At 35.4% G+C, this 72,089-nt stretch overlaps 1 protein-coding gene and 1 long non-coding RNA gene across 3 annotated transcripts; both read left to right on the plus strand.

Annotated features, from left to right (window-relative positions):
• The first annotated feature begins 28,523 nt into the window (after positions 1-28,523).
• LOC127859360 (max dimerization protein 1-like) lies at positions 28,524-59,094 on the plus strand. Its single transcript, XM_052396717.1, has 6 exons — positions 28,524-28,702; positions 28,831-28,921; positions 30,202-30,231; positions 32,015-32,129; positions 38,659-38,839; positions 53,076-59,094. The coding sequence occupies exons 1-6, from the start codon at positions 28,645-28,647 to the stop codon at positions 53,213-53,215; spliced, it is 615 nt and encodes a 204-aa protein (XP_052252677.1). The 5' UTR covers positions 28,524-28,644; the 3' UTR covers positions 53,216-59,094.
• On the plus strand, positions 34,717-37,272 carry LOC127859370 (uncharacterized). Of its 2 annotated transcripts, none has more exons than XR_008039334.1 (3): positions 34,717-34,851; positions 35,466-36,291; positions 36,448-37,272. It is a non-coding gene; the product is annotated as an uncharacterized LOC127859370 (long non-coding RNA). The 2 variants fall into 2 exon arrangements; XR_008039335.1 differs by having other exon boundaries at positions 35,466-36,135.
• Positions 59,095-72,089: the final 12,995 nt, after the last annotated feature.

Consider the following 72,089-nt stretch of genomic DNA (forward strand, 5'->3'; position numbering starts at 1 on the left):
CCGCAAAAAGTATTGTCCCAGATTAGCCCGAGTGTGCCGCAAAAAGTGTTGTCCAAGATTAGCCTGAGTGTGCCGCACAAAGTGTTGTCCCAGTTTAGCCTGAGTGTTCCGCACAAAGTGTTGTCCCAGTTTAGCCTGAGTGTTCCGCACAAAGGGTTGTCCCAGTTTAGCCCGAGTGTGCCGCAAAAAGTGTTGTCCCAGATTAGCCTGAGTGTGCCGCACAAAGTGTTGTCCCAGTTTAGCCTGAGTGTTCCGCACAAAGTGTTGTCCCAGTTTAGCCTGAGTGTTCCGCACAAAGGGTTGTCCCAGTTTAGCCCGAGTGTGCCGCAAAAAGTGTTGTCCCAGATTAGCCTGAGTGTGCCGCACAAAGTGTTGTCCCAGTTTAGCCTGAGTGTTCCGCACAAAGTGTTGTCCCAGTTTAGCCTGAGTGTTCCGCACAAAGGGTTGTCCCAGTTTAGCCCGAGTGTGCCGCAAAAAGTGTTGTCCCAGATTAGCCTGAGTGTGCCGCACAAAGTGTTGTCCCAGTTTAGCCTGAGTGTTCCGCACAAAGGGTTGTCCCAGTTTAGCCCGAGTGTTCCGCATAAAGTGTTGTCCCAGATTAGCCTAAGTGTTCCGTACAGACTTATCCAGGTTGACACCTTCCTCTTAGATTGGAATTGCGTTTAAAATATACTTCATTTAAAAAAAAAATCCATAAAGGCGGAAAGTATTGTCCTTTATTAGCTGTGCGGATTGCACAGCCTAATCTAGAGTCACACTTCACGTACATGATAAGCCCGTTTTTTCCAATGCGCATTTAAATCACACAATTGCACGTGAAATAAATGTTTAAATGCTACATACATAATGGTCTGCTAACAGATTTGCATTCACCCGTTACGAACAAAACAGAATGCATCTGTATCAACGGGCACTCAACTCCAAAATACGGAATAATGACTACATTAACGCGATTTGTTAATTGTTTTGCGAAATGACACGTTTCAAAGAAATTGTGGATATCTAACAATAATGCACACATTATATTAAAGCAAACAAAATCATTCACATGTGACCAGAAACATCAAAACAGTATATGTTTGTTTTTGATAATCATTTAAATCAATTAAAATTGGTAAAATAATTAAGTGTTAGCAACGATAATTTAAAAAAAAACAACACGCTTAGTACTAACATATCTTATTGCTTAGCACTTTTTCCGGCCCTTAGCATGGATTAGTTTAGTAATAACTTGACGTAATAAATCGGCATCATAAGACTTGAAAATCATGAGGTGTAAGGTCAACATCACTAATCAAGGTCAAAACATAGTATTCAGCAATAAAAGGATTTTAAAATAACTTTGCAGAACTTAGAAGCATATTTAGTGACCAACTCTATAACCAAATCCGATGTCAGGGTTACAGGTTTAAAAGAGGGCCGTATCTCACTCTCTTATTAAAACGAGAGCGCCGATGGCGTTAAAAGCATAGGTGCAAGATACAGGGAAGAATGGCGTCACGTGGTATAATGTAGTTCGATATCGCCATCCGCGAATTTCTCAAATCAATAATTTCAAACAATTACCGACTATTTAAATAGATAATCTTTCCATTTACATCAGTGTTTGAAACGCTTATGAAAAATAATTACCCAAGCCTTTCAAAATTTAAGCACGGACAGATCTGTATCGAACTATTCTTTTCACAAATGAAAATAGACGCTACCCTATTCGTCTGCGTCAAGAATTTGTCGTAAAACTTTTGGTAAGCGTTAGATGCAGACGTGCACAACAGATTGAGTTCTGAATACAGATTTCTGAATGCAGATTTTTATAGAAACTCCTCACAGCAGTTACTTCCCTTGCTTCGCTCGGTCAGTAACTTCTCGTATAAGGGAGGCCACTGCGTAGGAGTTTGAGATTTATAGTGCAGATAGAATTGTTTTACGAACGAAATTTGTTTTATGTTATAAGAAGATTTTTTGACACAAAACGGTCTTAGAAAAATTCACTAAAAACGGTGTCAGCAATATTCTTGGAAGAAAACGTTAGAAAAACGTTTCCAAAAAAAAATTGTAAGAATGACCATATACTAAATTAAATAGATATTTCGTCTGATTTTTGATCAGGTAAGGCTTCATAATGGGTAACCGATAGATGTGGATTTTCAAAATGTGGTATATACCATAAGCATAGGTGCGTAAACGCACCTATGCTAAAAACAACCAAAATATGTGAACAAGTTTTTTAACCAATCGAAAAAATTGAACATAATCAGTAACCAGAGTACATAATATTCATAATTTAACATTATCATAACTATCTTGAATATACCGAGAGCTGTTATGTTCTTAATTTTATTAGTTTATTTCAGAACTGGCCATTCCGAAATTGTTCAGTCATAAATCGAAGGAACATAATTGGCAGGCAGTTGTTTTCGCCCCGGCATTAATATAATGGAACACGTCGTAGCAATTTGGCATTAGTTTACTCATGGGACAGGTTAAGTGCAAGAGATATCCTCTCTTATTAGTAACCTGTTCATTAGAATTACTCGAAATGATGTATAAGGGAAATGGTAAACATCTCAAAGACAGGTTTCGTTGAAATTCCCGTTCATATGGCAACCCATGCTATGGGAACCTGTATGATGTTTATATATAAATGCGTTTTGTATATGTAAAAACAGTGCTGATATAGGATAATACATTTATTCTATTGAATATTGCGCATATGATATGGTCGTGCGTGTATATATTTCATAAGAAATCAAATCAGATAGTATGCACACATGTACATAGTTATGTATTTATACTCTATCGTGCAGCAAATGCATATACATAAACAATTTGTGTATAATATATTTATGTACTGGTTTATCGCTCGATACAAGCTTTCACTAAATATAATGTCGTATTTTCTCATATATGTATCCGGTGATTTAATAATATACTACACTAAGAAACAATCTTGTTGTTTTGATTTGTTTGTTTTTTGCAATAAATCAGATTTCTGAAGCAATACTGGCAATCCCAGTTGTGTGACATCGAACCCCCCTTTTTTGTCACACAAGTGACCTTAAGATTTTTTTCAATCCATTTCCAACCAATCGTTAACTTTTATCACGAGCACAATTGTGTCATCAATAATAGTATGTTACACCGTATGTACATACTACTTTGTAAACTATAGCTGATACGAAAACAGATGTGACCTCGATTATTTTGGTTCAACAACATTAATATGGTGTCTTCCGATTAGAAGAACACATACATACACATAGATTAGCATGTGAGGTCCGCTTGGGCTAATTTGAGGCGACACTTTAAGCACATGCATTATGTCCCATTTTGACAGAGCGCGGCTCAAATATGAGTTTCAAAATCGGTTCATGATCTCCATCAACAATATGTCATCACATGAAAAAAAACAAAATGAGCACACAAAATCACAACCTAGTTTTTATTTCCATAAAAGAAATATGGCGCACAGTTGTGTGCTCTTCGCTGGTATTGATCGCTGTCCGAGTTTTGCTCTGTTTTGTATGAGAAGCAATGTAATTATGTTGCTCAATTCAGCAGGAAGTGTATCGGAAAAAAAACACAAGAAACGCACCTTCATCATTTTGATAAAACCGATTACTCATTATAAGTTCGCAGGCATGATTGTCCATTTATTTGAGAGTGGGGTAACATTATTTTAGGTCATTGGCCTTGAGCATATCATGTAAAGAATATTATGACGCAAATGGCGTAAATTCCTTTGTTAGCGATTTTTAGTTCTGAGAAAATATTAATTGTTTGCTAAGTAAGTTTCACCATGTTCTTATAACAGTATATGGGTTTATATACGTTATTTCTGAAAATGTTAAATTGCACCACATACGTTTGAACTGTGTGTATGTAAGTTAAATATCCACCAACAGTGATTTTTACAGCAACGCGTAGCATATTTTATGAATAATTGGGCAGTAGTTACCTTATATACTTCACATAAACCAATAATTGTTAAAGTTTAAGTTTCTAGAACTGGTCATTGAAAAGAATTCATACGACAAAATGCCGTTACCTTGATTGCGTAAGATTTCTTATTCTTGTGGCATAACACTGCGCTATTTGCTGTTAAATGTCAAACTGTTTCTACATTTATTAAAAAGCATGTTTAAGTTGCGAGAATTGAATGGATACTCGTGCTTTTGACGGCTATTTGCGAAATGCGTATATATTTCAATTAAATCAAATACACTTGAGCAAGAAAAAATATGTTCATGAAACATAGGCTGGCTCATGCATATGGCGCTAAATAATAGCTTATCAATTTTAGTTATGAATGCACTTCACCATGATCGAATGGCAACAAATCAATACTCATCGGTCAGTTTCAATGGTTTCGTACAGGTGTGTGTTTCCGTTTAGTATTCATATAAATATTTATCTAAAAGCATGACTCATAGCCTTAATTGTGCGTGCCTTGCGTTCATCGCAGGCACTTCAATGGACCAAGGTGGTACGCGTTTTTGAAGGTTTTCTTTTTGTTTTTATGTGACAAGAGATTTATCTGTCTAGTGTCATTCTTAAACAACGAGTCATGTCATAGCAATTCGGCATTTGCTAACTCGTGGGACACGTTAAGTGCCAGAGATATCCTCTCTTATTAGTAACCTGTACATTAAAATTACTCGAGATGAGGTATAAGAGAAATGGTAAACATCTCAAAGACAGGTTTCGTTGATATTATAGCTCAGATTGCAACCCAGACTATGAGAACTTGGATTATGTTAATGCAGCGTTTTATATGTGAATACAGTTTTGATACAGGTTAATCGAAACCCCCTTTTTTGTAACACAAGTACCCCAAGATTGTTTTCAGTCCATTTCCAAAAAATCGTAAACTATTATCACGAACAATTTTTTTTTTCATCAATAATAGTATGTTACACAGTATATAAATACGAAGTTGCAAACTATAGTTGAAACGAAAACAGATGTGACCTCGATTATTTTGGTTAAACAACGTTAATGGTTTATTCCAATAAAAAGAACATACGCGCGATCTCAATGAATATAGTGCAGTCATAATAATAACGACTGGACATAAAAACAAGTTTAGAACGGAGACGTTAATTTAATTATTACTGAAGGGTAATTGCGTTTGCTTCTTGCGTCATTGTGGTATAATGATAGGATCCACACAGTATGAGTATGCAGTGGACATGAATGTTGAAGTAAAATTGCAACGAAACGTATCGAAATGAGGATGAAATAAGTACTGATGTTAAATAGATAAATTATTATAGGAAATTATGAAATTGAGTTCGTGGTTTTAAATGCTTCTATTCAAAGGTTTATGATTTCAAAGTCTTTCCTTTCGTTTCTACAATATACCGTCATTCATTCTGTTGATGGCTCCCGTAATCTACTGTAAGCAAACGGAATGTATGAAAACACGCGTGATAAACCCAAACGGCGTCGTCCGTTTTGAATTAATTGGAGAAAATATTTTGGCGTTTGTTTCATTCTTTAAACTTTAAATGTACGTGTATTTTAAATTCATAATATTTCCTAACCCATCTTTGATCAAGGTGTCGACCCTAGCTTTAACCATTTTATGTTTAAAGTGCTGTTTGTATTATCCTTAATTGTATAGGCCAAGTATCGCTTGTCATACATGCACGACAAAAGGGTGGTAACAATAAGTTCTCATATGATAATGTTCCTATAGTTTCATTTTTTCTATATCCAATATTTACAGTAGCAGTCTCGTGATAATGTTTCTACAGTTTTATTTCTCGTATTTCTAATACTTACAGTAGCAACATTCTATAATTGAATCACACATTATAAAAGAGCCATGCTCTTCCAGAACAGGGCTACATGCATTAGCGTAAAGTTTCGTCCCAGACTAATTTGTGAGGTCCGCATGGGCTAATCTGGGGCGACACTTGAAGCACATGCATTATGTCCCGTTTAAACAGAGCGCGGCTATTATTTATGTTGCAAAATCAGTTCATTGTCTCCATCAACAATATGTCATGAAATGATAAAAACCAAAATAAGCGCACAAAATCACAACCTAGATTTTTTGCCATTAAAGAAATATTGCGGACAGTTGTGTGTTGTTCGCTCGTATTGATCGCTGACCGAGTTTTGCTCTGTTTTGTATGAGAAGCAATGTAATTATGTCGCTCAATTCAACTGGAAGTGTATCGGAAAAGAAATAAGAAATTCATCTTTAACATTGTGAGAAAACCAGATACTCATTACGAGTTCGCAGGCATGATTTTCCATTAATTTGAGAGCGGGGGTAAAATTAGTATAGGTCATTGGCCTTAAACATGTCATTAAAAGCATTTCATGACGCAAATGGCGTAAATTCGTTTGTTAGCGATGTCCAATTCTGAGAAAATAGTATTCGTTTGCAAATTATGTGCAAGCCTTATCTAATATTAATATATACTTTTATACAAATTATTTTTGAAAATGTTTAATTGCACCACATACCTTTGAACTGTATTAATTATAGTCAATTATCCACCAACAGTTGTTTTTTTACAGAGACGCGTAGCATTTTTTTAATGAATATTAAGGTAGTAGTTTTCTTCACATAAACCATTAATTGTTAAAGTTTAAGTTTCTAGAACTGGTTATTGAAAAGAAATCATTCGACAAATGTCGTTGCCTTGATTGCATAAGATCTCTTATTCTTGTGGCATTACAATTTGTAATTTGTTGTTTAATGTCAAAATGTTCATACATTTATCTAAAAACACGTTTAATTCTGCGAGAATTGTATGGATGCTCTTGTGTACGTCGGCTATTTACGAAATGCGTAGATATTTCCATGAAATCAAATACACTTGAGCAAGAAAAAATATGGTTCATGAAACAAAGGCTGGTTCATGCATATGGCGCTATAAATAGCTAACTCATTCTAAGTTATGAAGCCACTTAACCATGATCGAATGGCAACAAATCAATATTCGTCGGTCAGTTTCAATGCTTTCATAAAGGTGTTTGTTTCTGTTTAGTATTCAGATAAGTATTTATCTAAATGCATGACCCATAGCCTTAATTTTGCATTTCTTGCGTTCATCGCAGGTACTTCAATAGACAAAGCGTTTTTCGTTTTTTGAAAGTGTTGTTTTTGTTTTTATCTGACTCGAGTTTTATCTGTCTAGTGTCATTCTTGAACAACGAATTATGTTTTAAGTGTTATCTTGAATGACTGCTTTCAGAAGTAAATTATCCGTTCAATTAAAAACAATACAATAGTTATATGCATTAATACATACAACTTGAACATTAATGAAACAATTTAATTTTAGAAAGGTCATACACTATCGTGAAAAAGCAATTCAACCTTTTGCCTGTTGGCTGTTTTTCAGACTGCTGATCACCCTGCTACTTGCTATGTGCAAAATATTGGATACATTTATCAGTGAGCTGACCAGTGACCAGTTGGTTCAACGACCGACACAAATGTCGGCCAGCAAACTTAATTCGGATATTGACCAAGGTTGTGTATACGGTCAGTGGTTCGCTTGTCCCAGAATAAATAAACAAACAAGAAGAGCACCCGGCATCCGCAAAACACGCTTTAAACAGGATTAAGAGTTTAAATAAAACAAAACTACCGGTACTGAACTAAAATGATTCATCATTGACAACTGTTGGTAACCAAGGGTCGAAGATCGGACGATGCATGTAGCATCTAGAGCGCTAACAAGGTTTTACAAAAGCCATAAAATGAAAAATGCCCAGTCCCCTGGCGGTCATGTTATTCAACATACCGAATTCATTTTCGAACTCATCCAAGAGATCATTTGAAGAAGGTTCTGGCACAGTTGCATGAAGATTGGACAATAATTGTGAATAATTGTGACTTTTAGAGTGTTAACAAGTTTTAACTATAACCATATTTGCAAAAAAGGCCTGCCCTCTGACAGTCATGTTTTTGCAACTAACCGGAACCATTTTAGAATACGTCCACAATTTCACTGGGACAACTCTTCTGATAAAGTTTCATGAAGATCGGACTATACATGTGACTTTTAGCATGTTAACAAGCTTTTACTATAGCCATATACAGCCAATTAAGGAAAAATCCCCCCCTGGATACCATGTTTTTCAACAAACCGGAACCATTTTTGAACTCGTCCAACGGACAAAAGTTGATCACAAAAGCTCATTATTGAGAATGTTGCGCTCAGGTGAGCTAAAAAAAACTCGTAGTACTTACACAAACCTCAATACTTAACACTTTGTCCGGCGCTCAGCATTGATTTATTTATTAATCTTTTGGCAAACGTCAGCAGATCATAAGACGGGGAACATGTAAAATGGTGTAAGGTCAACGTCATTAATCTAGGTCAAAACATAATATTCAGCACTTAAATGATTTAAAATAACTATGCAGTACTTAGAAGCATATTTAGTGGCACACTCTATTACGAGGTCAGGGTTACAATTTAAGGTCATTTAAGTTCAAATGTCAATTAAGAAAATTCTAATGAGCATTTCTAATCTCGATTTGAATTCTTTCTTTACAAGAGGGGCGTATCTTTGCGACAAATACTCTCTTATTCAAAAATACGGAAATTTGTGAACAAGTTCTTTAACCAATCGAAAAAAAAAAACATACCAAATAACCAGAGTACATAATATTTCTAATTTTACATTACCATAACTATCTTTAATTTTCAGAGGGCTATTATGTTCTTAATAACTTAAGTTTAATTCAGAACTGGCCATTCCGAAAATGTTCAGTCATAAATCGCAGGAACATAATTGGCAGGCAGTTTTGCTCGCCACGGCGTTGATTAATATGATGGAACACGTCGTAGCAATTCGGCATTAGTTAAAGTATGAGACATGTTAAGTGCCAGAGAAATCCTCTTTTATTAGTAACTTGTTCATTAGAATTACTCGAGCTAATGTATTAGAGAAATGATAAACATCTCAAAGACAGCTTTCGTTGATATTCCTGCTCAGATTGCAACCCAGACTATGAGAATTAGTATGATGTTTATGCTGCGGTTTATATGTGAATACAGTGTTGGTATAGGATAAAACATGTTTTATTGAATATTGCGCATATGATATGGTCGTCGTTAATATATTTCGTAAGAAATCAAATCAAATATACACGTGCTTAGTTATGTATTTATTATAAAATGTGCAGCAAATACATATACATAACACAATTTGTGTATAATATTTTTATGTACTGGTTTGTCGCTCGATATAATCTGGTGCTGGTTACTTCAGGAATAACGGTGCATTTCAATTAAATAAATACACTTTCATGAACTTTCCTCCAAATAATCGTTTGCCCAACCACAACATTTTCAAGCTTGTATCACTGTAACGCATTGCACGCGTATCGTTACTGTTAAACCATTTCACAACATCTAGGAACAACATGATTCTTTAATGTCCGCTACATTTTCAAACAATTGGGCACCATCACCGTATATGTATAATGTATGTTTCTTCACTGGCATCACTTATAAATGAAATATTTGATCGTTCAAGTGAATTAGATGCTTTTTCTTTTTTTTAGCTTTGCCAATATATGAATTGCTTGCATGCCTTATGGGTTTTGAAATAATATCATTTATTTTGGGGATTGATGACAATATTCTTCTCCGTTTCAATGCAGGAGAGAATATTTTTTCTGACAGCTATTTGGGCATGATCGTTTCCGGCCACTCTTTTTAACAGGCGTACTGGTATTTAACGTCCGATTTAAAGATGTTTTCCATGGACTTTGGTATTTTAAGAAATCCGTTTGATACTGGATAGGAACAATCCTTTCTTTTTTCTTCCCTTGAAAATTCCCATATGCAGTAAAAAACCAATTCTAAAAATAATGTTTACTATGATAGGTCGTACAGCGAGGCTTTCGTGCAACATAATTGTATTGTTAAAGTGTTTTAAATATAAAAACAATGTTAAATTACTGCCCTTACGTTTCTTCTCATATAAGTTACTTCGCATCAGCACCACAAAAATATATTGCGACCACAACATAAGCACCCGACCACATCATTTTCAAAAAAACGGGTACAACGCCTTTTTTTCAGCAGAGGTTACGATATTGTTTGTAGTCGAGCATAGTTATTATGAAAACGAATATTAAATGGGATTTTCTGTACAAAAATATCATAATATCGTCAAAATATTAGATTTTTTTCATTGGCAATATCACATGAACCAACCTCTGTAAAGTGCTTGAGGTTAGGATATTGGATGGTTCTCAATTATTTTGCCAGAATAGTAAACAATATTAATATTCGTATCGAATAGCATTCCCCGATTTTTAAATGTATGTCTCTTTGTCTTCGGGAAACGTAAAAAACAAAATCGTACTCACCGTTTGCATCCATTTATTGAATTTGCCACCACAACGGAAGCTGCATTGCGACATTTTACGCACATAACATAAGCGTTATTGTCGCAATGATTCCACCCCGTGGTATTAACAGTAGAAAAATTCTGAAATTTAATCGCACACATCAAAAGAGCAGCGCTCTTTCAGAACAGGGCTTCATGCATTAGCGTAAAGATTCGTCCCAGATAAGCCTAGTAGGTCCGCATGGGTTAATCTGGGGCGACACTTGAAGCACATGCATTATGTCCCGTTTTGAAAGAGCGCGGCTAAAATATGTGTTACAAAATCGGTTCATGATCTCCATCAACAATATATCATCCAATGATTTAAATCAAAATGAGCACACAAAATCACAACCTAATATTATTTCAATTAAAGTTGTGTGCTTTTCGCTGGCATTGATCGCTGACCGAGTGTTGCTCTGTTTTGTATGAAAAGCAATGTAATTATGTTGCTTAACTCAGCTGGAATTGTATCGGAAAAGAAACAAGAAACTCTTCTTCAGCATTGTGAGAAAACCAGATATTCATTATGAGTTTGCAGAGATTGTCCATTAATTTGAGAGCGAGGTTAACATTATTTAGGTCATTGGCCTCGAACATATCAGTTAAAGAATTTCATGACGCAACTGGCGTAAATTCCTTTGTGAGCGATGTCGAATTCTGAGAAAATATAGTCGTTTGCTAATTACGTTCAAGCCTTTTTATAACAATATATGCGTTTATACAACTTATTTCTGAAAATGTGAATATCGCCACATTCGTTTGAGCTGCAGGGCATTAAGTTCAATATCCACCAACAGAGTTTTTTTAACAGAGACACGTTAAATCATTTTACGAATTGCAAAATATCGGACAGATAGGTAGCTTTACCTGTGAGCTGACCAACGGCCAGTTGGGTAAACAACCGACCAAATTGTCGGATATTGACCAGCGTTATGTAAAAGTTCAATGGTTCGTATGTCCCAGATTAAATAAAACTATTAAGAAGCGCGCCTGGCATCCGCAAAATGCAAAATAAATGCGCTCATAACGGGATTGGGAGTTTGATTAAAACAAGAGATGTGTTTGTGAACACAGTGTCCCCTATTGCGCCGCTGTAAAGCCATATAGTTGACCGTTGATCTTGAAGGATGACCTTGACCTTTCACCACTCAAATTGTGCAGCTCCATGAGATACACATGCGTGCCAAATATCAAGTTTCTATCTCCAATATTGCAAAAGTTATGACCAAGGTTAAAGGTTTGGGACAGAATGACATACAGAATGACAGACAAGCAAAAAACAATAAACCCCCGATCATTCGATCCGAGGGCATACAAACAACATACATTAATTAAAATCTAATGAATGATCCTGGACAACTTATCGTAAACAAGGCTCGAATTTGTTATACATTAACGTCGATGTATTTAGTTCGTACGCATTGCACGGGTTGTTTCATTGTGTCGTATAAAGATTTATTTCATTTATTGAAGTGTGATACAAATGCGTGTTACTCGTAACTGTTTGCCAATCGGAATACTAGCGGTCAAAAAATATCGCGAACATGTATGCAAGAACTAAATCTGGTTTTACACGTCAATCCATTCAATTCACATCTCTGGTATCAGTACCAACACACATACATTGTTATTGATCGTTTACCAAATATACGGCGTAGTAATACGATAGATCATAGAATCATTCAGGCTGAATTGACTTAGATACTTCCATCGAGGCCAGGATTTATGGAATCCACCCTCGAGGAATCATCGCAGCTTTACGTGTGTTCGTTGGTCAGGTTTTTTTCTAACAATACAGCTTTTCATTAGTTTTTTCATGACCTAAGTTCAACGACCACCAAGTATGTTATAACGGTTTATTGATTATTATCGTATCAACAAATGCAAATTAGAGTACAGATATACTAACGAGTTTCAGCCGCTGGTAACATTCGGATGAAATGAAAACGAACACATTGAGTATTCTGTGTTCAGCTAGATACACTCGCCATAGAGAATTTTTCTAACGTAACACTTCAAACTTGAGTATCTCTGTTATTAATACATATTTTTATTTAACATTGTACAGGTGAACATAAGATTACACTCAATGCTCACTAAAATCATTCATCAGTGACTATCGGACGCTTAAGCACGTGGGGCGGATATGGTTGAATGCTTTTGCGCGTGGAAATGGTGAAACGCGATTATTAATTCTTATCGTATTTAAATGTAATAATCTTGATGGGTTCTTACACCACAGAAAACATAACATTAATTAAAAAACAACACGATATGGTTCGTATGAATATTCAGGAGCGCAACCGCGCAATTGCCACGTTGCAGGTTAGTCAGTCTTTACTACACCCACTGTTTCTCCTTAAAAAACAACAAACTCATGTTTGCAATACCAGACGAGACGTTTATTTGCGGGACACTGTGCAGCCAAGTTCAATATTGAATACATACGTGGCAAGATTTATGACTACAAAATGTGAACCGACCGGCCAGGAAAAAACAGAGACGGTTAACGCTGGAAACCTGTGCTCGTTTGCCAATTGTCGGAACACAATACGAATGTCGAGCCTCATTCATGTGTCTGGTTTCATATAAAAATTCAAAACATATACAATCACATAAAAAAACAACTTTTCTTAGCACATACAATTAAAACAAGAGCACCGCCTTGCGGGTGCAGACCGCTCATCTACTAGTATTTTCTTTTTAAAGGTGAAGGGACTCTCATTTTCAATCACTAAGGAGGGAGGGGTGAAGTGAAGAGGGGTGTATAGTGTAGGGGTGTGGACATTTATTACATTATCTTCCAAAAATGCGAAAAAAACGCAAAAAAAAAATAATCGGTGGGGTGGGGGGTGGGGGTGGGGGGGGGGGGGGGATGGGGTGGGGGATTCTTGGGTGCGATGGTTGGACGGTATTTCAAACATAAAATAATAAAAATAAATATTTGTGTTTTTTAACCGTTTCAAAAAAAAATTAAATTGGGGGGGGGGGGGTATAGTGTGAGGGTGTGGTGGTAATTTGTGAGATGATCTAAAAAAAAATTAGGGGGGATTCGGGGGAGGGATTCGGGGGGGGGGAGGGGGGAGGGGGGATTCTTGGGTGCGATGGTTGGACGGTATTTCAAACATAAAATAATAAAAATAAATATTTGTGTTTTTTAACCGTTTCAAAAAAAACATTGGGGGTGGGGTGGGGGTATAGTGTGAGGGTGTGGTGGTCATTTGTGAGATGATCTTAAAAAATATAGGGGGGGAGGGGGAGGGGGGGGAAGGGGGAAGGGCACGGGGGATGGTTTGGGTGGAGTCTATTGTGGTATGTCAGGTAAGAGTAGTTTGGTCAAAGTATCAATCAAATCTAATCATAAATAAAGAAGTTATGGCAATTTTAGCAAAATTTAATAATTTGACCTTGAGAGTCAAGGTCATTCAAAGGTCAAGGTAAAATTCAACTTGCCAGGTACAGTAACCTCATGATAACATGAAAGTATTTGAAGTTTGAAAGCAATAGGCTTGATACTTAAGAAGTAAAGTGGATCGAAACACAAAATTTAACAATATATTCAAAGTTACTAAGTAAAAAAAGGGCCATAATTCCGTAAAAAAGACAACCAGAGTTATGCAACTTGTCCTTTTACTGTACCCTTATGATAGTTTGCGAGTGTTCCAAGTATGAAAGCAATATCTATGATACTTTAGGGGTAAAGAGGACCAAAACACAAAACATAACCAAATTTTCAATTTTCTAAGTATAAAGGGCCCATAATTCCGTCCAAATGCCAGTCAGAGTTACATAACTTTGCCTGCACGGTCCCCTTATGATAGTTAATAAGTGTTGCACGTATGAAAGCAATAGCTTTGATACTGTAGGAATAAAGTGGACCTAAACATAAAACTTAACCAAATTTTCAATTTTCTAAGTATAAAAAGGGCACATAATTCTGTCAAAATGCCAGTCAGAGTTACATTACTTTGCCTGCACAGTCCCCTTATGATAGTTAGTAAGTGTTGCAAGTATGAAAGCAATAGCTTTGATACTTAAGGAATAAAATGGACCTAAACACAAAACTTAACCAACATTTTCAATTTTCTAAGTATAAAAAGGGCACATAATTCTGTCAAAATGCACGCCAGAGTTATCTTACTTTGCCTGCCCAGTCCCCTTATGATAGTAAGTAAGTGTACCAAGTTTGAATGCAATAGCATTGATACTTTCTGAGAAAAGTTGACCTAAACGCAAAACTTAACCAAAATTTTCAATTTTCTAAGTATAAAAAGGGCACATAATTCTGTCAAAATGCACGCCAGAGTTATATAACTTTGCCTGCCCAGTCCCCTCATGATAGTAAGTAAGTGAACCAAGTTTGAATGCAATAGCATTGATACTTTCTGAGAAAAGTGGACCTAAACGCAAAACTTGACCGGACGCCGACACCAACGCCGACGCCGACGCCAAGGTGATGACAATAGCTCATAATTTTTTTTTCAAAAAATAGATGAGCTAATAAAACCGGTCCGCACTGTCTGAAGACGCCTGGTAGAATGAACTCTACACAACATAATTGTATATTTGAGATTCTCGTGCAAGACTGACCAATCATTTTATTAATGTAAAACAGTCACGTTTCGCGTAAGACAAATATTTCACTCTATACTATCGAAACGCGTGAAATAAAAAGTATTTAAAACGTTTCACCATGTCCACGTACAAAAGGACGAAACCATACCTACACCACGTGTTTAAGCGACACGGATTAATCATTAAGCGTAAGTTTTCACAGAATGATGACAAATGATCATTTGTGTAATTGTCAAACACGCGTACATTCTTTATTTATAAATGAGTTATTCAGTATTGAAAAGTTTTGCGTGAGAAAAGTCTTTAAGTGTATTATAACAATACTAATTAAATACGCCGCATTTTGTTACAACCCGTGGTGAGGATTATATTAATCATTGCCGTCAAGTGACACGATAGTAAATGGTTATTGACCATTGACCGATTTCTTGTATCTAAGCAGTATTGGACATTGCAATTCATGAATGTACGGATTTATTAACAAATGTTCCCATTCTGATAGAAAACCGGTGTCTAGGCTATAATAATGCGGTTTCCAAGAGAACGAGTATTTATCATAAGGATATGAATATAATCAAGCTCTATGATGTGTGTCGTTGTTTATTTCAAATATTATTACGACGACATACCTGTTATAGCCCTGTGGCAGTATATCAAATTAAATCCAACCGTTGATCCTTATTTAAAGCATTATGAAAAGGAAAAAGTAGTTATGATATTTTAGTATTACCCGGTATAACAAGTGTATTCAAGTTAACAGGTATAAAGAACACGTTTTTTTTTTCATTGTAATCCCCAATTATAAAAAAAAACGTTGTACGGAAAAATGAATATAATTACCGGCATTTTATTTGTTAGTCACTGACAGCTATTTTAAAGGGTGGTGTAAAACGTCACTGCAGAAAGAGGTACAAAGGTGGCATTTTTCACAAATGTGCCAGAAACTCAAGCGTATACATATGAACAATGTTAATTTAGTAAAAACAGATCGTGACATTCAATACGTTTCGCAAAATCGTAAAGAGGTAAAGGCATTAAATGATTAATAAAGTAAACGGACTACAATAGATGCCTGAGCCCATAAACCGTGCTGGCAAATTTAAAGCCAATTAGAAACGCGAGAATATGTATCAACGAGTTGCCAAATACCTACGAGCACCTTTGTATTGTGATTGTGTGATACAGAGAGCTTGATTGCAGCGGGATCTAAGTTATTCTTTTGACCTTTTTGTTCCCCAAAGCTAAACCATCTCATTAATTTTCTGTCAACGTACTTTGATTCTCAAGCATATAAATTGGTAACAAGGTTACCTTGCTCTTTGCCTCGACACTATGAAAAAAGAAAAGCGACTACTGGTTACTTGATATTAGCTTCAAGAATTCAACCGCACGTTACGTTCTAACTGCTTGTTGCTCATTTCGATCGTTCGTTCATGCTCATATAATTATTTCTATGTTGTCAATGAGGCTTCGTGTTAAGTTTAAAAAGGTGTCAACTGTAGGTCTTTAAGCTCAATATCCATCAACAGTATTTTGTTTTACAGAGACACGTATCAATCCTTATACGAATTACTAGGCAGGATTTAACTTTTATTCTTCATAAAAACTGTTTAAGTTTCTAGAACTTGTTATTGAAAAGATATCATTCGACAAATGTCGTTACCTTGATTGCGTAAGATCTCTCATTCTAATGACATAACCCTGTTCCATTTGCTGTTTAATGTCAAGCTGTTCATACATTTATTTAAAAGCACGTTTAATTCTGCGAGAATTGAATTAAAGCTATCATATTCTAAGTTATAAATGCACTACACCATGATGAAATTAAAACAAATCAATACTCATCGGTAAGTTCCATTGTCCGTTAAGTATTCAGATAAGTATTTATCTGAAAGCTGAAAGCATGACACGTTGTCTTTGTTTTGCATGCCTTGCGTTCATCGCAGGCACTTCAACAGGCCAATATTGTATGTGTTTTTGAGTGTTTTGTTTTGTTTTTATGTGACAAGAGATGTATCTGTCTGGTTTCATTCTTGAACGACGAATCATGATTATCTTGCGTGATTGCTTTCAGCAAGTAAATTATTCGTTAAATTAATGCAATACAATAGTTCCATACATTAATGCATACATACGACAACATGAACATATATGAAACAATTTAATTTAAGAAAGGTCACACACACTCGTGTAAAAGCAATTCAACCTTTTGTTTGTGTTTCAGGCTGCTGATCTTGTCACTTGTTATTTGCAAAATATCGGACAAAAAGGTAGTTTTACCTGTGTGCTGACCAATGGCCAGTGGGTCAACGACCGACAAAATAGTCCGTTAGCAATCTTAATACTGATACGCGGATATTGACCAGCGTTATGTAAAAGTTCAATAGTTCGAATGTCCCAGAATAAATAAAACAATTAATAAGAGCGCCCTCATTCGATCCGAGGGCAAAAAAACTAAAAACATTAATTAAAGGGGCCTTTTCACAGATTTTGGCATTTTTTAACTTATTCATTAAATGCTTTATATCGATAAATGTAAACATTGGATCGTAAAAGCTTCAGTAAAATATCAAGAATAAAATTAAAAACAGGAAAAGAACATTGCCCGGACCAGGTTTCGAACCAGTGACCCCTGGAGTCCTGCCAGAGTCCTGAAGTAAAAACGCTTTAGCCTACTGAGCTATTCCGCCGAGTACACATTCTCAACGTATTTTATACCTTATATAAGCAATCTTCGTAGTTTCACAAAATTTAACGACAAAAACAGAACTCTCCAAATTATTCAATCGTTTCGCGTTGCAACGCTTTATAATTTTTAGGTTTTAAAATCGTCAAAAGATGCATATAATGGCTCTATTAGACCATGGTAAATGTTCAGTATTACTGTTTCCTCACAAATATCATAACTAAAACGAAAATTTGCGAATCTGAAACAACTTTTTTCAATTTTGTCAATTTACCAAAGCGTGAAAAGATCCCTTTAAACTCTAATCGATGATCCTGGACAACAATAAAAATGCGTGTTACTCTTAACTGTTTGCCAATCGGAATACTAGCGGTCATAAAATGTCGCGAAAATGTATGCAAGAACTAAATCTGGTTTTATACGTCAATGCATTCAATTCACATCTCTGGTATCAGTATCAACTCACATACATTGTTATTGATCGTTATCCAAATATACAGCGTAGTAATACGATAGAACCATTCAGGATGTATTGACTGAGATACTTCCATTGAGGCCAGGATTTATGATCCCTCGAGAAATCAGCGAACCTTTGCATGTGTTGATCAGGTTGTTCTCTACAAATAAGGCTTTTCACTTTTTTTCATGACCTAAGTTCAACGACCTCCAAGTATGTTATTTATTATCGTATCAATTAATGCAAATGAGAGTACAGATATACTAACGAGTTTCAGCCGCTGGTAACATTCGGATGAAATGAAAACGACTAAACATTGAGTACTCTGTGTTCAGCTAGATACACTCGCCATGGAGAATTTTCTAACGTAACACTTCAAACTTGAGTATCTCTGTTATTACTACATATTTTTATTTAACATTGTACAGGTGAACATTTGATTACACTCATTGCTCACTTAAATAATTCATCAGAAACGATAAGTGCGTGGGGAAGGTATGGTTTAATGTTTTGCACGTGGAAATTGTAAAACGCGATATAATTCAAATAATATTTGAATTTGATAATTCTTGATGGGTTCTTACACCAGGAAAACATAAAAAAAACAAGATATGGTTCGTATGAATATTCAGTAGCGCAACCGCGCAATTTGCACGTTGCAGGCTAGCCAGTCTCTAAAACGTTTCACCGTGTCCACGTGCAAAAGGACGAAACCATCCCTACCATACGTGTTAAAGCGACACGGACTAATCATTAAGCGTAAGCTTGCACAGAATGTTGACAAATGATCATATGTGTACTTGTCCAACGCATTCTTCGTTTATAAATGAGTTATTCAGTATTGAAAAGTTTTGCGTGAGCAATGTCTTCAAGTGTGTCGTTACAACATTTGTTAAATACGACGCATTTTGTTACAACCCGTGGTGAGAATTATATTAATCATTGCCGTCAAGTGACACGATAGTAAATGGTTATTGACCATTGACCGAATTCTTGTATCAAAGCAGTATTGGACATTGCAATTCATGGATTTACGGATTTAGCAGCAACGGTTCCCATTCTGATAGAAAACCGGTTTCTAGGCTATAATAATGCGGTTTCCAAGAGAACGAGTATTTATCATAAGGATATGAATATAATCAAGCTCTATGATTTGTGTCGTTGTTTATTTCAAATATTATTACGACGACATACCTGTTATAGCCCTGTGTCAGTATAACAAAGCAAATACATCATTTGATACTTATTTAAACGAAAATGAAACGGAAAAAGTAGTAATGATTTTTGATATCATTTCAAGTGTATTCAAGTTAACAATACTAAAGAACACGTTGTTTTTTTCTCATTATAATCCCCAATTATAAAAATAAAATTGTACGGAAAAATGAATATCATCTTTATATGTCAGTCAGCAAATGCTATTTTGAAGAAAAGTGAAAAACGTCAATTTTAAAAGAGGTACAAAAGTGGCATTTTTCACAAAATTAATGTGACAGAAACTCAAACGTATACTTACGGACAATGGTAATTTAGTGAAACAGATCGTGACATTCAATACATTTCGCCAAATTGTTAAGATGTAAAGGCATTAAATGATCATTATAGTAAACGGACTACAATAGATTCCTGAGCCCATAAACCGTGCTGGCAAATTTAAAGCCAATTTGATACCTGATAATAGGTATCAGCGTGTTGCCAATTACCTACGAGCACCTTTGTATTGCGATTGTGTTACGATCCAAAAAGTTTGATTGCATGGGGATCTAAGTCAGCCTTTTGACCTTTTTGTTCTCCAAAGCTAAACCACTCATACATTGGTAACAAGGATGCACCGTCAAACTGTGGTCTTTTCTCCGGCACGATGAAAAGCAAAAAGCGACTTGCCCATTGCTCCGACACGATGAAAAGCGAAAAGCGACTACTGTACTAATGATATTTGTGAGGAAATAGTAATACTGTTCAATTAACATGCTTCAAAATATCCATTATATGCAACTTTAGACGATGTAAAGACCTGAAAATTATAAAGCGTTGCAACGCGAAATTGCAACGATTTAATATTTTGGAGAGTTCTGTTGTTGTCGCTATATTTTGTGATACTACGAGGATTGCTTATATGAAGTATAAAATACATCTCTCATGGTATGAGCACACAAGGCCGAGTGGTCTAAACGATAGACTTTTACGCCAGGGGTCAGTGGTTCGAGCCCAGTTGAGGGTTTCTTTTTTCTTTCTTTAATGCTATTTTTGTTTTGACTGGAGCTTTTGAGGTCTAAAGTTTACATTTATCAATAAAAAGCAATAAATTACAAAGTTCAATTTATGCCAAAATCTGTGAAAAGGTCGCTTTAAGAGTCTCACGAGAATAGACAAACATGTACTTTGTCTAAAATTGAAACATAATTGAAATGTTATGCCAATAATTATGTACATAATCAATACGTACTTATTTACGTTGGCAGTGTAATAGAATTGATTAAGTAGTGGTGAATTATACAACGTTAAAATAAAACAAAACCTCCGTCATGAGACTGCAATATACTGGTTCACCTCCACGTGCACATACAACTGCCCGATTTAGGTCGCTTTGTTATCGAGCAAGGACACTGATGTCAGTATGGTGTACCTTTAAGTGTTGACAGATCGCGATACAGCGAGATAAGTGTGCTTTATGTGTTTGCAAGGTTGTCCATGCGAGGTATTGCTTTGTGCGCAAACACAATTCTTTCAGTGGCCTTCAATAGAAACTTCGTGTACGAACGTATCCTTTGTTTAAACAGTATTATACCATGCAAATGACGAATAAAGCGATAAAAGAAAACTGCGTTATATTTTTTCTGACGATATATTAAAAAGGCTCCAATACAGTTAAGGTCTCATACGACATTATTAAAACCTAATGATTCTGCAATTCGTTCGTACCAAAGTCGTGTATTGATATTTTTCAGCAATAGTTATAATTCCGTTGCAATGAAATGAATGTTCTCTAATCGTCATATCGTAAAGTATTTATTACTTTCCAATATAACATTCACCGTCTTTTAAAACTCTGCTCCTTATCTAGTCATGGTAACACTGTTAAATTATTTTACATATATTGCACGTGAAAACACAACAGAATATTCTGGAATTAAGTTGGCAAGCAGGTTTGTAAGAAGGACGTTCACGAAAAACATGTCCGCAAACGAGACCACGAAACATTGCGTGACTTAAAAGCGAATGTGGTAGCTCCTGACCAGACTGCAGACCAGACCAGTCATACCCGCATATGGCATAAGACCCATTTTCGTGCGACGCGGCTTATTTTAAAGCACGAGTGTAAAGCTGTGTTTGCAAAAAAAACAACAACAACGTTGCACTCATAAACAGCAGGTTTTATTTCCTGATGTATCATTAGAGCAAGTTAAATGCACAATTCGTAAGTTCATTTTTTCACTTTTCACTTAACCTAAAACCTTACTCAGTTTAACAAAACCAACAAAATATATATGTGCTTCAATGATAATGCCCTTGAAAGATATTATGATAAATAAAACGCTTCATAGAACATCATTTTCCTTAGATTGATAATAAATCGTGTTTATTTCCGGCTGACGACGGGGTTCATTGCGTGCATTCGGTGGCGTATAATCTTTTCTAGATAATCTTGACAATAATTGCATTCATTACGAGCATTAAATCATACTATATCATTCTCATATGTTCTAATACCGAACACATAATGCTTAACATTTATACAACATGCTAACACATAGCTTTAGCCGGGGTCATAGTTACCTGTGAACAACAGGGGGCTCTAAACGTAATCTTGCATCAACACTGATTACCCAAATACACTAATGTGCTTTTAAATTGGCTTACTACACAAAACGCTCTCTTCACGAGCCGCGTAATCGGTTTACTCCGTGATTCTTTAGTCATTGTTAACGAAGCTGTGTGGAGACCTGACATTATCGAGTCTATCAATCCATTAGGAAAGATTATAGCTGATTATACATAGTTCGATATTAAATCAAAGAAGCAATTGTTTAATGCTCCGTCAACTACATTCTGGTTTAAGCAGGGAACAGAAAAATGATTTATTTTTCTCGAAATCATCATTAAATGCGGTGTTGGGTACCCAGCTGAAGAGAAATTGCTTGCGTGCGCATGCTACTTGTGACATATATATAACAAATTGGGCCATGCTCTATGAAAATTGGGTTTAAAGGTGCCTTTATACGTTTTGGTTAATTGACAAAATAAAAAAGTTGTTTCAGAATCGCAAATTTTTGTTTTATTTATGATATTTGTGAGGACACAGTAATACTGAACATTTACCATGCTTTAAAATAGCAATTATATGCATCTTTAGACGATTTAAACCCCTGACAATTATAAAACAATTGCAACGATTGAATAATTGGGAGAGTTCTGTTGTTGTCGTTATAATTTGGAACACTTCGAGAATCTCTTATATTAAAGGGATCTTTTCACGCTTTGGTAAATTGACAAAATTGAAAAAAATTGTTTCAGATTCGCAAATTTTCGTTTTAGTTATGATATTTGTGAGGAAACAGTAATACTGAACATTTACCATGGTCTAATATAGCCATTATATGCATCTTTTGACGATTTTAAAACCTAAAAATTATAAAGCGTTGCAACGCGAAACGATTGAATAATTTGGAGAGTTCTGTTTTTGTCGTTAAATTTTGTGAAACTATGAAGATTGCTTATATAAGGTATAAAATACGTAAAGAATGTGTACTCGGCGGAATAGCTCAGTAGGCTAAAGCGTTTTTACTTCAGGACTCTGGCAGGACTCCAGGGGTCACTGGTTCGAAACCTGGTCCGGGCAATCTTCTTTTCCTTTTTTTAATTTTATTCTTGATTTTTTACTGGAGCTTTTACGATCCAATGTTTACATTTATCGATATAAAGCATTTAATGAATAAGTTAAAAAATGCCAAAATCTGTGAAAAGGCCCCTTTAAGTATAAAATACATGCTCTATTGTAAGTTCACGGATGGCCGAGTGGTCTATGTGGGAAGACTTTTACTCCAGTACTCCAGGGGTCAGTGGTTCGAGCCCTGTTGAGGGTTACTTTTTTCTTCTTTTTTTTCATTTTATTTTTGATTTTTTACTGGAGCCTTTTAGATCCAATGTTAACATTTATCGATATAAAACATTTAATGAAAAATGCTTCAATACATGTCAAAATCTGTGAAATGGCCCCTTTAATGCATATGCGTAAAGTGTCATCCCAGATTAGCCGACAATTAACGCAAGTGCGTTAAGCCCATTTTTCACAGAGCGCGACCAATTATTACTTTATTTAGATAGTCTCGTATTATCCGTGGTCGTATATAGAATCACTTCATAGGTCTTACCTGTTGCACCTGATTGAGATGGAGCATAACGTGAACACGTCAAGACGCACGCAAATTCATTAAATCCTCACTCTGGGAAAACAGGTCTTAAATCATTTGAGATAAGTCCCAGATAAGCCTGTGCAGTCCGCATAGCCTAATTAGGGACGAAACTTTCCGCTTTTATTGTATCTTTCGTTTAAGGAAGTCATCTCTTAGCGAACATATTATAGTGTAAGTGGAAACCGTCGTGCCTGATAGCATCGGAAGGCGGAAAACGACAACGGGCGAGGCATGGTATGGTATTGCGCAAGGGGGGGTTAGAGGGTTAGGGTTAGGGTTAGTGTTAGAGGTCGGGTTAGGGTTTGGGTAAGCCTTAACCCAACCCTAACCCTAACCCGACCCCTAACCCTTACCCTAACCTTTTTTGGGGTTATCACCCCTGACTATGCCTCGCCCGTTGTAGTTTTTCGCCTCCCGATAGCATCTGGGTACTGCTGTAAAGGTAATGCATAACAGTATGTATAGCTTCACTATACATGAACTACTATATGAACTACCTTTGATGACGCACGTTTAAAATGTGCCAAAAATAATGTGTGATTAACCTATTTATGCCTAGTGGACTCTCCCATCCTTCTAAAATGATCTATTTATTTCCAAAATAAGGGATATTTAGGTATATTTATTTCTATATTTAGAATATTTCTTACAGAAAAATACTTCAAAGCAAACAGCGCAGACCCTGATAAGACACCGCATAATGCGGCGTCTCATCTGGGTCTACGCTGTTTGCCTAAGCCTTTTTTTCTAGACGGTAGGCATAAAGGGGTTAAATCATTAACCATAGTTATTGATTACACATGCAACCACACAAACGCCGAAGATATCGATTGGAAACCCCCGACCGACCTTAATTCTTGCAAACACTTAGTTTGTTGTTTTTATTGTTGTTTTTTTTGGTATCCCAGGTTAGGTTTTCGATAATTTCGCATACATAACATCATACTCGCAAAATTACTTATATTTTTAAAAGTAAAAAATACTGCAAAGATCTTGAAGATTTCTGTAATAGATTATCCGTAACAAAGAGAAAACGTTGGTTTATATATCTAGTAAAATAGTTAACGGAACATTTTTTGGTCGGCTTTCCTTTCTTTTTACTCTGGAAGAAATGGTCTTTAAACTTATTATCTATTCGATGACAATATTAATTAAACGTGACAATATTAATTAAACGTTCATTGATAAATTTAACAAGGTCGCCCGAAACAAGTATTTTTAAATGATGTACATTTATCGTGAAATATACGCTATTACTAGTATCACGGTGTTAAATCGGTTGAGTACTATCTCCGTTAATTATAATATTAAACGAACTCGTCACTCTCTGTAACATCAGGATGAATAAATGAACTGCCGCAAAAAGCAACATAGAAAATCAATAGTTAAGATAACAGACAGTACCATACGTGAAATTTGCCATCATTAAGCTTTTTAAGAAAGCGCCTATATTGTGAACAAACGCAAGAGGGAATGCAAATGAACGGAAACAATTTAAGGCAGTGTTCAATCGCTCATGTTTAAGCTTGAAATTCGTGTCCAAATGCGTACTAGTTTCTTTATTTAATTTTTAGTACTGTATAATTCGATTGACAATTTAGGACAGATCGTGGCAACTTACACTTGCGAGATACTGTTTCACGTGATCAGCCTGTTGAAAGCGCATGTAGGCCACATGTAAATCAATACGAACTGAGTTTACATAGCCTTTATCCCACCATGTAGGCTTGATATGATCAGCGTATTTTCAAGACTCGTGTCATTGGTTTTCTTCTGAAAATGCAACGTTTTATGAAAGAAAACCCGTGGTGCATATGAGACTTTTGCTTTACGCAACAAATCCGATCTCGCTCTCAAAATATGAGGGTCAGCAATGTTCCGGGCGAGCCTCTCATTATTTTAAACACGTTGACTTGACCTAGATTTATTTTCAATCAAAATGGTTACATTCAGGGTAAACCTGTCGGTAGTGCTCCGTTTTCGTTTAAAACGATCAGTGATATGTACAGTTAATTGAGAGGATGCGTATTGGAATATTAATAACGGTGAGGGTACTAACCCGCTCTACCACCGTGATTATAGTTGGGCAAACCTATAGTTTATAGTGGCAACTATAATTTGCTAGATAATTGTTTACATGATAAACCTGTTGAAAGCGTATGTAGGCCACGTATTTAAATGTATACGAACTGAGTTTACCTTTCCTTGTCACCCCGTAGACGTGATTAGATCAGCGTATTGCCTTAACTAGTGTCATTGGTTTTCATCTGAAGCTATTTATTGTCGGAAAACCCGGGGTGGTTATGTTAGACTTATATTTAACTCGTTAACTTGCCTGTGTATGTATTTGTTTATAATAATCTCCACTTCGTCAATCAATGATAAGGTAAACAACTTACCGAACTCCGTACTTATAAAATTTCAAATGTACAAGTAAAATGAGATAATGAACATCCGATGTTGCGTTATGTTCATATTTAGAAACCAGTATTTTTTATGGGGGCCTTTCTCGTCTTGGTAAATTGACAAATTCAAAAGTTGTTTCAGAATCGCAAATTTTCTATTTAGTTATGATATGTGTGAGGAAACAGTAATACTGAACATTTACCATGCCCTAATATAGCCGTTATATGCATCTTTTGACGATTTAAAAACCTGAAAAGTATAAAGCGTTGGAACGCGAAACGATTAAATAATTTGGAGGGTCCTGTTGTTGTCGTTATATTTTGTGAAACTACGATGATTGCTTATATATAGTATAAAATACATCGTTCACTGAATGCGGAAGGATGTTCGAGGGGTCTACGTGGGAGACTTTTTACGCCAGGACTCCAGGGGTCAGTGGTTCGAGCCCTGTTGAGGGTAACTTTTTTTTTTAATTTTATTCTTGATTTTTTTTTTACTGGAGCTTATTAGAGCAAATGTTCACATTAATCAATAGAAAGCATTTAATGACAAACTTCAAAACATGCCAAAATCTGTGAAAATGCCCCTTTAATGCCAGAGACACACTATGATGAGCAGAACGTTTCATGATTTTGCAGTTACAGAGAGCATTTAAGTAACGGGTCTGAAAAGAACTACAATTACTAACAGAGGGGTCTACCATATCTTGCTTGTGATTATCACATGCGCAATTTATCACATGCGCTTATCAAATTAAACATCTGAAATTAACTTCCTGTATAAAGTGGACACCATTCCATTAATTTCAATCCACGAACGGCGCTATTGTTCGATTTCATATTTTAAACGCATCGTGCACACAGAATAAAACCAGACGACGTCGTAACGCGAATTCTCACGTTTCCACTTCCGTGGATATGATATACCGGTAATAACATACAGATAATATAATATCAGCAAATGTGTAGACTGCAAATCTAAACATCGAATGTGAATATATTTTATTAAATTTACCACGTGTATTTATTTGAACTCAAAATGTGTGGGATTCAAATTCGGCGAATGATGTTTTGGTATATCTTAGATCATTTAACGTCAAATAATTTTTCAGTATGTTTCTTAGTCTTACTTAATGAACAAGTGCTGTCTCCATCGGACGACATATGCCCCCGAAAAACGCCTTTTCGAAACCTAAACGCAGATTTCGAAACCCAAACGCGGACCCTTAGTTCTAGGTCAAGGTCAAAGGGGTCAAAATTTGTGTGCGTATGGACAGGCCTTATCCATATACAAATGCATACCAAATATGAAGGTTACATGTGAAGCGACATATATGTTATGAGCATTTTTCGAAACCTAGACGCAGATTTCGAAACCCAAACGCGGACCCTAAGTTCAAGGTCAAGGGGGTCAAAATTTGTGTGCGTATGGAAGGGTCTTGTCCATTTACACATGCATACCAAATATGAAGGTTACATCTGAAGCCACATAGAAGTTATGAGCATTTTTCGAAACCTAAACGCAGATTTCGAAACCTAAATGAGGACCCTAAGTTCAAGGTCACAGGGGTCAAATTTGGTCTGCGTATTGAAAGGCCTTGTGCATATGCACATGCATAACAAATATGAAGGTTACATCTGAAGCGACATAAAAGTTATGAGCATTTTTCGAAAACTAAACGTAAAAGTGTGACGGACATACGGACGGACAGTGCGATCACTATATGCCATCCTTCGGGGGCATAAAAACCATACGCAGATATTGCATTATCTTCGGATTCTAACTATCGGAACATTCAGCTACGCTCCCATAATACCAATAAAATGGAGCGTAACGGAAATTATTAGCAGAGGGTATCCGTCGATGAATTATATCTCTATGTTTTATATATTATGTATTCCAAGCGCCAGGTTTACGCCGCTTTATCTGCTTGTCTTTCTGTCCACATATGTCAATCGCATTGCCTATAAGACTTGTACATTATGCAATAACATCCAATCTATGTATCAAAATATGTGGGCAAGTATTTTCCCGGGCGAGCCTCTCATTATAAACACGTTGACTTGACCTAGATCTGTTTCCATTCAAATTGTGCATAATTATATGTGCTTACAATGGTTAATGAGGTTAACAGTTCAACAAATATGCACTGGTGTATGATGCAACTGCTGCAACTGCTTGAAACTTACGTGCTCATTTGCATTGCAGTAAATGAATCAAAACTAATTTAAAACGCACTCTTTGAGAGGCGCCTTTTGGGTTTATTTATTGTTCCGCTAACGATTCTTTGTGTGTAGGATTTCGATAATACAATAAACTTCTGATGTCGTGCCCAAAAGCTGTTTTCAATAACATTTGGATTCCACAGTAGACCAAAACGTTACTCATTTTAAACAATGCTCTTTTACCTTTAAATTCGGTCAAATTTTGACCTTATGCGATCGCAGCTGATCGTAGGCGGAGCTTCTTGTGTCTTATGATCTAAAGCGGTATGTAACGGCATCGTATAATTAACTTCCTATGTAGCTGTAACCAATCAAACGTCTTTTACATGGGCGCACGACCAATGAAACGGTGGTTAACAACCGCTTGTAGTCAAACAGGATAAACAATCATTTCTGCCTCAACGTGAAAATCTCGCCTGTCAAAACAAAACTGACGTTCGAATGGTAGAGTTGAAACGAAAATTTTAAAACAAGATATTTGGTGTTGCGTTTTTTTAAGCAAACATGTTTCATATCGAGCAACTTCTCCAAGCTGCGGAATACTTGGACAGACGTGAAAGAGGTGAGGATTTATTGCATTTAAACGTTAAGTTAAGCATTCGCTGCAGAAGTTCGGTGATTTATTACGTGTCAAGTACGGAAGAAATTATGGAAAAATGTAAAGTTTAAAGTTGCGATTTAAATTTTCAGAAGCCGAACATGGCTATGCATCAAGTCTGCCTGAGCCAGATGAATATAGCTTCAAGAAACGTTCAAAATCAAAGAAAACTCAGGGAAATAGGTATGCTTGTGTGTCTTGGAAACCGAAAATGGATAGTTTCTCTGGTATCAAACAAAGTTTACTGATGGAGTTAATGCATAATGTTCGTATACACGGAATTAAATTGTGTTATAAGAAATTACTTTTATTAAAATATGGGATTTATTGTGTGTGGATAAGATTTTAGGGAAAAAAGTTTTGACAGCTGGATTGTTTCAATCCAATATGGCCGCCGTTTTGCTGTTAGCAAAATAGTGCTAAATCAGCATTCATGTTTAGTTATGTTAGAATGGTTTTGGATCAACAAATAAAAGTTACAAAATACCTCAATAAACCATGATCTAGTTCAGATTCAAAGCAACAACTTGTTGGATGTTAGATTTTTGTAACTAGGTCAACTATACCGTCTTGTTATTGTTGCCTCACAAGGATTGTTATCATTTTGTAAAGCAGTGTTACTTATTCCTAGACTTAATAAATGAATAAAGGTTGATGTTCACAAATTGATATTTTGTGTTGTTTTTAATTTGCATACGTCTCTTAATGCAACAATAACTATGTTTATCAAGTTAAGATTTTTATTTTAAAACTGATTGGAACATGTCCATACCCTGAAAACCTTACACTTGCAAAATTGTGACTGGACTTTCAGTACGTAAGTTTATATAGTCGAGCTTGTAACTTTTGCTTGGTCTCAAATAAAAACAAAGTTATGTGCCTTACATGGTGTAAAGTTCAAGCAAGAAAAGTGTTTTTATGTTTAGCTATTCCTGGATTGCGTTGGTAATACTCACATAGATTTGTTAAAATCTTTTCTCTTAACAGGGGTGTAGAATTCATTTCCACCTATTTTTGAATTTGAAACTAAAATTTTGCTCCTGTTGAATAGCATATCAGTCTTTATAATCAGAAACTTGTCTGATCTGGCAACCCCTTCTTAAGAGCTGTGAGCATCTTTAATATGAAACAGGTTCTTGTCCACAAGCATGGTGATTATAATGAGTTTATATGTTTGTTTGGTTTATATCTCATTGAAAGCTCTTGCTTTCCCTCATTATTAAACAATGAAGATTCTTTCAATTTATTTGAAGAAAAATGATGTTGTGTATAATATGTATGGCTGACTTTGAAAAACATTAGACTAAGTAGGCCAATAAAGTAACATAGAAGCTGGTATTACTTTAGTTTGAGTGGTATACATGTATTTAGCTGTTTGTTAACTTATTTCATGTATTACAGAAACAATTGTTATCTTCCCATCATTTTGATTATTTAGACTTTACTTGTGTGAACTTTTTCAGGTCAACACACAACGAATTGGAAAAGAACAGGCAAGTGTTTTCTGGTTCATTTATATGTGTATCATAAGTATACTGTACTTAAACCAACTCGTAACCTAGACATTGACATCTAAGCATTCATTTAACAGCAGGTTACTCTGATATTATGGCAGGCATTGATGTAAAAATAGCTCGCTGTGCAGCCAAGGTTCACTGCAATTCAATACATAAGTTACTTCCCCTGGATTGCTTTACAACTGTTGGATATGCTGTGCCCTGGTATGTGTTCTATATGCTGTGACCCAGTTTAAAGTTGCATTTGTAATTTTACTTGGAAAGATTTAAATGTAATGATTTGAATAGTTCAATAGCAAATTGATTAAAATACAGACTTATTCCCATAAGCAAAAAAAAACAAAATTATATGAGTGATAAAGCTAGTTTGTAAAAATCAGCTACAACAATATTTAAATAAACATATTTTTTTTTGGCACCATGACCTGTAAAATGTATACATAAAAATACCTCCACACCGTGACACTTGCTGAGTAGGATACAAAAATTCTTATACACACCCACTGACTATTGAAGTGTGTTCTAGGACAAGCTGAAAAAGTTCTGGTTTATTGTCCTTTGGGACAAGTGATATGTTAACATAACATATTTATTTATTAAAGCATTTTTATGACTACATATATAAAAATAAAAAAATACTGGTGCAGAAGGGTTTGATAATTTTTTTATTTACTGGCAATAATAAACATAATCAAGTAGTGTCATGTTAAATAAAATAAAACATGGTCAATACACATTATTTATTTAAAGGGATCTTTTCACGCTTTGGTAAATTTACAAAATTGAAAAAAGTTGTTTCAGATTCGCAAATTTTCGTTTTAGTTATGATATTTGTGAGGAAACAGTAATACTGAACAATTACCATGCTCTAATATAGCCATTATATGCATCTTTTGACGATTTTAAAACCTAAAAATTATAAAGCGTTGCAACGCGTAACGATTGAATAATTTGGAGAGTTCTGTTTTTGTCGTTTTTTGTGCAACTTCGAAGATTGCTTTTATAATGTATAAAATACGTTAAGTATGTGTACTCGGCGGAATAGCTCAGTAGGCTAAAGCGTTTTTACTTCAGGACTCTGGCAGGACTCCAGGGGTCACTGGTTCCAAACCTGCTCCGGGCAATGTTCTTTTCCTTTTTTTAATTTTATTATTGATTTTTTACTGGAGCTTTTAAGATCCAATGTTTACATTTATCAATATAAAGCATTTAATGAATAAGTTAAAAAATGCCAAAATCTGTGAAAAGGCCCCTTTAATAAACAATTCTTCGACATAGGATGAGTACAAATCACACTAGAGCCAGAGCAAAATCACTTGAACATTCCCTACAAGTACAGTGCCTTAAAAGTTTTTCATACACTGGCAGAGTTTTCAGGTCAGGTTTATTTCCAACTATGGTGTAATTCAAAATAAATCGTATATGTGCGGAGCTGTTTAGTAGAGTATAGACCAGTTCCTGTTTACATGTGTCTTGTTCTGAAAAAACTGGGCTTAATTCATGTGCGTAAAGTGTCTTCCCAGATTAGCCTGTGCAGTCCACACAGGCTAATCAGGGACAACACTTTCCGCCTAAACTTGATTTTTGGTAAGGAGGGACTTCCTTGAAACTAAAAATACCATTAAAGCGGAAAGTGTCGTCCCTGATTAATTGAAACTTTTGCTTAAATTAAGCCCAGTTTTGTCAAAACAAGACACATATGTTTCTGTTCATACATGTTCGTGTGCACAGGTCTATTTGTTATGTTTTACTTTTTCAGGAGAGCCAACTTGCGATATTGTTTAGAAAAGTTAAAAGACATTGTGCCATTGGGATCAGATTCCTCCAGACACACTACTTTAGGACTTTTAATGAAAGCAAAAAGTTTTATTAAGGTAGGTTCTAGTTCACAAATTTTTGCACTTGTAAGCAATTAAGGAAGGGTCCATAATTTTATGTACATTTCCCAATTGTCTGTTTTGAGGCCTAGAATGTGACAAGATTAAGTTGTCAGGCTGTCAGCTGATCATTTTAATTTATTCCTGTTGATCTCATTCTGGAATCCCAAAGTAAAATTTTACATTAGGTGTCTTTGTGCAAGTACAGACATGCCCACATAATTTGCACGCATTTCTGGTTAAATGATGCAATGATTGAATGAAGTGCAACAATATGGGTGGTACAACAAATACTGGAAATGTGAATGTTTTAATACCATTACTGGGATAGGATTGTAAAATATAAATATCAAAAGGAAACTAAGAATACTCGATTGGTTGGTGAAAGATATTGCATCAAAGGCATGTTTCACTTGTTTTTAGTTGGACCCCAACAAGTGGTTGTGGTGGTCACTGAACTCATTCAGATCATTTCAGATCTTATCTAAGATGAAGACTTTGAATAAATATATAATGAAACAATAATTTTCTGTTTCATTATCATTATAATGATATAATCAGTAGAACTGTTTCTGATAACACAACAACAGGAAATAGAAATTATTTTTTTTGCTTGATTTTTTTTGTCAGCTTGTGACACTTTTAACTTGCTTAACTTTTTTGCACTGTCATTGATGTAATTCCATCCTCATGCCTTGTATACAATGTATTATCACCTCCAGTAACAGAACACATTCTCGTGTGTATTGTGCTATTGATTCGAGTTTGAATGTCATTTAAGAAATCAAACTCTTAATTATAGTATAGTACGGTACCATTTTCTGTCTTCAGTGGTCTTTGTGTTTTCATATTAAGGTACTCGGGAGTATATGATACTGTTATGAAACCTGATGTATATGCTTTATGTCAGAACTTCCTTTGTACTAAGATCATTTATATTTTCTTGCTACCGATTTCTTTACTGGCTGTTGCTCAGTGTACTCTGTGCTCATGTTTGTTTACTTGGTCTTATACTGGTACCTATATTAAACAGCCTACAGTATTAAAACAGGTGTATCAATTAGGGGTGTGGTAATAATTGTTGGTATTTGTGTAAACAAGAAATTTGGTCCTCAGATGCTTATCTTTATGAGATTCTATGTATTTTAAAGCAGGGCTTAGTTTAGGCAGCTATCAAACAAACTTGGCCGGTGTTGTTGATTGAGAGATTATATGCCATACTAATGAAATAAACTGGTTCTTTGAAAGCACTCTTCAGTTACCTAGGATTGAGCTTAGTTATCTTTTTTTTTACAAAGTTTCTTTTAAAAAGTGATCCATTTTTATGTAACTAACAGTGGCCAGATTTTGATTTATTGATATGGGTTTATTGGCTGGTAAGTTATCCAGACTATAAGGAAAGCGATACTCATATAGTGATTAATTTGTATGTAGCAAATATAGATTGTAATGATAACACACACATGCAAGCAGTTGGTAGAGTGCTGGGCTAGCATACAAATCAGAGGATTGCAGGTTACTTCCCAGGCCCTGCCACTGAACCTCTTGTGTTATTGGTCATGAAATCCCTTATATTTATACTAGCATTTTGTGATTTAAGTTGAGAAGGTGTCAGTGACTGGCATGAATATGTGCGTATATTACTGGTAAGCCAGTTAGCTCCAAGAAGTGTGTGTTGAGTTATTGAACACAGAAATATGACTGAAAAACTGTTTTAAAGGCCTAATAATCAGAAAAACAAACTAAAAACATGTATGTATTTTAGACCAATTCTTTTATGTTGAGATTGGCATTAGATCTGCACGTCTTTCTGAATTATTCAACCTGATCAAGAATCTGTTTAAAGCAATACTTTTGACACGTTACAATTATATAGCAATTTAAAAGCGAAAAAAGCTAAAAGGTAAATGATTTGATCAGTGTATGAATGACTGCTTTTGACAATTTGATTGCTTTACCAACTGAGCGTAAAGACCTATAGTATTGACAAGTAACCAGTCTTATATACTTGTACATTTGATCTTCAATTGTTTGAATATTTGTGGATTTGCAGTACAAAAAATCTCACTTATCGAAATCATCAAGTATTTGAAGTTAAAAGTATGAATACATTTTATCACTGATGTCATTAGATAAGCTACATGCATCCATTGTTGTACCCTTGCTATCAACTGATCAAAATGTTCACATGTATGATTTTATCTTCAATGGTTATCCTGTTTTCACTGTTTGTGACGAGTCAGCTGTAGTTGAATATGTGTCCCTTGTTCTATTCTAGACGCAGACAAAAATAAGAACAGTTATCTTGTTTGAAAGTGATAGCCAGTCGTGACATGATAACATCTCCATATCAGCACAGTTTTAATATTTTCGTACTTAATTGTGTTGAATGCTGAGAACTGTTAGGTACATGTAATTTCTAAAAACTATGGGTGCAGCATAATTATTGGAAGACCAACACCAATCCAAATTATTGTAACATTACACCCACAGCTTTTTATACGCCCGTATAAAATATGGGACGTATTATGTGAAACCCCTTGGCGGCGGGCGGGCGGGCGGCGGCGGGCGGGCGGCGGGCGGCGGGCGGAAGGCATCACTTTGTCCGGACTCTAATTCAAATTGTATTCATCCGATCTTCACCAAACTTGGTCAGCAGTTGCATCTAGTTGATATCTAGGCCAAGTTCGAATATGGGTCATGCCGGGTCAAAAACTAGGTCATAGGGTCAATAAGTGCATTTTCAAAGGGGCCACTTTGTCCGGACTCTATTTCAAATTGTATTCATCCGATCTTCACCAAACTTGGTCAGCAGTTGCATCTAGTTGATATATAGGCCAAGTTCGAATATGGGTCATGCCGGGTCAAAAACTAGGTCATAGGGTCAATTAGTGCATTTTCAACGGCGCCACTTTGTCCGGACTCTAATTCAAATTGTATTCATCCGATCTTCACCAAACTTGGTCAGTAGTTGCATCTAGTTGATATCTAGGTCAAGTCCGAATATGGGTCATGCTGGGTCAAAAACTAGGTCAAAGGGTCAATTAGTGCATTTTACTTTGTCCGGACTCTAATTCAAATTGTATAAATCTTATCTTCACCAAACTTGTTCAGTAGTTGCATCTAGTTGATATCTAGGCCAAGTTCGAATATGGGTCATGCCAGGTAAAAAACTAGGTCATAGGGTCAATTAGTCCATTTTCAACAGCGCCACTTTGTCCGGACTCTTATTCAAATTGTATTCATCCGATCTTTACCAAACTTGGTCAGTAGTTGCATCTAGTTGATATCTAGGTCAAGTTCGAATATGGGTCATGTCGGGTCAAGAACTAGGTCATAGGGTCAATAAGTGCATTTTCAACGGCGCCACTTTGTCCGGACTCTAATTCAAATTGTATTCATCCGAAACTTTTAAACAACTTTTTATCCTGCGTCAAAGTGGTATGGGGGTATAAGTCACATTCAGTGACAAAGCTCTAGTTCAAGTTGAATTCACCAAACTTGGTCAGAGGTAGTATATAGATTATATATCAGTCAGGTCTGATTGGAGACATGCAACCGATTAACACATGCAATATTTTTATGCAATATTTTTATCCAGTTTTATTTTGCGATATTTTCATCGGGTTTATTTTTTTCGCGATTTTTGAAACGAGTTATTTTTAACAACATGTTTATTGGTAAGTTTCATTTTTCCTTCAATCTAATCATGATTTCCACAGGTACATGAGTTTTTCACTGTGCTTGGGTACTATAGAAAGGCAACTGTTTATCATTGTCATCAACCTAAAATCAATTTTTATACGCCCGTATAAAATACGGGACGTATTATGTGAAACCCCTTGGCGGGCGGCGGGCGGCGGGCGGCGGGCGGAAGGCATCACTTTGTCCGGACTCTAATTCAAATTGTATTCATCCGATCTTCACCAAACTTGGTCAGCAGTTGCATCTAGTTGATATCTAGGCCAAGTTCGAATATGGGTCATGCCGGGTCAAAAACTAGGTCATAGGGTCAATAAGTGCATTTTCAAAGGGGCCACTTTGTCCGGACTCTATTTCAAATTGTATTCATCCGATCTTCACCAAACTTGGTCAGCAGTTGCATCTAGTTGATATCTAGGCCAAGTTCGAATATGGGTCATGCCGGGTCAAAAACTAGGTCATAGGGTCAATAAGTGCATTTTCAAAGGGGCCACTTTGTCCGGACTCTATTTCAAATTGTATTCATCCGATCTTCACCAAACTTGGTCAGCAGTTGCATCTAGTTGATATATAGGCCAAGTTCGAATATGGGTCATGCCGGGTCAAAAACTAGGTCATAGGGTCAATTAGTGCATTTTCAACGGCGCCACTTTGTCCGGACTCTAATTCAAATTGTATTCATCCGATCTTCACCAAATTTGGTCAGAAGTTGTGTCTAGATGATATGTAGGTCAAGTTCAAATATGGGTCATGCCGGGTCAAAAACTAGGTCACGAGGTTACTTAGTGCATTTCAAGCATTTAGCATGGTGTCCGCTCTCTAATTGAAGTAGTTTTCATCTGATCTTCACCTAATTTGGTCAGAAGTTGTGTCTAGATGATATGTAGGTCAAGTTCGAACATGGGTCATGCCGGGTCAAAAACGAGGTCACATAGTGCATTTCAAGCATTAAGCATGTTGTCCGCTCTTTAATTGAAGTAGTTTTCATCTGATCTTCACCAAATTTAGTCAGATGTTACATCTAAGTGATATCTAGGTCAAGTTCAAATATGGGTCATGCCGGGTCAATAACTAGGTCTTGAGGACACTTTCAAGCATTGAGCATGGTGTCCAAAACCTTAGAACGGGCGTATCTTGTGACAGTTTGGCACTCTTGTTACAATATACATTCTTCAGCTGACTGGTTCTTAGACACTTTGCTCTTTTATATTGTCATGCTGTTCTGTAAAGTATTTTCAAGCCGATAAATAATAAGAATTTTGCCTGCTCCTTTTGTGCCCTACTTAATGAAGCACTTAACACAGCTTTGTTTTTTGGTATCATGTCAATTAAAATAACAGATTGATGTTTGATTGTTGATGATAAACATTACTTCCTTTTTCAAATAACTAAACAAAATAATACATTGAAGTCCTTCAAAACAATATGAACACTTATCTTGTTAACACTTAATATTTGATTGAAGTTCTCTTACTTGAAGTGAACTAAATACATGTATGTAAAACATAAGTAGAATTTGTTCGTTTCTTTGTAACATTTTGTTATAGAAAAACTGCCTAGTGGTGATAATATACATGTTACAATGGTAAATATCTATTCCAATACATAGAGGAGAGTTTAAGTGTTCTTTCATTGCATTTCTTAACATCATACATTATATATTATCAATGTGTCTTGTTCTGACAAAACTGGGCATAATGCATGTGGGTAAAGTGCCGTCCCAGATTAGCCTGTGCGGACTGCACAGGCTAATCTTGGATGGCACTTTACGCACAAGCATTAAGCCCAGTTTTCTCAGAACACGACACATATTATAAACCCGGCATTCTTTCCTTACTTATAACAGATCTTTCCTAGGATCTTCTCTCTGTGTAATCAATCCAATAATTGGTTACTGTCACTTTCATAATTATGGTTTGTGTCCATTGAGAGTGGTTTATTGATCTGTTTGATAATAATTTTAGACTGACAAATGTCTACATGTATTTCTAATTAAGCCAATCTAGGGGTCTCGTATGCATTAGAGACTTTGTGGCATCACATTTCCCACTTAACAAAAGCCCTAAGGATTTATGGGAAGTGAACTTTTGATGTTTAAATAAGCCTTTGTAGTTCTTTTTTATGGTCATGCTTAAAATCTGCTCCTTCATTTGCATAGTGAGTGAAGCTTTCAAAGGAATCTGTGATACAAACATTGAACCATGTGTAGATTATAGCCTGGTTTGTAAAACAGATAGCAACCTGTTTGGTCTATAATTGATGATGAGTTTGTTAACTAATGTTCCTGTTTTCAAGCACATTGATCTGTTTTAATCACAAAGGCTTCCGGATAAAATACCAAATCAATAGTTCTTGAATTCAAATATAATGAAGCAACATATCGAATTATGATTGCAACGTTTATTTTAGTATAAGATCTCCCAAATTTGTTCATCCAGTTATGCAATATCAACCTTATTAAAGATAATACGAAAAACACTTTTTTCTCAATTTTTAAGCATATTTTGGCAAAACGGAAACACCACTTATTTCCCAATTTTAGTCAAAACACCTCAAATTTTCCTATCTGAAAGGACCATGTCCCATTCCCAAAAAGTGAAAAAACACTGCTGAGTATTTGAATAGTTACATTTTGTAGTAATGTATTGATGTAAATTACAAGCTCCTATCTCATATATATTACTCACAGTAGAAACAGATTAAGGTATGCTTGAAATTGAACTGGAGTGGATCTTTAACATTGTGCTAATTTTTTTCTAAAAAAATCACAACATATTTAAATTGTTTGCAGCAAAAAGTATCAATTATCATTCTATCTTCACAGACGTTGGAAGACAAAGAGCGAAAGACGTCGACCGTCCGTGAGCAGTTGAAGCGGGAACAGCGATTTCTGCAGCGGCGACTTGACCAGCTGACCAACGGTCAATACCGCGTGCGACAGGAACGAAGCATCAGCGAATCCTCCACGGCAACTAATTCTACCTCCTCCTCCAACTCAGAATCAGGTATGGCAAGGTTTTGCCTTGTGATCTACTATCATGTATGAATGATGTGTTAACCAGGGCCTTGATTTCTTGGTCCAAAATTCTGTTGAGTGAAGCGTAATGGGTGTGGTTTCCCCCTAGAATTCAGGCAGTCTGGGTTCGATACCACCTCTTAGAGCTTTCTAAAAATTACCCTCAAAGACACCATAAACTATGAAGAACTGGCTTCTTCCCTGGAAAAATGCTCTTGAGCTTCTCAATAGGCTATTGTTCTGTTGAGATGCATCAAAACTTGATTCAAGGAAAAATGAATAACACATTTTGTTGACGTTTAAACTCTTTTTCATTTTGCGTTTTCTTAGGACCTAGTATTGTGCACATTCTGAGTATTAAAAATAATGTAGAGATGAAACATAAAACAAGCAAAAATTGTCTTGTTTTGACATTGCCTGGTATTGCAAACATTTGTGTTGTAGCTTTAGTTTTAATTAATGTGTGGTTGTTGTAAACCTTATAGATTAATAGCCCTGTATTATAAATCGGGCACCTGTCCATAAAACATGAAGCACAGTGTTTATTTCTCCCACTACTTCAACACTTTCATTGATATCTCCTGTCAGGTTGAAAATGAATGCCACCATGATCCAATTCTGAGCACAAGCCCAGATATTGGAAAATGTAAACACTGCTGGGATGCTCTTTGTGTTCATTGGTTACTATTTATATGTGGCTTCATTAAATAGAATAGATAAATATAGCCTGTTGAATGGTTGTTTCCAGGTTGGCCTGGTTGCATAATGTATTGGATTTTCAGACAGATTTCATAATTAGCCATGCAGTGATTACACATACTATGTAATGTTTTATGTAATATGTTTGAGAAACAATTACCATTATTTCCATATGTTTATGAAAATAATAGTGTTTTGTCGTTGAAAAGAATTGCAGTTGTCAGAATTGATCAATTTACCGTTAGTTTCTTCCATCATGAGCAATCATGTTATTACCGTGGCTAACTAGTAACTAGCTATATTGTCTATAGTAGCTCATAATTATACCCCATTGTAAATAAGACTTGGGTAGCACTGTGGTCAGAAATAATAAGTGTATGCAACGGCCTCTGGAAGTAGTGTTCTCAATAATCATGAATATGATCAGAGCTCCAGATAAGGTTTTGTGAAATTCTTAACGTTACTACCAGGTTTTCAAAAAGAATTCTTAACTCTGGAATTTTATTCTTAATGTTACTACTAAGTTTTGGAAAATAATTCTTAACTTTTCTAAATGACCTAAACTTATATAATAATGGGAATTTTTATGCAAAAAATCAAAATAAACATACTAGCAACTTTACGTTACTTTATTTATACAAGTTCAACAGTGTATTCAGTATAATACAATTTAATTTTTCAAATACCTTCATATGCCCAAACTGTGCTTAGATTGCATGCCTTCGATGAATTTCTACATATTTCACCATAAAACGGGTCTCCTCTTCAATATTTTCAACGATTAGCCACGGGAATTGTCCCTTCCACTCGTTCAATTTTTTTTTGTCTAAGTTTGGACCTGTCGTGTCGCCTTTATTTTTAGCTTTTTCGACTGTGTCAGCAACTGAACATACAGCATCGTAAATAATCTATTCAATAATATCTTTCTTAACATTCAACTTCGGCTCACTTTGCGTACAATATGTTTAAAGCGTGTTTTTGCACGCTTTGCAGTTTTTTAGGACGCTCTCTGGGCGCCGCCATTGTTTTTTTGACAGATAGACTGTAAACAAAAAAGCGCTTTGTTAAACAAACCCGATAACCATTCTATATAAGCACCGTAAAGATCTTTCCGTCTTCTGCCGTCCTGGCCACTATCTCCTCCTACACTATAAGCACTAGAACTTTGAAACTTACACACATGGTAGCTATGAGCATATGTGCGACCCGGCACTATTTGGAATTTTGATCGACCCCTGGGTCAAAAGTTATGGGGGTTGGGGTGGGGCCGGGTCAGTGATTTTTACTCATTTGTTTAGGTTATTTTACTATAATTTCTTCATTTCTACACCAATTGTCTTCAAATTGATACTGAACCTCGCTTATGACAATACAGTCAATCTCAACTATGCATGACCCTATTACCAATCCTGGGGCGCCCCGCCCACATAGGCCACGCTCACACAAAATTGCCTTTTACTATGATTTCTTCTTTTCTTCACCGATTCACTTCAAATTGATACTGAACTTCTCTTATGACAATATGGTCAATCTCAGCCATGCATGGCCCCATTACTAACCCTAGGGCGCCCCGCCCACATAGGCCATGCCCACATTGGCCTAGCCCACCCAAAATTGCCTTTTACTATAATTTCTTCATTTCTACACTGATTCACTTCGAATTGATACTGAACCTCTTTTATGACAATACAGTCAATCTCAACTTTGCATGGCCCCATTACCAACTCTGGGGCGCCCCGCCCACATAGGCCATGCCCACATTGGCCTAGCCCACCCAAAATTGCCTTTTACTATAATTTCTTCATTTCTACTCCGCTTCACTTCTTATTGATACTGAACTTCTCTTATGTCAATACGGTCAATCTCAACTATGCATGGCCCCATTACCAACCCTGGGGCGCCCCTCTGCCGCGCCATTTCTAGTTTGAGATTGTTGAATAAAGTAAAAATTTAATGTACTTTTTACAGAAGGTTAGCTTGACCCCTTTGACCATTCAATGCATAACTTTCGCAAACATTAATTTTATAACTACACATTTTGAGTAGTTTATTATGTACACAAAAAAGTGAAAGGTCTGATAGCCCTTTTCCACTTAGAAGCAAAGTGAAAATGGCTGTGTGCAAACAGCATAAAACCAGAACAGCCTGTGAGTGCAATTGTAACTCGCAGTCTGTTCAGGTTTTATGCTGTTTGCTGCTAATCAGTATTAAAGGTTAAAAAACTTGAATGTAGTTAGAAAGGTCTTAAATTAAATATAACTTTCTAAGGGACTACAAATGCGTGAAAATACGTATCTAAGTGGAAAAGGCATTTAGTTACATGTACTGTATGGTCACTGATCACATTGAAAATGAGAGATATCATTGTTTCAGTTATTGCTTACTCTGTTTATTTTAAAAACTCCTACATTCAATCTACACAATTTGAAGGACATATTTAACATGATTCTATACATGGATTGGAGCAGCAAATTTGCTAGCTTGCAGATTTTGTATGCTTCATGTAGACTGTTTTCTTCATTCCAAGTCTCCAAGAGAAACAATTGGATATCAAACAATCTCTGGTGATCATAATCACAGCTTTGATTATATGGTTAAAGATGAATTGACCATTATCTTCTAAACAATACTTTTAAACAATCAATTAAGATTTAGAATTGATTACATTAGGTTTGTTTAGATTTATTGATTGTTAATTTACCATAAGTATGGTCATATTATTTGACAGGATTAGCATTATTAGCTTATTGGCATTCAATGTGCTGTATATTATTCATATTGAAAAATGTGAATAATTATTATTCATATTAGAGACATGTATTATTAAGTATCTTTTAAAATTAGCACACTTTATAATTATTATGTATTTTTGTGAATTAAACGAGAAAAAGCTGATGGTTATCACATGGTGGTATAAAAACACATACTTCATTTTGAATCAAGTTTACAATGTATTTGTTTTTGATGCTCCCCCCCCCCCCCCCCCCCCCCCCCCCCCCCCCGGTAGGGTGGCATAATTATAGCAGTTAAACTGTCCGTCCGAAAACTTTGACATTGCCCATATCTTTTGCAATATTGAAGATAGTAAATTGATATTTGGCATGCATGTTTATCTCATAGACCTGCATAAATTATTTTGATAGGTGAAAGGTCAAGGTCATCCTTCAAGGTCGAAGGTCAAATATATGGCTTCAAAGCGGCGCAGTAGGGGCATTGTGTTTCTGACAAACACATCTCTTGTTTATGCATAAATTATTTACCTTTTTCAGCAATTCAGCTTTGTACTTGAAGGGATGGCCACATTAAAATAGTCACAGGTCCCTTCTGGCAAATATTTAGACTACTTTCAAAGATATTTATTTTTCCTGAGCCAATTTCATATGCAAAGATGCTTAATCAAACTGACACTCCATTTTCTTGTCAACATTTTGTATCGTGAAGTAATTATATTTTATCAGACAAGCAAACACATAATATATCAGGATGTTGAAGTCCTGTTGAGATAGTCCACAAGTTTGTAATTTGCTCTGCAGTCTTGACAGGCATTACACATAATTAGGATTGATATGGTCAATTTAGTAGACATATCTTATCACTTTCTCAAATAAATGTGAACTGCCACAGGCCATGTTCACTATGAACAGAGTCATGTTTCACCACAGGCTTTTTTGCTGAATAAGCAAATTTTCTTGCGTATGATATACTGCCTCATATTATGGTTCATTCATGCATGTCGGGTCATCTGACTGATTTAAATAAATCAAAGCATGTGCTAGTAAGGAAGTCAGGCCTTGCAAGTGTTAATAACAACAAACAAGGGAAGAAAACAAAACAGTCTTCTCTCAATACCGGTAATAAGACAGTTAAATTTGTTTAAGTGTACAATAAGATTTTACTCAGAAAGGCTTGTAATGCTAAAGTGGGATTGTTTAAATGGTTCAAAGAAAATAATGTAAGAATGCGACTGCTTGCATGCTTAGTGAGATGATTTCTGCTTATTTCATCTTCCCCCAACACAAAAATACCATGTTCAAATGATGACAATTAAACATGCACATTGGTACTGCACGATTTCTTTAATAGCAACAAAAATACCTTAAAAAAGATATACGGCGTTGATTGTGGTTGTGGTTGATGAAAGATAAAGAGTTATATACACGCGACAAAAATGCCTTTATCTGTGCAGTTCTTAGCAGCGTCACATGCAAATCAATCACTTTGGGCCAGATTGCGTGGCTTATTTCGCATTATTAGATATTATTGACCATATATCTATAAATATAGAACAGATATACACAAGAAAAATGGAAATTAAATGAAAATATACGAGTCAATGACCACACACAAATCAACCATGCATCTAATTAATCTATTTAATTATATCACTCAAGTGCAGTTCAACACTCCACTACCACATATCGCCCCATTGGTGCAAAAAGGTACCATGTGACATTCAATTAATATGCAACATGTTACCTTTTTGCACCAATGGGGTGATATTATGCTGGGTACTCATGTGAACTCAGAAAAATGTCATATAAGTAGAAAGTGTTGTCCCTGATTAGCCTGTGCAGACTGCACAGGCTAATCTGGGACGACACTTTACGCACATTTATGAATTCCCCTTTTCACAGAACACGGCCCATATATAATCTCATGATGATGCTTCTGCATGCTGAACGAAGCAGCTACGTTGTATAAGATTTCTAAGGAAGAAACTGGCAAAGGGAGTTATAATGCATACTTTTTAAGTCTATTTAGGCAAGGAATGAAAGTTAGAAATGTCCATCACTTTCAAGCCTTTCAAAGATGATCGTTGAACATAGGTTCTGGGGGCATATTAAAATCGCACCGTCCGTCAGTCAGTCAGTCAGTCCGTCCGGATTAGTTTTCGCTCAATAAGTCAAGCAATTGTCATCAGATCTTCACCAAACTTCATGAATATGTGTTAGGCTATTACATCTACTAGGTCAAGTTCGATAATCGGCCAAATTGACCCAGACACTCCTGAGTTGCGGCCCTTGAACTATTGTAAAATTGGGTTTTTTCTTGTTTCCACTCAATAACTCGAGCAAATGTCATAGAATCTTCACCAAACTTCATGAAAATGTGTAAGATCATAAGATCTAGGTCAAGTTCGATAATCAGCCAAATTGACCATGACACTCCTGAGTTACGGCCCTTGAATCATCGAAAAATTGAGTTTATTCTCGTTTCCGCGCAATAACTCAAGCAATTGTCATCGGATCTTCACCAAACTTCATAAAAATTAGTAAGGCAATCAAATCTAGGTTAAGTTTGATAATCTGCAAAATTGACCAAAACACTCCTGAGTTACGGCCCTTGAATCATCGAAAAATTGAGTTTGTTCTCGTTTCCGCTCAATTACTCAAGCAATTGTCATCGGATCTTCACCAAACTAAATAAAAATGTGTAAGGCAATACAATCTAGGTTAAGTTCGATAATCAGCCAAATTTACCCAGGCACTTCTGAGTTATGGCTCTTGAATCATCAAAAAATTGCGTTTCCGCTCGAAAAATGCTCATAACTTCTATGTCGCTTCAGATGTAACTTTCATATTTGGTATGCATGTGTATATGGACAAGGCCTTTCATTACGCACACAAATTTTGACCCCTTTGACCTTGACCTTGATTTTAGGGTCCGCATTAAGGTTTCAAAATCTGCATTTAGGTTTCGAAAAAGCGTTTTTTGGGGGCATATGTCTTCCGATGGAGACAGCTCTTGTTTTCATCAGTGTTTGGCAAGCAGTTGCAAAAACTTTAACAAAGAAATATCATTTAATGTGTTTTTCTATTAAATGTGCTGTAATTGGAGGTTGTACATAAACATAATAGATCAAAGGGACGCACTGCCTATTTGTATAACAGGTCTCTACAAACTGTAAATCTGATACCCAATAGGGCTGGCACTGGGCACATATTGCAGCTAGATGTAGGCCAGATAGAGATAGGAATGTTGTGCTATTGATTACATTAGGCAGTTGGGTCAATATTAACCCTTTCAGTGCTGGAACCGAATTTTCAAGGCCTTTGCAAACAGTTTGGATCCAGATGCAGTGCTCACGCTGCTGCCAGACATTATCATCACACCCACAACCTTGATTTCTTTATTGTAAAGACATGATAATATTTTATAAGAAAATGACACTGATATTATGCTTGTTTTTAAGTATATCGTCACTGTCGTTCTCAAACCTCGTAGCTACAAAATGCCAACTTTTCAGGAGAGAGAAAAAACCGTCTAATTTTTTTATAACGATGTTTTAGAAATTGAAATTCTGTAGAAATACCAAACAAATGAAGCTGCAAAATATGGTATAAGCCGTAGACGCGTAAGTCATACTGACAGTAAGACATGGTAGCTAAGATATTTTGTCACCACAGTTTTGTCATTTTTATGAGGTACGACAATTTGTCCTGATAGGAAACCTCGTAGTTGCAAATAAAAAAAATTATGAAAACGTTTTTGTCAAATTTGTCAAAACGAAACGACGTACCTATAGGTGAAATGGCGTCGCTACGACTTTTTAGCCGGGAAAAAAGCCAACAATCATTCTACAACATTTCGTCACGTGGCTTTTTCATGGGCTCTGATTGGCGTAGAGCTACGAGATATAGCACAAAAAACGCGCCAGACTTAATATATTCGGAAAAGACGAAAAAAATATTTTGAAAATTTTGGAGCTACGAGGTTTGAGAACGACAGCGACGATATATTATAACTTAAATCCAATAGATATACATTTGATTAAACATTGATAACATGAGATTAATTTTTTCCTTTTTACCTTCAGTACCATTTTGCAGAAAAGTCCGCGTCTGTTTTGGCTATTATTTTTTTTAAGGAAAAAATTATGGCTATTATTTTCTGCAGGCCAGAGTGAGCATTGCCAGATGAGACGCCACAGAACGTGGCGTCTCATCAGGATCCAAACTGTTCGCTATTCTGATAGAATTCTTTGAAAAAAAATGAAGAAAATGCTAATTTTACAAATTCAGCAGACGACATTTTAGCAGACGACAAATTTCCCAGCATGCAAAGGGTTAAAATGGGATACACTGTGGAAACATTTAACACATTTGTCCCTTCTGACACTTCATTTGATTTTCATGTTAGCTTTCTACACTGCGCTAACAGGTCAGATTTTCTATTTCGTTAAAAAACCGACCCAAGAAATTGAAGGAGATCAAAATGTTTTAGCAAACCCTTTGGTTATTTGAAAATTGCAAAACAACTTGTCAGCCTTTGCTCAGATTTTTCTTACTCTACAAAAGTTTCTTTAAAGGTAAGATTTAAATCGTACCTGTAATTTGATCAAACAACCAATTAATTTATATTTTTAAGTCATTAAGAAACTTGATATATGGCATGTGAACTAGACTTCAACTACTACCAAAATTGATAAGGGAAAGAATTTTAAGAAAAAATGAGTTGAAAATCTGTGAAATAAAGTCAAGGGGTTTCCTGTGCTATTTATTTCACATTATGAAATTTGATTACTTGCTAAATCAAATTCACATTGATATAAATTATCGTTTCTAGTTGTTATTGTTAACCTATTCAAACAATCTATTTACAGAAGCTTGTCTATAGGAAATTGTTAATTTGTTACGATGTCCCTTATTGAATATGATCATTAACTGAGTTTTCTGTGTGCAAGTTTTTATATGACCTATTTGTTAATGTCACTTACGGTTCCGTGGATGGTGACAGCTTATAGCTGACAGATAATAAGGCCGAGGTCACATTACTAAGTGTAAAGGTGGACATCAAGTTTTATCGTTTGTCTTGTCAGAATGTCACCATCTTGATGTGAACCACACTGTTATACATGTACATGTAGAACATAAGATATCTTGACTACCCAAGCAAATGGCATTTTGAACATTTTACATTTAATGGCTATTGATTCAGAAATTTAAATCTAGTCCTGTTTTGTAACTATTACAAACTTAACAATAAGACCTTGTTCTAACCATTTCTTAGGGAATAAGAAAGTGTCAAATTGTTTATCTGAGTCATATGGGGCTAAACAGCTTTTGGAGTCCGATTCCAATAAATGGCATAAATGGTATTTGAAGCTTCTGTGTATGTGACAATAATTATGCAAGGTGTAATTATAGCAAAACCAGGGAAGAGGCTGCTTTTGTGTTACAGCAAATGCTGCACCGACTGGCAATGTCCACAAATAAGTTGCATACTCATTAATCTTGATTAAATATAAGCTTGATGTAAAACAGGTTGCGCAATGATATTTGCACAAAATGCAGACTTTACTATAGGATGGAGTTGTATGTCATTCCTAGATAGTTTATTTTAGCACATTCATGGTATTTTTATCATGATGGTTCATCTGTATTAAAACAAAAATATACAAAAAAATCAGCGTTGACAGTCATACGGTTAAAATAGGAAAGAAAAGAGTTTGCATATTCTTTAATGTTCAAGATTGTATACCCCATTATTTTAATGGAATTATTGATGTTTAATACATTTAAATAAAAATAATGTTTATTTTTTTTTAGCTTGGCTGTTTTCGGAGAAAACCCGAGGTATTGTCATAGCCAGCTCGTCGTTTTGGTCCTTCGTCGTGTCGTCCACCGTCCGTGTCGTGCTAAAACCTTAACATTTTATCAAGGTTTTGAACATTGGCTCTAAAATCAATGTGCTTCAACCTACAACTTTGAAACTTCATATGTAGCTGCACCTTGATGAGTTCTCCATGCCACACCCATTTTTGGGTCACTAGGTCAAAGGTCAAGGTCACTGACCTTTAATTATGATACATGTTTATCTCAATTCATTTTAATTCATAAGCCAATTTAACCTGAGCCATGTTGCAGAAACAGTTTTAAAGGACCATGTGAAATACATGTAGGACATTTCTAGAGTACACATTGATTGACAATTCAGCATTCACATCCAGGGAAGGAAATGGAATATTGATTCCATCAACTCTTGTAATAGTCATTCATATTGATCAAGTCCCCAGGGCTTATATAAGTATCATGCAGAGCTTTATATGCTTAATGATGTTCTGCTAATAAACCACAACAGGCTGTGACAGTAGATTGAAGAGTAAATTAGTAATAATATTCATGCTATAGTCTCATAGGCAGTGATTTTTTACCTGCCAGTCCTGTGTCCTGGACTCACAAAAACCTCTGGGTATGCAAAGTTTCGAATTATGTGAGGTCCAAAAATGCATTTAAATTTCTCAAAAAATATCGTTAAATATTATTTTGGTCTCATTCTTTCAATTTGGGGACTCATAGATTTGCAAGTTATTGAGTCCCAGGACTCGGATGAGAATATTTGCAAAAATATCACTGCATAGGACATGCTTTTTGTATTGATTAAAATATTTGTTTTGAGATACCGTATGTAAACAATTACCTCCACATCAAAAGCATGGTATACACATTAAAAAGTGGCCTTAAAAGTGTTTCTGAAAGGGACTTGTTAAGAGTTTTGTAAAATGACAACAAAAATGTTCGTGTTTTATTCAAACAAGAAAAATAAGACTCCTGGCTAAGAACGTGTCACATATAAATATTTGTTTATTGACAATTGTCAATTGACATTGTACAAATTGTTAAGTGTTTGACAGTGCTCTAGCTAGGCCTAAATTGAAGGGCGCCCCACCCTGCCCTCCCAAACCTCCGCTCTGCCCTCCTGTACCTCCGCCCTGCCTTTCTTAGGGCCCCCCTGCCCCCCCCCCCCCCAAAAAAGATTTTTTTTTGTTTTTTTGTATACATATGATACTTACGGTAATAAATCTCTTATTACATTGTAATTAATTTATTCCTCAATGTACAAATTATATTTGACTGGTTTAATAATAATGGACATTATAATTATATTCTAACAATTATTGATAACATATAAATTAACATGCAACAGGAAGCATTCCAGAAACGCCCCCGCGCTCGAAAGTTCCCTTTTGACAAAATACTGCGCGTCGAAAGTGCCCTTTTGACAAAAAAGCCCCCCCTGCCCTTTTTAAATCCTAGCTGGTGTGATGCTTTTTATCAATAATTTAGCAAGAGTGTGTAACCAAGCATACATTTACAAGTACAAGTATGTCAGGGATTCAAATGCTTGTAAAGGTCCCATGCTTGTTACACCAGTAAAGTACTTATAAAATTCATTTGTTTATGAACAAGTCCGTTTAACAAATGTGCTTTTCTTTGTGTTCCCCCCTTATTACATTTTTGAATGTCTGTGGGTTTTCTTTGTTTTTAATTTAGCAGAAAGCATTATCATTCTAAGTCATGTTTTTACATGGAACTATTCAGCCAGAATGTATTTTTCACTTTTGGCTAATTTTAAATTACAATAAATATAAAGTACATTTTTTCAAAGCATAATTATTGGTTTTTGAAACACTAGATATGCCTGGTGCAATTGTGTTTTATGACAAGTAAATGGGAGCTAAGATAAGGTCTATTATCGAAAATGCATTTTGCTCTGATTTAAATGGAACAGTTTATCTTAAGACCTTTAGGCAAAGTAGGGTAGGCTATATTTAGAATCTAGATAAAGAAACATTAAATAACAGTTTGGAGAGGTAAATAGAAGTGTTACAAGCAGCAGGCATCTAAACATTCTGCCTGATTGATCAGATTAGAGGTTAGATTGCAGTATAATTATAATTATGATGTGGCATAACCTTGAAGATAAGATATACCCAGGATTTGTAATTATCTATGTAATATCTGCTATGTAATTTGCTGGCATCTGGTCATATAGAAAAGGTGATATTCAGAGATTAAGGACCCATATTAATCTGTTTCTAATTTCCTTGGCCCATTAAGGTTATTAATTCTTCATTTAAACAGGGATTAGTTATGGTAAGTGCAATAGTTGCCTCATTTTTGTTTACAATTGGTATTGTAAGGCATATGACTGACCTTATTATAAAAGTATGGCAGGATTAAGTAACATTTAAAATCCAGGCTTTTACACTTGACTAATTTAACACACAAAAGAAACAACTCAATTTCTCAACATTTGGCATAGGTTCAAGTTTAGATAAACAAATGATATAACTTGCTAAAGCATTAAATGCCAGCTTAAGCTCTCCAGTTTGATGGTCCGTGAATGAACCATCATCTGAAGGTGAAATAGAACATGTGGTTAGCTTCATCAAGTATTAGCCCGCGCAGTCTGCACAGGCTTATAAGGAATGAAAATGTTCACATTTATGTTACTTTTGTGTTTAAAGGAAGGCTTTTTAACCCTTTCAGCCTAGAACCGAATTTTAAAGGCCTTTGCAAACAGTTTGGATCCAGATGAGACGCCACAGAACTCATCAGGATCTAAACTGTTTGCTATTCTGATAGTATTCTTTGAAAAATATCGAAGAAAATGCTGATTTTAGAAATTCAGCAGACCACATTTTAGCTGACGACAAATTTCCCAGCATGCAAAGGGTTAAAACAAAAATCTAGTGAAGGCAGAAAGTGTTGTCACAGATAAGCCTTGAGTGTTGACTGCTTATCTGGGTTGATACTTGATGTGCAATGATTAAGCCTAGCCCTTTGCATGCTGGGAAATTTGTCGTCTGCTAAAATGTTGTCTGCTAAATTTCTAAAATTAGCATTTTCTTCATTTTTTTTTTCAAAGAATACTATCAGAATAGCAAACAGTTTGGATCCTGATGAGACGCCACGTTCTGTGGCGTCTCATCTGGATCCAAACTGTTTGCAAAGGCCTTCAAAATTCGGTTCCAGCACTGAAAGAGTTAAGCCTAGACTAGTTTCACAGAGACCAATTCAAAAATATGCTGGAAAGCAGCATTTGGCCTAGCAGTTCAAATTTCATAACAAATTCTGACATTAAGGAAAACCTGTGTTTGCAGATGTGATATTAACAAGAAATAAATTCAGCAATGTCAGCAATTGTAAAGACTTTAAATTGGTTTTGTGAATGCCACAGGTCATTGGTTCAACTTTTATAAGAGCTCATTTTGTTGGGCATTATAGATAAACTGTGCACACACTCTACTTCAAAGTTAGAATGCTATAATAAATGCCCCAACCCCAGGCTATTAGTCTGGTCAGTGTTATAAGATCAGGCATAATAATGGTCAGTTATTGGACATGTACTTACCATAATGCATGCAAGGTAGTCATTTGTGTCTGCAATTTGACTGTTTGATGTTCTTATTTTATGTAGAGCCCTCATTAATTGAGTACTGGTTATATGTAAGATGCACTTTAATATCGCATCATTCAGAAGTTGAAAAATGCTTTTCAAATAAGGCCAAAAGATTTAAAGATATTATTTTGAAAGTATTTCGCTTATCATGCGTTCTCACATTATCAATAATGTATTGCAAAAATCAGGACATTTAGAATTAAATCTATACATCAAATTAAGCTTTATTTGTGTCTTGTTCTGTGAAAGCTGGTCATAATGCATGTGCGTAAAGAGTCATCCCAGATTAGCCTGTGCAGTCCGCACAGGCTAATCTGTGACGACACTTTCCGCTTTAATGGTATTTTTAGTTTCGAGTAAGTCCCTCCTTACCGAAAATAAAGTTTAGGCGGAAAATGTCGTCCCTGATTATTGCGGACTGCACAGGCTAATCTGGGACGGCACTTTACGCACATGAATTAAGCCCAGTTTTCTCAGAACAAGACACATTTAATTTGTTGCCATCAATACCACAGATTGTATTGAGTCTGATATATATCAAATTTGAATAATTGGTTGCTTGAAGCATTCAAACCTCTCTTTGCATTATATTTAAGAAAATCACCTGGGCAAGCAGAGGTATTGAAAAGGAGTATAATTACCAGTATTGACAATGCACACTTACATTTTTTGTTAGGGTATTGATAAAAAACATTTTAAACGCAACACGCCGTGATTCTTTCGTGCAGGTTTAAATCCTGTCATGTGCACTACACCTTAACCTTAGCGTAAAATCTTGTTTACAAATTTTGGTCCTCTGCCAATGTTATATTTGTCACTATAAAAAATGTGCAGTATGCCTACTAGCTGACAATTCCCCAAATTTAAATGCTGCCGGTAACATTTAAATATACTTTTCAGCATTTCTTATGAAACAGTGTATTGTACACACTGAAAGACATAATCATTTTGTACAAATTTCAGGTAATATTATAAAGTTTTTTCAATGATTGGGATGTTAATTTAATGAAGAAGCTGGTTGCAGAAATTTATTCATTTCTGCTATTAGAACAATAGTACAGAAATACACAGTATTAAGGTTATAGAAATGTAGAACATGTCAATGATGCTCGTCTTGCATTTGATCACATACCAGTATATTAATGCTTTTATGTAGCCCAAATAATGCTGGGACATCAACCAGCATGGTCAGAAACAGGCAAAAAAGAGTTTATTATGAAATAATAGAAAATCCAACAACTGTGCTACATAATACACATTACGCAAGAATGGGCCATGCTACTATAACGTGAAAGAATATTTCCTCTGTTTTAAATCCTGATTTCATTGTGTATTTTCAGATGAGATTGATATCATTGGCTATGGCAGTGGCAACAGTGACATTGACGACCATAGCAGCATAGAGAGTGGGTCAAGTGACGGGTTTACGATCTCAGCCAAACGCATTAGATTAAACAGTTCCTATTCAGAGTCCATCTGAGGGGGATCTATGTCTGGGAAATTTGTAGTCACATTTTCCCAGCTCTGTTAGCTATCGTTATGTCTTTGTGCAGTTAATTTTTATTGTTGTATAATTGTGGATGAAAAGACTTTAAGTTTATGAAGAAGATCTGTTATTGTGGGGTTTTTACAAACATATGTTGCCTGGTGATGTTATGTTATGTACATTTACCCTCGGCAGTACGCAACATTATATGCATATAGTTGAAATTATTTATTAAATTGTGAAAAACTGTTTAAAAAATCTTGAAAAAATCATATAATATATTCTCTTAGTTTTGTTTCATGGTGTATTGACCACCTCATATTCATTGTTGTCTGCATGGTTAGTTGTATGATAGTTTATTCCAGTTTTGAGATTTTTGTTTCTGTACAAGCTTTATTCTGTTACTGGTAATGTCATGTACAATGTCAAATTAGTGTAAAAGTTAAAAATACAAATTAATAGTCCTGCTGGTGCTTTCAAGTAAGGTTTCCAATAATTGTTGATCTTTCACATGCTTGTTCTGTTCATATTCAGTGCGTTTTGGAAATGTTTGAAATGTATGCTCATGTGAATATGACTGAAATTAGAACCAAAGAATGTGTTCTTAAGTACAAAGTTCTCACAATAGTCCTCAAACAAACGATTGAGCATAGAGAATGCCTAATCACCATGGGTAGTTGAGCATGGGGATCATAAAAGGAAACGTCTCATGTGTAAAGATACAAGTTTGTGATAAGTTACTTATTTTACGTCAATCGTTGTTTTCTAATGTGTGATTAATGGTCTGATAGTGGTATTTCGTAATGCATTCAAAGATATGTTGACAACAGTTTGAAGCCCCCCCCCCCCCTCCTTCTCCAACCCGGGGTCTATTGATGCAGAGATACCCGGTATGTTAACAAATATTTTTGTGCTACACAATCTTCACTTTGTAACATCAATGCTTATATAGTTACATTAAGTCTAGGAAATCTTAAAACAGAAATACAGATAACTGTGCTATTTATTGTATTTCTGCAGATATTAATAGAAACATTTAGCGTTTTCGCACATGCAAAAAAAGTGCTTATGGATTAAACCGAATAATTGTAGTTTTATTCTTTTAAATGCGTATTCTTTATGAATGCAGTTTGTACAACAGCCTCTTTTGATATAGTTGCTTTTGTTGGCATGGAGTTACCAACCAAATACTGTCCACATAATAGCTGCAGAGTAAGGAAACATGTTGAAGTTGATATGGGCTAGTGTGACGAGCCTTTTATTAGCAAATACTTGCCATAAAATGCATATTCCTATGTCATCAGAATATAGTAAGAGTGTCGAATCTAAAGGTTGCTTGTGTCATGTGTTTTTTTAAAGATGATTAACCATCTTGATAACGAAGGAATAGTTTGCATGATAGTATTATTTGGAGAATAAAATTCAGTCATAGCTGTAACAAAATACAAGGCAATGGTATTGAAAACGGGAACAAAAGACAGCTTGTGCATATGAACTGAAACAACATAATATCAAGAAAAATTCACCTATATTAGCCTTCAAGGCCTCATTGTAACATCGAATGATATGGAGCCAATTAGTCTATGGTATTCTATATAGAATGTATCCACTGCTTGTGTTTGAGCATTGTTATTCAGTATGTTTGAAGGCGTTTTGCGCACAGATTTGTTATGCTTACTTTACTATGCCCCCCTTAGAAGAAGAGGGGGTATATTGTTTTGCACATGTCGGTAGGTCGGTCCGTCCGTCCACCAGATGGTTTCCGGATGATAACTCAAGAACGCTTATGCCTAGGATCATGAAACTTCATTGGTACATTGATCATGACTGGCAGATGACCCCTATTGATTTTGAGGTCACTAGGTCAAAGGTCAAGGTCACAGTGACTCGTTCTTGGATGCAGTTTAGGACCACATTTGCAGATTATATTATGTACTGTTGTGGTGGGGTCTCTGTCCGTCCACCAGATGGTTTCCGGATGATAACTCAAGAACGCTTGCGCCTAGGATCATGAAACTTCATAGGTACATTGATCATGACTTGCAGATGACCCCTAGTGATTTTCAGGTCACTAGCTCAAAGGTCAAGGTCACAGTGACAAAAAACGTATTCACACAATGGCTGCCACTACAACTGACAGCCCATATGGGGGGCATGCATGTTTTACAAACAGCCCTTGTTGATATATAAGATGCGTTTTGAAATTGTGATAAGGATAATTACTTGCATGACAACTGCCTTGTATGTGTCGTTTGATGCCAGTTGTGCATTTCCAGAGAACTAATGTTGTGAAACAATCAAAGATAATGTTGTTTTGAATGAAAGTTTTATACATCAGTGTGATTTTTCAGAGGTAGTCGACAACTTTGCTGTTGTAAGCATAGACAGATATTGATCTCAAACTTGATAAAACAAGCCCATTTTTGGTGACTTCTTTTACGAGATTCCTTTTTTAATTGAATGAATGGCCACTACCAAATCAAGTGTGCATCATAAGTGTTCATCTGAGTTGAAATCCCGTCAGCAAATTGTCAGCTTATCTGATTAATTTAGTTTTATTGACCAGTTATTTTATTATTATTTTTTTAAACTAGTTTTGCAAACATTGATATTACATTTTCCAAATAAACCAGTAGCTACCTTCTCTTAATTAACCAGTCTTGGCTAGTTAACCACTGCTATTTGTCTTTTTTATGTACGGAGATATTTTTATTCTTTTGTTGGAACTAGCATGTTAAGTGTATGTCATATTTAAGTTATTGTAAGTCATGTTTTCTTTTTATGGTTCACTATAATTGTTAAAGCCTTAGTCATTGATTGTGAATACATCAAATGTTGGCAAAATTCAAATGTCTGGAGTGACCCCCCTTACGAGTGACAAAGTACACATGAATTGGAAAGTAGCTTAACTGATCTCACATGCCCTGTGGGCTCCTTATTAATGTTTGAAACTGGCCATATTTTACTCAGGGTATTGACTTTCACACAAATAAGTGACTTGCTAGATAAGAAGATTATTTTATTGTGTGAATGGTTATTAAAGGTAGGGCTGACTTATTTTTTCTAACTGCTTGGGCAGTTAAACTACTATTACCTTTCTTCAAAGCTTGTTGACATTTTCATGTTAAAAACACGAACAAAAGAAATGTGACATTGCAGCTATTCCTTTCATTTGCTGATTTAGTTATCCTTGCTTCTTACTGGAGCTCTGAAAAGGAGAACAATAACAATAGTCTGTTAATTTTACAGCCAGTAAAGGGTAGATATGCATCTTCAATTCTTAACAGTTGATCAATTTGACAAATTCAATATATCTGTTGAAGCTAAATTATTTGTACTGTTAGTTTAAGCTTATGGCCACAATGTACACTCATTACTTTGGCTATAGTATTGCCAGGCCTTTATATTGCCAAAGGCCATTTTATTGCATCTGTTTGCTCCAATTATCTTTATTGTCTAAAATAAATATTTTTTTTCCTATAGTCATTTATGCCTGTTGGGGAACAATATTTATGCATGAAGGTCAACAGCTAAAATTATCAATACAAAGTAAGCTATGAAATGTTTGTGATGACTTACTGAGAAGCCTTTAAGGATTTCACCATGTTCTGCTTTTTGATCTGTTGCTGATACTACCATTTTTGAAGCTACAAACTGTGATAATTCATGTGCAAGAAACTATGAACCTACTGATATTACTTCCTATGAATCAACTTTAACTGGTGGGGTTTTGGAGTACAGGAAATATTATAGGTCAGTTTATTATGGACACTTGACAAATGGAAACTGTTTATTTATTTTGTTATAATATTAGTATTTATATTTATGTATTAAATAATTATTTTTGTTTGAGGTACAGTTAACTGCGTTTGAAAAAGCAATAATCAAGTAGACATTTTAATTATTTTTTATATTATAATCTGCAATCCTCTTGTGATGCAAAGCAGAAAAACTTAATTATTAGGATCAGAAATATAAAACTCCTTAAGTATTATCAGACCAATGCTCTTGGTTGGTTTATTTTTCTATATTTGCTTTACTTATTGCAACCAAATTTGCGTGAAAAGAAAACACCTGAAATTTTCTGTGGGATATACTTTACTTTAAACATATTTTATTTCCAAGTAATGACATTGTACAAATATATAAATTGGTCCATACATACATAATGGAAAAAGGGTTAGACCAAGTTGTGGGATATAAAGTCTTGTTTGCACAATGTATTATAATTTATTGGTAATTGGTAATTCATTTACCAAGATTATTTGTGTAGAATATTTGCAAAATAAAGATTATCTGAGAATGAAGTGTATACCAGAGTATATACATATTTCCATTAGTAAGTGTCAATTTTTTGTTACCAGCAATCTTGTTCTATATTTTACGTACAAAGATGGGGAATGACCGTCTTCCACCCGAGATTCATTAGAAGAATATCAGTAGCAGTTATCAAATTTTTAAAACATTAGATGTAACATTTATTTTGCCTGCTGATGGGTGTGTGCTGTTTAGGTGGGAAATGAGTCAAGATAAAACTGAAAATCTGATGATTCCATCCTTACATCATGTGTATGTTTTTTTTGTTGATGACTAAAAGGATGTAATCTTGATCCCAATATGCAATAATGGGTCTGCACAGGCTGGTAAGGAGCTATGCCGTCCACTATAAAGTCAGGCAAGTTTTATATCCTCATAAGCTGACAGGACAGCTCCTGACTCGACTGCACAGATGCCCAAGTTGGGCTGGAGTTACTTTTGCTTCTAATGGCATCAGACCTATTTTTGCATCATTCCGGTCACTTAAGTACACTATCTTAAAAGAAAGAATCACTTTTCAGCAGATAATGATAAATGTTTGCAAACTTGATTCCTGATACCTGAAGTGAATGTTCTTCAATCTTACTTGGTTGCACACTACTACTGTATAATTACTGGAAACAGTCCGCTAATTAGAACGTACTGGTGCATCACTAAGTCATATATTGAGAACATTTATTTCTGTTTGGGGTTTGAACAATTTCTTTGTGCAATTTTTAATCCAAATGTTGTTTTTAAAATTCTCTTCTACATAGAAAATATTAATATATTTTGAATTGCATGTTGTAAACTAATATATTGTACTATAGTTAATTTTAGTTTATGTGTGTGAATGTCATATTTTAACAACTTATTTATTATTATATAAAAGATGTACATAGATTTTCTGAAATCAAAATTTTTGTTTATGAAATTAAAATTGATATTTAACTGTTTGAACGTGATATTTTTTTAATGGAATGGACACGATTTTTGTCCGTGAAAAATCTGTAATATTAAACTTGTCAATGGAAGCAAACTGTTTGCATATAAGTATCTGATTTAAAATGTTAAAATGTGTCCATGTACAATGTTTGTTAAACAAAGACATGCAATCCTATTTTATCCAGAACTGATACAAACAGATTGGTGATTGTTTGTGTGAATCCAGACAGTGTTTTTCCATCATATTTAAACTACAAACCGGTGAAGTGCAAATAGGAAGGTATAGATCTACCTTGTTGTGCACCTTATAAATCAATTTTTACGATAATATTAGAACTGAGAAGAATAACTGGTATGCTTGTGCATCTACTATGGATGAATAAGTGAAAATAAGTGCTTGTTTCGAACAGGAATTTTACACATTTTTATTCAGCCACCGTCTTGTGGTGTCTTGTTGTGGGAGTTAAAAGAATGTATGTTACTGTTATTTGGGATGCTGGTAGTATGAAATGTGTTAATTTTGTGAACATTATGAAATTGAAACACTTATTCCTTTCTGTCAGTCATGATCTTCATTTTAAAATGAATAAAAAAATGTAAAAACGATAAAGAAATAAAAATTATAAAACTTTTACTTGTTCTTTGTCGTGTTTGCCATACTTTCCATGATCCGATTAAAAATAGTTATGGTGCCATAATAAAAGAGCGAACATCCATCCTACTGAATCAAATAGAAGCACTTTGTCTATTATTCTAGTATTCCTCTTACCTTCTTGAACACAAGTGCAACTAATCTAATATCTTGGCACGTGTTTTCAGTACTTGTCTGGCACTTATCATCTTAAAGAGATGCATTAGAACATCTCTCCATAAATTCCTTTACCTACGTTTGTTTCTAGTTCTAAGGCGTTCCATTTCATGCCAGTTCAATGCGATAGCTGCGGCTGTGCGAAGAAATGTTTTTTTTATGTGCGAGCTCCGAAGGATGCTGAATGACCCTTGACATCATCGATCAACGTGAATTTGCTTTGCATTTGCGGAAGGTCGTTGTCCAATGAGAGTTTAACCTTAAGGTAGCGCACCTCTAATGGGCACATATCCAAATATAATCTAAGTAATTATTTTCTTATTCAACATCATTTCACTGAACTACATGCAAATTTGTAGGTAGGCTTTCCATGCTTTTTAAAAATATATACCGATTTTTTCAAAACCACCCTCACGCTCGGCTTTTGTCCAGTTTATTTTCACCCCTGGGGTATATAAAAGTTCCATAATTCATTCAAATTTCCAAATATGGGCATGCAGTTGGTGTGTACAGATGCTGTAAAATTGTTTAAAGTTTAAACAAGATGAAATAAGTATTCTTTTACAGACATTTATTTTTTACAAAGTTTTATCTATGGAAGAGCGCCATGAAATGTAAGTGATTTCAGCCAAGTAAAAATTGGGTCGGTTAAAAACAAAGTGTCATAAAATTAAAAATAGTATCATTTATGTCATATTTTAAACTTAGTTTTTATAGAAACACTATATACAGCAAAAATACCAAGAAATAGACAGATTTACCGTTTACTTTTTGAAATAAAAATAAAAATGCAACATGCATGGTTCGTATTTTCAACAGCAAATCACCCAATTTCGCCATAACGTTGTTTTAATTTTAATAATTGAAGAATGTGCATAAAAATTGCAACATATTTAACAATAAATATAGCTTATATGCCATATTAAATCAAATTACGTTAGAAAATAAATAAAACGCGTCGCAAAAAAGTATAAGTCGTCGACAGGATTCGAACCTGCGCGGGAATATCCCAAAAGATTTCTAGTCTATCGCCTTAACCACTAGGCTACGGCACCTAATAGTAGGCTCTTCAACCTTCGAAGAAATCGCGGGAAATCATTAGAGGTGCACTACCTTAAAGAAAACACCCCAATCGTCTTTGTTATTTACGAATGCATGTACGTATATTGGGAAAGAACTTGCGCAATCACTTTTACATTTTGTGACTCTGTTCATTAAAAGTGACGTGTTCTGAGAAAACTGTGCATGTGCGTAAAGTGTCGTCCCAGATTAGCCTGTGCAGTTCTCAAAGGCAAATCAGGGACGACACTTTCCGCTTTTATGGTATTTTTTGTTTGAAGGAAGTTCCTCCTTACCGTAAATTAAGTTTAGGCGGAAAGTGTCGTCCCTTTTACTTTTTACCGTATCGATTATTTAAGTCTGGTCAAGCCTGGAAGTAAATGCAATAAACTTACTGGTATATAATCCATAATAACTCAAAAGGTACCGTACAGAAGTGATTATGCACCACGTTCGTGCATGGTAACAACGTTCAAAGTTATTTCCGCAATAATAATTGAAAGTAATTTTCCCACGCAAGCCACTAGACTTCAACCGCGGTTCATTAACTCTTGATTTGGTGCTTGCAGAAATAAATTGCTCTATTATGAACTATTACTCAATTATCTAATATTATTGCTGTTACATCGCCTTTTAACATCTGTGTATAGCATGTGTGTATATAATTTGCCACTAGAATGAGTTTTCCCAAATATGAAACATTTGCGAAAGACAAATCATAACAAAAGCGTCATGTGATCCGCGTGAAATACATGTAACAATAAAATATAGTGACCTCTTCCCTTGAGAGTACGTACGAGAAAAAAAGCATAACGCTGATAATAGAGTTACTCTCCGTAGCTTTTTTGTCCTGATTCAAAGTAAAAAGATGAAGTTCAGCATTTTTTTACTGAACTATCTGTTAAGTTGCTTTCACATCTGCCTCTACTTTTCGTTTACAGCAAACGCACAAGTATGAAAACACTTGTGTTATCAATGATTCAATCCGTATTTAGATAGATATTGTAATGATTGCATCATTTAAAGGAGCTGACATCCAATTAGTAACAACATATATCTATGAAATTAAGATGCGAACGAAAACAATCCACTACATACATTCTAATTGACGGAAATATGCTATAGTGTAGCGTTGTTCTTGCAAACTGTTAGTGGTCAGAGATTTCAAAAACACTCAAATACGCACACACGCATGCACACACAAACGTGAACACATGTACTACAGAAACTGTTTTCAATTGGCTACTTGGTAAGTGATCTTGAAGTGGGGTGCTCTCTGTCAAGTGGATGTGCATTGAGGTCGTGCTTGCTATTCTAGAAAATGCAGCATTTCCTGCATAAAGCACGCGTGATTTCAGCATTTAAAACTCTTTAAAGCATACCTTCTCCTAGGAGCTGTGTAAAATTGTATTGCAGTTCTAAATATTTTACTCTTAGACCACCATTTCAAACATTTTGAAATAGTTTTTAGTTGGTCGCGTTAGCGGCCAGCTAAATTTACAGAGCATATTTTGCGAATCAGTATGTGCTTAGAAGCCTTAAGTTCGGTAAGAACCACAACTCACTCTGCAAGGGACGATAAAAACCGACTGTCTGCAGCAGACGACAAATGATTCAGCTCTAGCAGTGAGTGTATATACCCTCTAGCAGTGAGTTTATAATTATTATACCAGCGTGTAAGTTGACATTGGTCAGTCTAGTGTTTATCATTGAAATCTGTACATATTGGCTGCTTTCAGGGAAAACGGGGCTTAATGCACGTCTAATAAGATTAGCCTGTGCACACGGATTAGCCTGTGCAATGCGCACAAGCTAATCAAGGACGACAACAGCGAACAACTGCAGTGCCTTCAGCGCTTTGATTAGTGTGAGCGTTAGCTCACGCTAAAGAAGAGGCAGTTTTGAAAATCAGTATGCTTTAAGTACGCTAGGGACGACAACTTCAGCTAGTAAAGATAACCACTGCCTGTTTACACTGTAGCAGACAGCATTTATAAGGTTTAAGAGCTTGCTCAACGAGATAGGCCAGTCTAGTGTTTAAAACAGCTTTTGCGATGACATTTGCCAGTTTATCATTGAAATCTGTACATGTATATTGGTTGCTTTCAGGGAAAACGGGGCTTAATGCTACATTAAAAGTATGTCATGTTGGCAAAATTGTTGCTCAATCATTTAAAGAAAATAGATACAGTATTAGATACACATAACACAACATGGACATGATTATAGGCTTGTCATTTTTAGCAAGGAAACAACATTCTAAAGATGGTTGCCAGTGCAGCAACCAATTGTGAAAAAAGAGAAATATTGTTGTTCTTTTGTCCCAGTTATCTTTATAACATGTACACACTTTTCGACCAGTGATTTAAGACAAACTCTTTATAAATTTGAATGGGTTCTGTTCATTTTAAACTTGCGATATAAAAAGCTTAAACATAATTTTGAAAACTGAAGTGCGTCTAAGATTATGCAATAGCGAACACTTCAGTGCCATCAGAGCTTTGATTAATGCATGTTTTGTTCGGCCACACTGTTCGTCGCATACGTGTGATTTGCGTTATATGTTAGAAAATTACAAGCAGGTTTAAATAACCTTGTTTATAGATTTTCGCATTTTGGAAAAAATCGCATTAAATATTTGTTGAAACAAATCTGTCATGTCTTGAATAGTCGTAACTCATTGCAATAACAAGAAATAAAGTAACTAATGGCGTAACCAATAACAAAAGCATGAAATAAAGTATGTAATGGCGTAAACAATAACAAAAGCAAGGAATTAAGTATGTAATGGCGTAAACAATAACAAAAAAGCAAAAAATAAAGTAACTAATGGCGTAACCAATAACAAGTTCAACAAGAAATAACGTATCTTATGGCGTAACCAATAACAAAAGTAAGAAATAAAGTAACTTATGGCGTAACCAATAACAAATGCAAGAAATAAAGTAACTAATGGCGTAACCAATAACAAGAGCAAGAAATAAAGGAAAATAAAAAGATTGCCTTTCCCTGGATCTAAAACCAGGACTGTTGAAAGCAAAAGCAAGTACGCTACCACTGTTTCCTGCATGATTAAATTTTCGTAGCGAATTATAACCACTTAATTAGTAATGCACGGTACACACGTTTTATTATTTTGCTGCTTCCTAATGACGATTACCCATTAATTAACCAATAATATTTACATATTTCTTATTGGGAAATTGTAATTTCGTTTGTTCAAGCACAGGTGTTTTTTTTTATTTGTCAATTCCATTTTATAATCTTCTTTTTCAAAACTGTGAACACGTCTCTTTAACGAATTTGTTTAGCTCTACAATCAAATAAGTATGTTTAACTTTACATATCTAGTGCTAATGTCATCTTTTGTCAAGGGTGAATTGACTTCCGACTGGTCACTTTCTCCCTTTCATGTTTGTATCCAATCCGTTGCTTAAATATTTACTTTCGTTGCAAAGGCCTAAATACTTGATTTAGGCGAATTTTGGTATTTCGTGAACACAATTTAGATTGTGTTGTTTAAGCAGAAAACTATATTTTTGTACATTAACAACTTGATAGATTGTGTCAATGTATTAGTTAAAATGTCAAATCCACTCTCAAAAGCCGATGTACATTTTCACTATCACAAATAAGTGTATGTACGTTATTTAATTGCGATCAATTTACCGCTTTATTTAAGCGAACTGGCGTTCTACGATGTACCATGTAAGATGTTCGGGTTGCAGAATTGAACCACTAATTAAGGTACTATACAGTGCACGATTCCAGTTTTAATGGTAAAAAAGATGATGTACGAGTGATATAATGGAACATATCTACTGCGATGCATCCTCCAATTTGGTCAGGTAAAACAGGACACGAACTTACATGTAATTGAATTTGAGTATATTGTATCGATAGGTTATGAAGGAATAAAAATGAAACCAACATATTACCTTGTGTAATGTAATGTAAGCTGGTCACTTACGTCATACAATACACTTATGCCATGCACACGTTCCAGTAGGTATTGAACCCCAGGCTGTAAAACGTATCCGTGCTAATATATTTTGTATTCACAGCGATCATGTGTATTTTGGACCGGAATGTTGATATACAGATACTATTACTATGAAAGCTTACTGGATTAAACTCTGATTTATTTTGTGTGCAAATTGTCTGGCAAATTTACTATATATACATCTAACGACCCTTACCTTCTAGGATATTATGTATACAACAAAGATTGGTTTCGCATATGCATCCTTAAACAAACCATGAAGTTAAAAGAAACAATGACAAGCTATTATCATTTTACTTTTAACATTATCGATATAAAAATGAAAGTGTCGCAATTTTGATCACTTTAAGTACGTTAGTATATTCAATCCAACGTGATCAGTCGGATTTAACAAGGCGGAAGTTTTGCGCTCATACTCTATAAAAATAATATTTGCATTTGTAGCTGATGACGGCTGACGTTCTCTTTCTTCTTTGTTTCATCTCTTGTTTTCAATTTCAATACACGTTTCAGAACTTGAAATTAGCATCCCATCCAAACCTCAATATCAAGCACGTGGAAGCCACTGGGCCATTCTGTAAGCTGACACACGGATGCACGATCATTGTATTTTGAAGACTATATATACCGGAATGCGGTTTAATTTATTGGCGTCAGCTGATTTTCGCATTATGAATGCAACCGCCTATTTAAATAAACAAGACATACACAGTGACGATTGTTTTTTGTTTCTATAATTTAGGTTGCAATACTTTATTTCCTCCGGCTTCGTTGGGTCACTACATGTATTCAAAGCGGCTGATATACTTCCCAGGGGTGGATCCAGCATTTTAAGTTTGGGGCGGGACGGGGGGGGGGGGGGGTCGAAAAACAAATTAGATCACTTTACATAAATGTATCTAATTTCTCATCTTTTATGATGTGATGGCGTTGACAATATAACAAGTTTTCAATTGATTTTGCCAGAGAAAACAATATTTCGCATTTGTGATCTATCCACTCGCTGTTCAAAGGCATCACGCGAGAGAAAAAAATCACATGTCATAATATCACGGACTTACGGACTCAAACAACAGAAAAGTAAGAATGCAAGAATACTTGATTGGAAATGTTTCAACTTGAATTTTCGGTATGGTCGATGCTTGTTCAGTATTTGTCCAAGTTTGCTTCCACAACCATTCGACATACTTTGAAAGCAAATTGAAGTGGCGTGTGGTAGCCAAGTGCATTAAAATACGGAAACGTTTCTCGTTCTAATAGGGTAATATGTAATCTTATCATTATAATTTGAATGTGATCTTAAACCTGACATCCTCTAGACTTCCGTAGAATTAATAGAGCGAAGTTGGCTTAATTAGAAGGTTTTCGGGGGTGTCTTAGGTCGATCTGGGACTATTCCGTACTGATCGGAATGCTTCGGTTCCTTATTTGCGATCTGAATCCATAGTAGGGTTTAAATGAATGGTTCGGGGTCGACTTTAAATCCGCCATGAAATATATTAACGACGACAAACGCATTGCGGTCCTATGAATTTTAGGAAACTTTACATTTTACTTGGATTTTACTGTAAACTTTAATAAAACGACTGTTAATTCTTACACAGGAACCTTTGTCTTTGTGCCATGATCATGATAGGAATTAAAAAATTAATGGTACACGTACAAAAAAGAAGCTTTGTTTGTTTGAGACCCCTAGCTATGGATGCTGTGATATATTTAAAAGAACAATGATGGGATTGCGAGATTAGGTAATCATACAAATTAACAAGATCTGGTTTCTGTTTTTCAGAAAATTGTTTACGAAAGAATTGTCATGATTTTCTCCGATTATTGAGCGTATTTAAATCTCTCCATCTTTCGCACTGCCAATATGTGCGAGTGTGCGAACTATGTGGTAAACAGCAGCTGTGGTAAGCGATTGTTTACGGATAGTCTTCATGTGTATGTTACATTATAAAACATCGCATATTTGAGTCGCATTCTAGGCAAAATGCAAGTGCGTTAAGTGTCGTCCCAGATTAGCCTGTGCAGTCCACACAGGCTAATCAGGGACGACCCTTTCCGCCTAAGCAAGATTTTCGGTAAGAATGGAATTCCTTTAAACGAAAAATACCATAAAGCGGAGAGTGTCGTCCCTAATTAGCCTGTGCGGACTGCACTGGCTAATATGGGACGACATTTTACGCACATGCATTATGCCCAGGTTTCTCAGAACACGACTCATTTGATTGGCGAATATTTTACATCACACCATGACAGTTCATTCATTGAACACGATCATAGTTTTTGTTTTGTTATAATTTAGTACACTGTCATAAAATGATAGCTCTCAGATAGATCTATCGCTACCCATCCAACTGACATCTGGTCTGAAGAGAATAAAACATTAAATATTGATATTGAATTGGTTTGGATCGGCTTGTGCCGTACTACCGGCATTTCTGTGCCTAGCTGGTTGAGTGTGGCGCCATGGTAACCGGTAAACCTAGATCAATGGCATAAGGTCACATGGCCATATACTAGTATTATCGGGTGAAAATTGCGCTTGCATCATCGGAGAAGCCATCTTTAATTATGGTAGCCACAGTTTGCTGGCCTCAGGAGCAGTCACGGGTGGGATTATGATTAATGGTGACAAAGACCTATAAAATACACAGATTGGAAACTTCGCGCCTTATCGGGCTATCTCTCGGCGGGGTCACGTGGTCGAGAAACTGATAAGAACACTTATGATCAGCAGACGATTTATTCCATAAATCAATCGGAGGAGTCCGAAGATAGCCGATGTATCACGATTGCGATAAGATAGAGACGTGTCCAGTAGCAACGGCTACGATTATCGAGCAAAATTATGCTAAAATGTTACGGCGGCTGTAACTTGGTCCGATTTTATAAAATAAAGTTACATAGAAACATGAGTAATTATGCTTTTACAAAATCTCGATTTTATTAACCTAAAATAAGAATAATGCCGCGATCGTTGAAGTAATAGCGCTATAAGAATTTCCAAATCGCGGCGAGAATGCCGTTGAATAATTTATTTGAAAGGCTTTTGCTGATAAAATTTTCTTGTATACATTTTTAATTCAAACATTTAAAACCTTATAAAATAATATTATTTCAAAACGAATAGATATATGTGGACACATAGATCTAGGTCTCTGATAAAAACAACATTACAGTATAATAAATGCTATGATCGTTCGATCCAAAAACGGTTTCAGTTAGTCTTATTTCAATATTGATTCTGTGGATTTTTTCAATTTTTTAATTCCATATTGTTTATTTATTCATGAGTTATAGGTTATTAAAGTTGTGTTTGTAGCCAAGTGTTTTTTTATTGGTAATTAATAAAAGCTCTAAGTGTCATCGACTAGGATTTCGCGAAATGAAAAAAACAAACATTTCACGCGCGTGTTAATTGTCGGATCAATTAGCGAACTGAAGAAGATGTTATGTTTGTATGAAAAAATGACAAAGGTTTTCACAATGAACCAAAGCACGTTTGACGACAGGTGTGTACAATAGGGTATAAGAGCTTAAATTAGTACCAACTTTGTACAAGGCCAAAATTCTTTAAAATGAACATTTTCCTCCAGTTTGTTAAATTCAAACCTAGATAAACATATCACCAAGCATAAAAAATCTGACTTTATCTATTTGGGATGAAAAATGAAAAAGTTTATAAAAAAGAACAAAAACACGTTTGACAGCAATCGTGAACAACAGAGGAAAAGAGCTTAAAATTGTACCAACATTGTATACGGCAAAATCCTTTAAATTGAACATTTTCTTCTACGTTTTTGTAATTTATACTTAGATTAACATCTCTCCTAGCATGAAAATCATACTTCAACGATTTGGGATGAGAAATAGAAAAGTTTTTCAAAAAGAAACAAACCACTTTGGCGACAATCTGTGTATTCTATAGGTCTTTGATGGTGACAATAAATAGATTTAAATATTTTGTATGCTACTTATGCCCTGGCGAAAAATGAGTTCAACTTAAATTGTCTGATGATCATTACGTGCAATTAGTAGGAGAAGAAATTGTTCTTTGAACAATATTTTGATCATTGCAGTACTCAAGAAAATCAAAGGTATTGCAGAATCACATGTCACATTGAGGGATTAGGTCCTGTTTTAGTTGGTTTCGATGGATGCTGAATGAACTTAAACATCAAGGGTCAAAGTGAATGTGCGGAAGGTTGATGTCCGCTGAGAGCTTTACCCCAATCACATTCGATGTGAGTTAATGCTGCAGATGAATGCCTATCGAGTAAATCTCTCCTCGTCTTGTTTTTTTCATGACGATCAATGTACGAATATTTGGAAAGAACGTGCGGGGAGGCTGTTTTATTTTGCGTACCCTGTTCATTAACCATTATAACTTATATCAACGTGAGTGCGCGTCACTAGCAACATAGCTTGTATAATTCCTGCATTTGTTCTAATATTTAAGAAATCGCCAAAATCGAACGCATGTGATATTTTTATTTTTACTTTATAGTTTTATTAAACAACACATCCAGAAGGCCAAATGCCCAATTGGGCAAATAAAGCATACACAATGACAAAGATAAGCACGTGTCATCAATCACTTTATGTAAGCTTGACTATTAGTGATCAATTAATTTAATCTATTTTACATCACACCATGACAGTTCATTCATTGAACACGATCATAGTTTTTGTTTTGTTATAATTTAGTACACTGTCATAAAATGATAGCTCTCAGATAGATCTATCGCTACCCATCCAACTGACATCTGGTCTGAAGAGAATAAAACATTAAATATTGATATTGAATTGGTTTGGATCGGCTTGTGCCGTACTACCGGCATTTCTGTGCCTAGCTGGTTGAGTGTGGCGCCATGGTAACCGGTAAACCTAGATCAATGGCATAAGGTCACATGGCCATATACTAGTATTATCGGGTGAAAATTGCGCTTGCATCATCGGAGAAGCCATCTTTAATTATGGTAGCCACAGTTTGCTGGCCTCAGGAGCAGTCACGGGTGGGATTATGATTAATGGTGACAATAAATAGATTTAAATATCTTGTATGCAACTTATGCCCTGGCGAAAAATGAGTTCAATCAAATTGTCTGATGATAATTACGTGCAATTAGTAGGAGAACAAATTGTTCTTTGAACAATATTTTTATCATTGCAGTACTCAAGAAAATCAAAGGTATTGCAGAATCACATGTCACATTGAGGGATTAGGTCCTGTTTTAGTTGGTTTCGATGGATGCTGAATGAACTTAAACATCAAGGGTCAAAGTGAATGTGCGAAAGGTCGATGTCCGCTGAGAGCTTACCTCAATCACACTCGATGTGAGTTAACGTTGCAGATAAATGCCTATCGAGTAAATCTCTCCTCGTCTTGTTTTTTTTCTTGACGATCAATGTACGAATATTTGGAAAGGACGTGCGGAGAGGCTGTTTTATTTTGCGTACCCTGTTCATTTATCATTATAACTTAAATCAACGTGAGTGCGCGTAACTAGCAACATAGCTTGTATAATTCCTGCATTTGTTCTAATATTTAAGAAATCGCCAAAATCGAACGCATGTGATATTTTTATATTTACTTTATAGTTTTATTAAACAATACATCCAGAAGGCCTAATGCCAAAGTGGGCAAATAAAGCATACACAATGACAAAGATAAGCACGTGTCATCAATCACTTTATGTAAGCTTGACTATTAGTGATCAATTAATTTAATCTATTTTACATTAAAGTGTGTCAACCACGACGACGAAGAAAAGAAAAGTTGCAAAATACCGTATTTTTTTTACAATTATTAGTTTATATCGATAAAAATATCACGACTGGTGTATTACATTACTTGAAAAAAGTTGTTAAGTTTTCATATTGTCAGCATATTCGATAATAAATTTTACTAGGTATGTCTACCAGGTAACTCCCAGTTAACTATAAACAACGCCAGTAGATTGATCATCATCGTCACGTGGTAAACAAAGGAATGCAAATTGTGCGTTGTTAATTGTATATTTTATATATATATATAACGATCAATCTACTTGCGTTATTTATAGTGTGTACACCGTTATGTCACCTATTTTCGCCATGTACTTTCGATTTCACATCGCGAAATGTTATTACTTAATATATTGAAATTATGAACTTTTTTAAGTAATGTTATATACCAGTCGTGATATTTTTATCAAAAAAACTTAATACTTGTAAAAAAAGTGGTATTTTACATTTTTTTCTTTTCGTCGTCGTTGACAGTCCATTAACATTAATTTGGTGCACCATAGAAATTACAATTATAGCTTACACTTAAAGCTGCATTGAGACGGCATCTAATTTGCGGGAAATAAAATTATATGTTCACTTGATTTGCAGGGGCTACTATGGTATCGCTCTCTCCATGATGGTAGAGGGAGGCGCCATGAATGACCGGTGAACAATGTTTTTGTGCCGAAGATAAATGCTCCTGTGTCAATTGACCCGATCGTATGGGAAAAATCATTGTGACCACAGTTCATTGGCCTAAGATTTGTGTTGACTTGATGCGATTGCTGCTCTAAGGCACGATTGAGATGATGACTGATGGTGACAATTCATTGATTCAATGTCAAGAAAACAACGTGAAAGAAGCTCAAAGCAAAGCTGTGTGTTGCGAATGTAATTGTTCGATGGGAAAACATAATGTTCTCTGAGAAAATTTCTTAACCAACGAATCGCTGTAAGCGGTACGTAAGGACTGAATACATTGAACGACCAGTTCTTAAAGGGGCCTTTTCACAGATTTTGGCATTTTTTAACTTATTCATCAAATGCTTTATATCGATAAATGTAAACATTGGATCGTAAAAGCTCCAGTAAAAAATCAAGAATAAAATTTATAAAAAGGAAAAGAACATTGCCCGGACCAGGTTTCGAACCAGTGACCCCTGGAGTCCTGCCAGAGTCCTGAAGTAAAAACGCTTTAACCTACTGAGCTATTCCGCCGATTACATATACATGAAGTATTTTATACCTTATATAAGCAATCTTCGTAGTTTCACAAAATTTAACGACAAAAACAGAACTCTCCAAATTATTCAATCGTTTCGCGTTGCAACGCTTTATAATTTTTAGGTTTTAAAATCGTCAAAAGATGAATATATTGGCTATATTAGACCATGGTAAATGTTCAGTATTACTGTTTCCTCACAAATATCATAACTAAAACGAAAATTTGCGAATCTGAAACAACTTTTTTCAATTTTGTCAATTTACCAAAGCGTGAAAAGATCCCTTTAAATAAGTTTGTATTCGTTATATTCTGTCCATACAGCCCATAGATCATACTTTATAATTCTGCCTGGGGCTGCCGACACCATTGTGTACTTAATACAATTGTGAATGCAGTTGACTGTTAACTCTTTCAGTGCTGGAACCGGATTTTGAAGGCCTTTGCAAACAGTTTGGATCCAGATGAGACGCCGCAGAACGTGGCGTCTCATCAGGATCCAAACTGTTTGCTATTCTGATAGTATTCTTTGAAAAAAAGTGAAGAAAATGATGATTTTAGGAATTCAGCAGACGACATTTTAGCAGATGACAAATTTCCCAGCATGCAAAGGGTTAACCTTATACGGATGCTTCACCACAATATGAATATGATTATAATATGAGCATTGTACCCTTCAGAAGCTTACGTAATTCGAATTGACATTAAACCTTATTGTTCTAGAGAGCTGGTCAAGCCTTGAACTTAATGCAATAAACTTAAA

This window comes from Dreissena polymorpha, chromosome 15, assembly GCF_020536995.1.
Source record: "Dreissena polymorpha isolate Duluth1 chromosome 15, UMN_Dpol_1.0, whole genome shotgun sequence".
Taxonomy (NCBI): domain Eukaryota; kingdom Metazoa; phylum Mollusca; class Bivalvia; order Myida; family Dreissenidae; genus Dreissena; species Dreissena polymorpha.

Excerpts from the sequence above, each read along its gene's own strand:
- LOC127859360 (XM_052396717.1), top strand. The coding sequence starts at position 28,645 with ATGTTTCATATCGAGCAACTTCTCCAAGCTGCGGAATACTTGGACAGA. Across the intron at positions 28,922-30,201 it reads AAGAAAACTCAGGGAAATAG|GTCAACACACAACGAATTGG; the intron begins GTATGCTTGTGT and ends GAACTTTTTCAG. Across the intron at positions 38,840-53,075 it reads CTCCTCCAACTCAGAATCAG|ATGAGATTGATATCATTGGC; the intron begins GTATGGCAAGGT and ends GTGTATTTTCAG.